We start from the raw sequence: 72,089 nt of genomic DNA on the forward strand, positions 1-72,089 counted from the left end.
CGTTTTTGTACGTGTTGTCCAAGGTAGCCTCAAAGGCATTGATGTTATCTTTAATCTTGGTTAGTTCACGTTGGGATTCTTCGATAACCAATAGTAGTAAATCAAAACTACATTTGTTTAATACTGCCACCCACCGTCGGCAAAACTCTGGGTTGAATTTACCGATGGTGGGTGCATTTTTAATCCGGAAGCCCCTGGGAATCAATTTTTTGCGATAATAATCACTCAAAGTAGAGCCATGTAAAAAATAATCAATCTCTTTCTTTTTTAATTTGAGAAGTTTGAAAAAGATTTGTTCATTAGGCATTGAACTTTCAAAAGTGTCTGTAATCTCAGGAAATAAAATGCCTTCTGCCTCACTCTCCGAGAGAGATAGCACTTCTCCTAGTGGTAGGGGAACCTTATCTAGTGACGAAATAAGCGTCCTCAACAAAGGACTTTCCTTTATACCATCTACTACTTTTGACAAATTTACTTGGACTGTGGACCTACATAAATTCACCCGACAGATTAGATTAAAGGAGTTCTTTGACAAACAGCCGGTACAACTTCCGGCATCTCAACTGCAACTATTCAAACCAAAATAATTTTTCGATCCTTCTTCTTCTAACAATTCACTCAAAGACTTTTCCAGGACTCTCAATAAATGTGCAATGGATGAATTCAACAACTTTGTCCCCCCCAGAAACAACCTCACCATAGCTGAAAGAACAGCCCTGAAGAATTTACACAACTATAAGGACATTGTTATCCGCCCCGCAGACAAGGTCGGGGGGGTGGTGGTTCTGGATCTCGAATACTATCGCCAAGAACTGCAATCCCAATTAAACGACACAGAGGTGTACAAGGAGTTGGGGTCGGACCCTACAAATTTATTTAAAAGTGAATTGGACTCCATCCTAAAGGAGGCTACTGAAAAAGGGCTCATCACAGAAACTGTCCGCCAAGCTCTAACCACGAATCACCCAAAAACACCTGTTTTGTATTCCATCCCGAAATTACACAAAAATTCCAGTTGCCCGCCTGGACGACCTATTATTAGTGCACGGGAATCCATTTATTATATTATATCACAATACTTGGACAGTTTCCTGCAGGAACTAATCCAGGATCAACCCACGTTCCTGAAAGATTCTTCTACATTTCTTAGGAAATTATCCTCATTTTCTATACTACCAGAGGGCTGTCATCTTTGTACAGTGGACGTGGTGTCATTATACACCAACATCCCCCATGAGAGGGGAGTTCAGGCCGTCCGTAGATTTCTCACTGGAAATTTGGCATACCGCGGTCCAGATATACATCTTTTTTGCGAGTTATTGCATCTATCTTTAACTAGGAATTATTTCCTTTTTGATTGTCGATGGTACATCCAACTGAGAGGCTGTGCTATGGGATCTTGCGTGGGGCCGTCCCTAGCTAACATCTTTATGTTTGACATTGACCACAACCTTTTTTTGTTAAACCCCATGATGCGGCCTCATATCCTATACCTCACCAGGTATATAGATGACTTATTCATCATTTGGACCAGTACCTGCCAAGCTTTTCAGACCGCAATGGACCATGTCAACACCTTGGATGACAATATACATTTCACCTATTCCATCAGTGACAAACAGGTACAATTCCTTGATGTGGAAGTCACTATACAGGATGGGAAACTCACTACCGATCTATATAAGAAACCTACTGATCGAAACACCATATTGAGGGCTGACAGCCAACATCCTGGCTTTGTATCCCAGAGTCTCCCTAAATCCCAATTCCTTCGTGCAATCCGCACTTGTGACACGCCTGTTAAAGCAGAACAACGAATAGATCTGATGATCCAACAGTTTGTCTCCAGAGGGTATGATATCACCCGTTTGATGGATACCAAACACCATGTGTTAACCACTCAACGAGAGGATTCTCTTGTTCCTAAAACTTCTGCTGAGACACGGGACAAAAGAATACCATTTGTCCAGGAATTTCATCCTCTCAACCACAAGATTATGGAAAATGGCAAGAAATTGTGGCCCATAATCACGGCAGATCCGGATTTAAAATCTCTTCAAGATTGTAAGCTGATGCCAAGCTACAGGCGGAACCGTAATCTTCGTGACATACTCGTCAAGAATGACATTTCACATATGGATACATCTGTTCCTAGAACTTTTCTAACATGACGGCCTGGCTGCTACAAGTGCCTAGGTTGCACTACATGTCGTTCAATGGAATGTGGTTCTTTCTTTACTCATCCACATTCTGGATCTAAAATGAATATCAAGCATGTCTTAACCTGTCAAAGCTCTTTTGTCATCTACTACATTAAATGTCCATGTGGCTTAATGTATGTGGGTAAGACCATCCGACAATTTAAGGAAAGGATGGCACTGCACCGTCAAACCATACGTTCGGCCCTCTCTGGCACCCCACAAGAACAACCGGTCGCCCGCCACTTTCGTGAAGCACAACATACATTGGCAAGTTTACGACACAAGGTCATTGACCATATTCCTGCCAATCTACGTGGTGGTGACCTGGGTACCTTGTTATTACGTAGAGAAGCCCGTTGGATCTTTGAGCTCCGCACACTTTCACCGTACGGTCTCAATGAGTCCAATAATTTGGGGTGCTTTCTTTAGTTATGTATATGCCTCCCTAACAGGCCAAATGCTTTTTTCATAGTGTCTGAGTATTTATCATAAAACCAGGCTATTAATTATTATAGAGCTAATTAGTTCTTTTTTTTTATGCCACTAGAAATTAGTATATACCAATGGATGTATGTCTTTTTATGCTAATATATCATTGCAATCGCAGTTTATACATTTAATGCATGCCCTGCCTCTATATCACTTCTAGCAGTAGCTTTTCTCGCACTTGTTGTTTTTCACGTTGTTTAGACACTGTTCAAGGTGATTACTCTTTATTATTGCAGCGCTGTGAATGCCTCCGGCGGGTTACTATGGAAACGGCGCTGGAGAGCGCGCGTCGCCCAGGGGTGACGTCATCGAACCCCATCCAGGAAGCACACACAGCGTGCAGGATGGTTTGTGTGGTGGGCTATATAAGGTAAGATTGTTTGTATTGTAAGTTATTCCTGTCCTGACGAAATTTATGAAAATAAATGAAACGTTGACTCATTGAAGCTGCGCTGTCAGCTCGTTATTCAAACCAGCTTTTTGCTTCATAGCAAGTCCTTTGAGTGCCGGATCTTCTTCACTCTGCTATATATATATATATATATATATATATATATATATATATATATATACAAGTCCAGCAATAAATGGCACTCTGAGACGGCACAAGTTCAAAATCAGTGTATTCCCCGTCAACGTTTCGGAGCCCAAAGCTCCGTCGTCAGGACAAGATAGCAGTGTAAACAGACAATCACAGACTTACCCACCTAAATACAGACAGAAGACTGATGCCATTGCTCGCCGTGCCCCCGCCAGCATCCCGCTCCCCGGCTTGGCTTCCGTACTCCCACTTCCGGTCCCAGCGCTGTCCATTGCCTAGGGAACCACTATGGGGGTTATTCCGACCCGAATGCTTGCTGCAGTTTATCCCAGCAAAGCGATCGGGTCAGATCAGCGCATGCGCCGGCACATGCTGGACGGCCGAAGGCCGCCATTTCCTAGCGATCGCCTCTGCCTAATTGACAGGTAGAGGCGGTCTCTGGGCGGGAGGGGGCGGCATGGCGGCATTTGGCCACCATTAAGGGGGCACGGTCTGGCCAAAGCAGGCGTAGATGGACTGCGTGGGGGATGGGCTGCGTGATGTCACATGCAGCCGCTGCGACCAGGGGCAGTGTCGATCAACTCCCGGCCAGCCGCAGGAGCTGCACTGGCCTGGAGTTACTCCACAAGTACAAAAGCATTGCCACTGTGTAATGCTTTTGTATTTGTGTGGGGGGGGGCGGCCTGACATGCGGGGCGGACTATCCCTGTGCTGGGTGTCCCCCGCATGTCAGGGAAGATGATCATAGCTGTGCTAAATTTAGCACAGCTACGTTCAACTCGGAATGACCCCCTATATGCTCTCCACCTGCTGGCGATTTGCGTTCCAGGCACAGGAAGAGTCCGGGCTTCACCACAAGGGATGGGAAAGAAAGCTGTAACAGGACCAGCAAGACTTGAACATCATAATATAAAATACATACATGACATAAAAAAAATTAAAACATTGTTAAAAACAAATCACAGAGGGATCAAATTACCTGAAAAGAAGTTTCATATATTACAAAGTACAGAATACTTAATAAAAATGTAAAACAGGAGAAAAGAGCTAGCAGCAACGCCACCCATCATGGTGCATGTAGCCAAAGATTAGGAATGGGGATCTCAGAGGAGCATGCTGCACAACTACACCAGCTTGTTCCAATTGATCTTGACGTTGAGACCACCAGGAACAGTAGTTCCAAGTCTGGTGATCCACCTCGCTTCTTTGATCAATAAAGATTTGGCTCTATCTCCTCCCCTAAGGTTAGGTGGCACATGATCATGAAGTAACGAAGCGAACCAAGTGAATGACCTGCATGTTTGAAATGTTTGGCAACTGGTTGGTCCACCAATTTGCCTTCCAGAGTCAACTTAATGGCCGATCTATGTGCCACCATCCTTTAAGAGAACCTGCAAATAGTTTGTCTTATGTAATATAGGCCACACGGGCAAACTATAGCAAAGACCGCAAATGCGGTAGAGCAAGACAACACAAATCTGATATCATCATCTTTGCTGCAATGAGGATGTTTATGATTTACAGTTGAGCATGTATCTGCAAGTAGAACAGTCACTACACCAATAGCAGTCAGGGGGTTTATAATATACATTGGGAATTTTAGGAATTCCCATGCCGGTAACATCTGTCTTCACAATACGGTCTCTGATATTCCTACCACGTCGAAATGACATCAGAGAGGTGGTTTTATGATGCGATTTGAGGTCAGGATCAGATGACACAATCGGCCAGAGGGCCTTAGTAGCTCTCCTAATAATTGGACTGGAAGAGGTAAAGTCACTGGGGAAAGGAATACTTTTCCCCAGATGTTTATTGGTGGAATCTAACAGGGATTGTCATGACATCACCAACACTTCCTCTGTTTGAGCCTTCAGGATCTTGGGGTTATAACCACGAGCTATAAAATTCATAATCAATAAGTCTAGTTCTTCTGACAATTTAGACGGATTACTAGCAATCTGTGCCACCCTCATCATTTGGGAACGAGGGAGACCTTTCTTAAGGGACTCCAGATGATGGCTGGAAGCCATCAAAAGTGTGCTGCAGTCAGTTGGTTTGTGAAAAACCTCCGTAGTCATATTACCATCAATAAGTTTAATGTTAACATTGATGAAGTGTATTTCTGAACTATTCAATAAAAAAGTGAATTTAATAGGGGACTCAGACCCATTGATGTTATTAATGAGATTCACAAGGGCTTCCTGACCACCGCACCACAGGAAAATATGTTGTCAATAAAGCGACAATACATCAAAACATTACAGCTAATCTCGGGGTTATTGAAAAACATTTTATGCTCCTGGTCAAACATAAACATGAAGATATTAGCATATGATGGGGCCACAGGGGACCCCATCGCACACACCCTTCGCTGCAAATAAAAAAAAACACATCAAACAAAAAGTAATTTCTGTAAAGTGTCAACTCAAGTAGGGAAAGGAACAACTCATGGTCCTAACTGTGCAGAGTTTGTAAGTTTGTATATTCTCCCCATACTTGTGTGGGTTTCCTCCGGGTTCCTCCCACAATCCAAAAATATACTGGTAAGTCAATTGGCCCCCCCCAAAAAAAAAAACAACCCTAGCTTGAATGTGTGTGTCTGTGTGTACATGTGATAAGGAATATAGATTGTAAGCTCCACTGAGGCAGGGACTGATGTGAATGAGCAAATATTCTCTGTACAGCGCTGCAGAATATGTGTGCGCTATATAAATAACTGGTAATAAATAATAAATAAATAACTCATGATCAGACACAGAAGAAGAAAGCTCAGCTTCTAAGAAATTCTTCATGGCTCGCAGACCCCCATGGTGAGGTATTATCGTGTATAGGTTGCAAACATCTAGGCAGCAAAGGAGTGTTCCCTTTGGGAGATTTGAGAAAGATTGAATCTTCTTAAGGAAGGTAGTGGAGTCCTTCAGAAATGTCTCCTGGTGCACTAACAAGGGTTGAAAAATAGATTCCAACAGCTGAGCCACAGATCTGTAGAGTGATTCATGGGCCGAAATGCTCGGACAGACGGGCGGTTTTGCAGGGTTTTTGTGTAGTTTGGGAAGCTCATATAATATTGGAACCTTAGGATGTTTTAATACATAAGGCTTTAAAGATCTTATCAGGAAGCTTGCCCTATATTTTTGCTGTATTCAAAATCCCTTCTAATTCTTTCTGGAATGTTATGGTAGGGTTGGACGACAATTTCTGATAGACCTCCTTATCAGCTAGTTGAAGATATATTTCCTCCCTGTAGTAGTGGATGTCCAGAATTACAATGGCCTAGCCTTTATTGGCGGGCCTGATTTTGATGTCATCATATGATGCAAGTGCTCCAAGGGCCTGAATCTCAGCTTTGGAAAGTTTAAATCTGATTTTAGCAGGAGCAGCTGTAAATTTGCCGATTGAGTCATCCAACAACCTATGAAAGGATTTCAAAGATGCACTTGTAGATACCGGATCGAAGGAGGATCTAGATGATCTTTTGAGAAAGTTAGAAAAAATTGAGGAATCAGAGATACTAGGTGCATTTTGGAAATGTTCTTTAAGGTGTCATTTCCTAGAGAAGGAATGTAAATCTCTCGTCCAATTAAACGGATCATGGAGGTTCGTTGGGACAAAGTTAAGTCCTCTACTAAGGACTGAAATTTCTGCTTCATCCAACCTCCGTTGTGATAAATTGAAGATCAACGATGTTTCCTTTGGGTTACGGCTCTTACCCCTTTGGTTTTGGCCACCCCGGTGGGTGGCAGAGATTTTGTGTGTTTGTGGTATCCCGTGTAGTATTCTCTAATGGGACATTCCGCAATCCTGATCTTTCATCTACCTTAGACATTGCAAACTTGCTGTCAGAGCTTGATCTAGGGGTATCTTTATCCCGTGCTGTAGAATTTTTGTGCCAGGGTCTCCTCAATCGTGGATGCTTCCTATTCGCATTAGAGGACTCTCCTCCTGACAACCACTGATATACCTGGTTATCCTCATAATTGGTGTCAACAGCAAGTTTCTTATTTCTCTTAAATTTCTGCAAGTCGGCTTATACTGTAGGCATTGCAATTCAAGTTTCTGGATCCAATCCTGTGAAAGATCCTCCTCCAGATTTTTAATATGATCCTTTTCAAATGCAGCAATTTTCAATCTAGTAGATGACAATTCCTTGTTGGCTTTATCAATTACCAATATTGTCAGGTCAAATGCGCATTTATTAAGGATTGCGATCCATTTGCGGACGAAGTCTGAATTATTACATCCGATCAAAGGGGGACATTCTGAACTCTAAACCCACGAGGGATTTTATGTTCTCGGAAATATTCCAATAGTGAGATCCCATGTAGCAAGTAATAAATTTCCCTGCGCTAAAGTCTCCAAATTTGATGAAATAAAGTCTCAGCATTAGATGTTATATCAGAATCAGCAACAGACACCTGAAAAAAAAATTGATCAATCACTCCTTTAGAAAAACTAAATATTTCTGAGAACATGTCACCCTAGGGGTGCTAGCGGTGTCTAAATTGCTCCAGGTATTCCACAGTTATGTCCCAAAACTATGGATTTTTACATGTCACCCTCTTCCCACACCACCCCTAGGGTTGCTAGGGGTATCTTACCCCCACAGTATGTTTTACCAGATTGTAAGTCATATGTGTACCAAGTTTGGTGTAAATTTTTCCAGGCATTCCAGAGTTATGCTGGAACATATATACATACAATTTTATATATATAGATATATTGTGCTCTTTCTCCAAACAGGACTCACTCAAACCTCTCACCAGTGTGATGCCTTGGGGCAGTTGGCTTGTGCTGGCCTGGGGGGGGGGGGTTCCGTGCTCTGGATTTGAACCTTAGGAATGTTAGGGACCCACCAAATAAGGTTACCTGTTCGCTGTTGGTGGTACCAAAATTATGTTAAGCACCTCAATTTTACTCTGTTATATTGCAGAGTTTATTATTATTTTCTGATTATCAATGTTTAGTACTTAGAGTATGCACCTGCATTTTCTCTTTTTTCTATAGGAATACTCTGGTGTCGGGTATGGCTGAAGCTGCACAGGGGGAAGCACAAATAGGAGAGCGGCTTTCAGCAGCATGTATATGTATTTACATTTATGGCCCAGATGTACTAGTTTGAGAATTGTGGGCAGCAGAGATAGATATATATATATATATCTATCAGTGATTTAGCTACTATATTTACAGGTAAAGCAGCAATTTTTTTAAAGTGAAAACAAGCATGTGCCCCTTCCCCCATATCTCTCTCACCTCTGCCCCCCTCCCCATCTCTTTTTTTTCACGTGCCCACCTCCCAAAACTCTTTCTCTCTCATCTCTGTCCCCATCTGTCTCTCTTCTCCCAATCACTCATCCACCATGTCACTCTATCTCTTTCACATTTATTCCCTTCCTGACTGTTTTTCTCATCTCTACCTCACCAACTGTCTCATCTCTGCTTCCATCTGTCTTGCTCACTTCTGTCCCCGCAGTACAGTCGGTCTCTCTCTCTCATCTCTGTTTCCCCTCCCCATCTCTCTCCATCGCTCTTATCTCTGCTCCCGTTTGATCTCTCTTTCACAGCTCTGTCCTCCTTCCCAGTGTCTCCCTTTTTCTCTCAACTCTGTCCCCCAATCTGTCTCTGTCTTTCATCTCTTTTCTCCTCTCCCTCCAATCTCATAGTCTCTGTCCCCACCCCATTTGTTTCACTGCTGTCCCCATCTGTCCCTCTCTCCCTCTCATAGCTATCAACCATCCTCCATGTTTCCTTATCTATCTCATGTTTGTCTCTCTTCCAACTCTCTCATCTCTGTCCCCTCATCTGTCTTATCTTTGCCACCCCATCTGTCTCTCTCTTAACTCTGTCCCAACTCCCTTTTCCTGTCTATCTCTCATCTCTAACACCCTCCCATCTTTCTCACGCTCATCTGTCGTCACCCCCCCCTTCCCCCCTTCTTATGTATGAATTCCTCTAGTAGAGACCACAATATGTCTGCTATATTTCATATATTTTTATACATTAGGTAGTGTTTTCTAATATTTCTCTACTTTATTCATCACTCATCCATCTACTACCCCTTTAATGCGTAAACCCCGGCTTTAACTCATTTCAGACCTGGGATGCTGAATATGGGTGGAAACCAGGGTTTCAGTTTTTACCTCCTTTCACTCCTGGATGATGGACCATGGTTATTTTCACACAGGACCCAGGTCTTCCAGTGACCTGGGTCTTCTGTCTAAAAGTGGATGCTTGGAGATGATGTAATCTCCAAGTACTACTGTGTTCGCCAATAAACTCCTGTGAGGCATGACCTGGGTCCTGCCTTTAGGATTGCAGGCATCCTGGTTCATCCTGAGAATAACCTTGGTACTGAGCAGGGTCATGGACCCGGGACAGCAAATCCAGGTCGGGTCTGTTCAGATATAGCTGAGACTCAGGTCAAGATGCAAGCCTTGGCAATATACTAGGTTGAAAGGCTATTTGTGAAAGGAATATTAGTTACGTAAGCCTGGGATTGCTCCCAGTCTTCACAGAAAGTCACAAAACTGTTATACGGCATAACTTTGCTTTCCTTTACCTACAAATAGTGATATACACTACCAAATAGATAATTTCTAAAATGGTACTAAAATTATATCTAAACTGTATATTATTAATATAGAACTTATACTCATGCATTAGAAGCACTAACTTCTATTTTAATTTGCAGATAATAGCTGTCTTCTCAAAACCACTCAATCTGTGGCCTCATGAATTTATAGGGCTCCACAATGACTTGTTACTGTATATGTCACAGTAGATGGTGCCTTAACCCAAATAGGATACCAAATAGACTGATTATCTAATTACCCAGACATTGTTTTTCTGATATGTACTTGTTTAAAAAGACATCTTCAGAATTACACAATACTCATATTATGGGGATAAACAAAGCCAAAATAAAAGAATAAAATAAATATATAAATAGAAATGAGAAAAAAAAATGCAAACCTCAAATACACATAGTACAATAGCAGTAGTTCTGAATCAGAGATTTGACTGAAGTCTTATCTATGCATAGCATTTAGTCATATGGTGGGTGTAATGGGCCTAATGTCATATGGTCATATGGTGGGTGTAGTTGGTGTAATATTGTTTTACCAGAATTTGTATAATTATTGTAGAATTATAATTGTAATGCAGAATTTCTTATATATCCTTGTTTATCTCTATTAAATAAACTATGCATATTATTTGTTTCATGAGCCCTATTTTATATGTTTGAAAATACTGTTTACCTATGTGCTGCTTACACACTTCGTAAGTTCCACATTTACTATATATTAGAATTTGGGAAGGTATGATCAGGATTCATATGTGTTTTGGTATTCCCAGGACAGTGCTGCTTTATTCCCATGGACATATTTACATAGGTGTCCAATTTTAGTGACTGCCAGTTGGACGGTCTTTATCCACGATGTGTTATTACTGGTATCCTGTTTGAATCTTTTATCAAGTGTCCTCTGATCTCTATAAGTTCTCAGCAAGGATCCCATAATGTCTGTAAATATTTACAAAATAATTTCTCTAATGTATGTCCACTTAAACAAAGTAAGCTCTTATATCAGTAAATATTTAAAGAACATGATTTTTTAAAATCAATTTTTCTACCAGTACAGGAAACAGTTATTTTAAGTTACTTTTAACAAGCTGTCAAGTATCCCAAGAAAAGCTGAGCACGTCTGCCTAAGGGGCCATTTATTAATTATCAAGTTTTTGACCTGATAAATATAATTTCTGGGGTTTAGCTAGGAGTCCTTCTGTGGGATATATAAATGTATAGTGATTGCATTGGAGCACCTATGGGCTACTTCTGCAGTTGAAAACAGGGGATGGCAGCATATATCTCCCCCATAGATACATTCAAGAGAAACTTCATATTTGGGGGTACTGCCTGAAAACAGTTGTTTTTGGGGGATATTTCTAAATGTTGATAAATAAGCACTTAAGTCTGCCTCTAGATCTATACTCCTGTAGACCAGGAGTCCATTTTTTTATCCAGTGTTCATTTTTTCCACTAAAATTTATTAAAGTCCCTCCACCTGCCATTTCATGAAATCTGATTTTGCCACTTATACAAATAAAACACACCTATATTTAACCACAATAAAACAGACCCAGCATAGTATAGGTGACCTCAAACATCACCTGGCTCTAGATCCTGAATGGTCAGTCCCACGCACTCTCTGTTGTTCCTCCCCCCAACTCTATCGTGGCTCCAACCCACCCTTTCCCAGTTGCTTTATCCCTCTCCCTTCTCCTCTTCCATACTTTTCTAGGCCCCCCCGCTCGTAGTGGGAGCATTGGGGCACTTGCCCAAGGTTCCGCTGCTTCTTCATTGTGGAGATGGCATAGCCTTACACAATCCTTTAACAGGATTGTTGACCTTGCACAGAAAATCCTCATCAGCTGTATGAGAAACCACTACACAAACAAAAAGTCTGGGTATGCTGTGCTGTTTCTGTAAATCGTATAGTAGGTCCAGTATTTTTTTGACACGACTGTAGACACACAGGTGTATCTCAGAATTGTACACACAGCTAACTGCAAATGAACAGAACTGCTTAATCCAGCAGGATGGAGCAACTTGTCACACATCTATTAATTCACTGGTTCGTGTTCATAATGCGATCACTGAAGAACAGACAGTCCACTAAAGTTTCTGCTACCCACGTTCTCCTGGTTTATCTACAGTACGTATGTTTTTTCCTCTGTGGGGCTAGTTTACAGCACAAACTTTAGATGAACAGAAGGAGAATATTAAAAGTGCTATTGAAACAATTGTTAGTCGGTTTTGCGTACTATGTACTTCACAACATACTTTGTGAGACCAAGCATTACGTACTATGAAAAAAATGCACTGCAGTGGTACCCTACACTCTGCAGCAAAGTGATGCTTGTGAAACCAAAATATATATATATATATATATATATATATATTTATACAATACATGGCGGGATGTAGCAAAGATGTATGTGGACACATCTATATAAAGTGTCTTTAACCTTTCCGGTATGACCCTTGACCAATCAGAATTGAGCCTCCTGGCAAAAGTCCTCTCATTTGTGCCTACCTTTTACCATCAATCTTTTCAGGGCACGGTTGACCAATATAAATTTGGGAGGAATCTCCGTCTGAAGGAATTCTTTGCTGATAAAGGCAATATGGAGAGTAAGAAACCTTTCCAAAGAGCATCCAAATTCGATCCTACTTCTAACAATCCCAGTCAAAAGACCTTTCTTAGGCTTGTAAATAAAGATATACGTACAATTTCTCCTCCCCGTTTGTTTGATATTTTAACGGTTGAAGAGAGAGCAGCCTTGAACCGACTACGATCTAACACCTCTCTAGTGATGCGACCCGTTGACAATTGCCGAGCCGTTGTTGTCCAGGATTGGACTGACTACGATGTGGAAATTAATCGGCAGTTAGCCGATTCTAACACCCACTGGAAGGTTGATAGGAATCCTATTCCAGGAATTAAGAACAATATTGACAAATGCCTTAAGAGAGGCCTTGAAAGCAGTTGGATCGATGAGGACATTTTAGAGTTTCTGAAAGTTGAGCAGCCCAGATGTCCAATTATTTATACGCCCCCCAAGATTCATAAATCCTTAATCCAACCACCTGGGCGACCAATAATAACCGCTGAAGGATCACTTTTACAAACTGTGGCCCAGTACATTGATCATATACTGCAACCATATGTCTCCATGAGCAATAGTTATATTCATGATACAGTGGACTTTTTACAACAATTAAGACAGATTGAGGGACCTCTTGATGATGTTCTCCTAGCCACCATGAATGTGCAATCACTTTATACAGGGATTCCACACCAAGATGGTTTGGAGGCATTAAGAGACACTAGTTGCTGACCCTAATCCTGTCATACCTACTGAATACATCTTGGAACTAACTGGTCTTGTATTGAGTTTAAACCACTTTAAATACAATGGGTGGAATTCAAATGTTTGAAAAGTTGGTTGGGTGTCTGTTTTTTCCTGTCTAATAGAGACTCCCAACTGACTTTTGAAACATTTGAATCTCCCCCAATGAGTCTTTCTTTATACAGCAGTCCACAACAGCAATAGGCTCCAATCTAGCGCCCTCTTACGCTAACATCTACATGACGCGATTTGAGAATAGATACATTTTTCCTGAATTTGGCCACATGATCCACTTATATAAGTGCTTCATTGATGATTTATTCATCCTTCGGGATGATTCTAAAGAATCCTTTGGTGAGATGGTGGAAAAAAATCAATCAGCTCAATTGCCCTATTAAATTAACCTATGAGACATCTGATCATCAGATCAATTTGTTTGGATGTTACAATCAATCGCTTGGGGGACAAATTGGTTACGTCCTTACTTAGAAACCCCATGGACAGAAATACAATGTTGCTTGCCAACAGTTTTCACCCACCGACTTTGAAGGACAACCTGCCAGTCTCTTAATTATTGAGGGTTATGCGCATCAACAGTGATGCGCATACCAGGGAACTCCAATTGAATGAGATGAGGTTAAGATTTGGTGAGCGTGGATATACACCAAAGGTGATTCGTAAATGTCTTCAGAAGGCTAGGAAGATATTTTTGGGAAACAGTCCTAAAAGTTTAGGGACTAAAAATCAAATGATTTACTCCACTAAGTTTGACAACTACTCACAGCATACTCAGAAAGTATTGCGGAGACACTGGACAGTTTTATCCTTTGCAGACCAACACTGACACCAGAAGTTAAATCGAGTACCATCCAAATTATGCGCAATAGACCAGGCTGCTTTTCCTGTGGCAATTGTACAACATGTAGATCTCTCCTCACAGGTCACTCGTTCCCACACCCCCACTCTGGCAAGAGTATAAAAATTAAATACCATCTACACCAGTGATTTTCAACCTTTTTAAAATTGTGGCACACTAAACAAGATTTAAAAATTGCCAAGGCACACCATCAGTTTTTTTAATCAAATATATTACATATAATAACAAATATCAACATATATTTAATATATGTTGATAAATATTTGTTATTATTTCTCTTAAAATGAGTAGAAATAAATAGGTTGTACTTACATAAGAATATCAGTGGAAAACCTGTGCTTGGTGATGTCTCATGATGTCTCTTGTCCGAGAATTGATGGTTGTAATTCCACACACCTGCCCCCCCAGAGTAATTATACATGCATGTCCCTCATTGTAATTCCATACACCTCCCCCCAGTGTAATTATACACACATGCCCCCTACTTTAATTCCACACACATTCCCTCCCATAGTAATGCCACACACATGCCCCTCATTATATTTCCACACACCAGCTCCCACCATACACCATATTATTGCCACCAGGGCCAGTTCTAGACCTTGTGGCACCCAGGGCAAAAGTTTCCTGTGGTGCCCCACCTACAGTTGGTGCACGTTGAGGATGCGAGCCCCAAAACAGGGGTGTGGCTTCTTCATAGTGAAGGGGCATGGCTTCTTCATGGGGATGGGGCATGCCCACAGTTATTCCCCTGTACTTGTGCCCCCCTGTAGCTGTGCCCCCAGTAGTTGTGCCCCAGTAGCTGTACCCCCAGCAGCTGTGCCCCAGTTAATTTTCCCCCATTAGATGTTCCCCCTGTTGCAGTGCCCCTTTAGTAGTGCCCCCTGTAGTTGTGCCCCTTGTAGCTGTGCTCCCAGTAGCAGTGCTCCCTGTATGTGACCCCTGTAGTATTGCCCCCAGTAGCTGTGCCCCTTGCAGCTGTGCCCCCAGTTGATTTGCACCCTGTAGCAGTTCCCCCAGTATGTGCCCCCTGTAGATTTGCCTCCAGTAGCTGTGCCGCCAGTAGCTGTGTCCCCAGTAGTTGTGCCCCCTGTAGCTGTGCCCCCAGTTAATTTTCCCCCTGTAGCAGTGCCTCCTGCAGTTGTGCCCCCTGTAGCTGTGCCCCCTGTAGTTGTGCCCCCAGTAGCTGTGCCCCCAGTTGATTTGCCCACAGTAGCTGTTCCCCCTGTAGCAGTGCCCCCAGAATGTACCCTCTGTAGTTATGCCCCCTGTAGATTTGAACCCAGTAACTGTGCCCCTTGTAGCTGTGCCCCCTGTATGTGCCCCTGTAGTTGTACCCCCTGTAGCTTTGCCCCCTGTAGCTGTGCCCCCAGTGGCAGTGCCCCCTGTAGTAGTGCCCCCAATATGTGACCCTTGTAGTAGCGCCGCTTTGAAACCCTAAAAAAACAACAAACAAAAACCAATACTTACCAGCCTCACTCCTGTTTCCAGACTGCTTCTGCCGCTGCTGCTCTCTCCGGGCGCCCGCTCCTCTCTATGGGAGAGATGTCATGACGTCTCTCCCATAGCAGCGCTGCACTGACACTAGGGGTCAATTTTGACCTCTAGCATCAGTCAGAGATGCTGGCTGCGTGCGCCTGCAGCAGCCGGGAGGGGGGAGCCGGGAGCCAGAGGGTGTATTAGTAGCGGCTCTTGCCACGGCGGTGGCAGCGCCCTCTGGGTAGCGGCGCCACGGGAAAAAAGCCTGCTTGCCCGTGGCAAAGTGCCGCTACTGATTGCCACACACCTGACCCCCCCAGTAATGCCACACACCCACCCCTCCCCCTAATAATTCCACTCACCTGCCCCCCACCTAGTTATGCCACACACATGCCCCTCATATTTCCACACACCAGCTCCCCCCATGTTAATGTCACACAACTGCCTCCCAATAGTAATGCCACACACCTGCCCCCAGCCCCCATAATAACTTCTCATGCTTTAATAAATGTGAAAACTCTCAGGGAGGAGCTGGGACTGCACCAGGCAGCACGGACCAGCAGTGTGTGAGTGAGTGGGTGGGCGGTAGAGCGGGAATGCGACATGTGGTGCCAGACAGTCCCCCAGCAGCCAGATATGTAAGCCTGCTCAGCCAGCGCGGCACTTCCGTTCCGCGACATCCGGCCCGTGACCTATGGTGACTCATAGGTCATGGGCTGAATGATGCAGAATGGAAGTGCATCGCTGGGCGAGCAGGCTTACATATCTGGCTGCAGGACTGTCTGGTGGGCGGCGGGTCTCTGGTGGCCAGTGGCAGGTCTGTCTGGCTGGCGGCACGCGGCAGCAGATCTGTGCGGCTGATGTTGGTCTGTGTGGTGTGCACACTGGCGGCAAACTTAGCAAATGGTCGCGGCACACTAGTGTGCCACGACACACCAGTTGAAAAAGGATGATCTACACTGTAAATTGGATTTTACCATTTATCTGCTCACATGCCCTTGTGGGCTGTACTATGTAGGTTTAACTTCCAGGTGTTTTAGGGAGCGCATGGCAAATCATCGTACAACCATTATGGCGACCCTACAAATAGGCATCATGGATAAACTGGTGGCCCGCCATTATCTTACCAATGGTCATCAGGTCTCCAATCTGAAATGTATGCTCATTGACTGGGTCCCCCCATTACCAACTGGAGGGGATCGATTGTTAGCTCTTAAGAAATGAGAAAGCTTCTGGATCTCCCATTTAAATACAGTGTCGCCCAAAGGGCTTAATGAATATAATTCAATGACTATTTTTCTTTGAGTAATTGTTTGAATATATTCAGCTTCTTGTGTATGCTTTGTCATGCATTTTCTGTAACCCGTTGTACAGTCACCAATTTTGTTCAATCGCACTTTAATGTATGTATATGTACATCTTATGACACATGCTATATACAGTATTTCTTTTGTATTGACTATATATTACTATTTTGACTATGATAACAGAGGTCATGCTGTTTACTTAGATAAGATATATATTTATTACTAATTTACTAGGTGATTCATCGCGCCCTACGTGCGACTTCACACCGTCGTGAGGGGCTATGCCCCCTTAACCCTTGCACGCTCTTGTGGCATGCAATAGTTGTATTATATGGAGTATTACCTCCAATCATAATTGTGTGAGTGGTTAAATATTGCACGGACAAAGGACGTGCGATGGTTAAGGGGTCGTAGCCCCTTGCAACGGCGTGAACAATGCACGCAGTGTCTGATGAACCACCTAGTAGGTGCTGTGGTTGGGGGAGTGGCGGATGCGGGGGAGACGCAGATGGGGTCGGGGGGGCTGCGGGTGGGGGAGGGGTGGTTGTGGGGGTGGTGTGGGTGTGGGAGAGGCTGGGGCGGTGGTGGGGGAGGGGGGGTTCTGCGGGTGGGGTTCCGGAGCCTCCACGGGTGCGGGGGTGCCACGGGTGGGGCGGGTGCAGGAGTGCTGCGGGTGGGGGGAGGGGGTCCGGAGCCACTGTGGGTGGTGGAGGGGTGTGTGCGGGTGCAGCGGATGGGGCCCAGAGGTACTGCGAGTGGGGGAGGTGCGGGTAATGCTTCTCCTCCTGGAAGCAGCTAGGCAGCTGTCCTCCCTTTGGCAGTGGCTCTCCCGGAGACTCACACAGCAGCCAATCAGTATTGTTAGCTGAATCAATGTAAAAGGTGAGTGTGCTGTGCAGTGTCAGTGTCAGCATCCAGACATTACCCTCCGCAATATCACCCACTGTATCCGTTACATTAGCCATCTCAGGGCTTCCAGGCCGGCCGGCCAGGTGCTGTATTGCAGAGTCAGGGCCTCTGGGGATCTGTGTGTGGCTGTGGCGGGGGGAGGCACTTCTGTGACATCACGCGCAAAGAAGGCTCCGGGGCTCTGAGAGTATGCGGCGCTGGGAGGACTATGAAAGCCTTCCGCTGTGCCGCTTTCGTACACATCTATGCCGGTGGCCGCAGCAGCTTTTGTTCCACGTGCGCCGTGGCTAGGGAATTGGGATTGTTGATGCCGGAGGGGGCAGGTGGACTGGCAGGAGGACATAGGACAGCTACTATCACTTACACTGACATGCGGGGGGACGCCCAGCACAGGGCAAGTCCGCCCTGCATGTCAGGGCCTCTGGGGATCTGTGCGTGGCTGTGGCGGGGGGAGGCACTTCTGTGACATCACGCGCAAAGGAGGCTCCGGGGCTCTGAGAGTATGCAGTGCTGGGAGGGCTATGAAAGCCTTCTGCTGCGCCACTTTCGTACACATCTATGCCGGAGGCCGCACAGCTTTTGTTCCAGCCGCAGCTAGGGAGTGGGGATTGTTGATGCCGGAGGGGGCAGGCGGACTGGCAGCAGGACATAGGACAGCTACTATCACAGGGCAAGTCTGCCCCGTATGTCAAGCGGCGCCCCCCCCCACAAGTACAAAAGCATAGCACAGCGGCGATGCTTTTGTACTTGAAGAGTAACTCCCAGCCAGCGCAGCTCCTGCGGCTGGCCGGGAGTTACTCGTCGCTGCCTGGGACGCAGCGGCTGCGTGTGACGTCACACAGCCGCCTCGGCCCGCCCACCTCCAGCCATGCCTGCATTGGCTGGACCGCAACCACAAAACGGCGAGCAAACGCCGCCATGCCACCCCCTCCCACCCAGCAACCGCCACTGCCTGTTAATCAGCCAAAGGTGATCACTAGGCAATGACAGCCGTCGGCTGTCAGCCATGTGCCGACACACTGCGGCACCTGCGCATGTGCAGCTCTGACCTGATCGCTGTACTGCGATGAACTGCAGCGAGCGATCAGATTAGAATGACCCCCATAGGACACTGCAGTAAAGGGATTTTTTTCCCCTATCTACAGCGCAGAGACTTGCTGCAGATGCAGTGGCAAACCCTCCAGCTGTACCTTTTTGGCAGGTACAGTACCTTTTTTTATGGTCTGTACCAATGTTTGGCTCTCCAAACTTTCATTGAAAGTATATGGAAAGGGGCGTGGCCACGCCACTGTACCCGTGGCCATGCCCCTTTTCTGAATTTGTAGCTATTTTTATTAGAGATGAGCGCCTGAAATTTTTCGGGTTTTGTGTTTTGGTTTTGGGTTCGGTTCCGCGGCCGTGTTTTGGGTTCGAACGCGTTTTGGCAAAACCTCACCGAATTATTTTTGTCGGATTCGGGTGTGTTTTGGATTCGGGTGTTTTTTTCCAAAAACACTAAAAAACAGCTTAAATCATAGAATTTGGGGGTCATTTTGATCCCAAAGTATTATTAACCTCAAAAACCATAATTTACACTCATTTTCAGTCTATTCTGAATACCTCACACCTCACAATATTATTTTTAGTCCTAAAATTTGCACCGAGGTCGCTGTGTGAGTAAGATAAGCGACCCTAGTGGCCGACACAAACACCGGGCCCATCTAGGAGTGGCACTGCAGTGTCACGCAGGATGTCCCTTCCAAAAAACCCTCCCCAAACAGCACATGACGCAAAGAAAAAAAGAGGCGCAATGAGGTAGCTGTGTGAGTAAGATTAGCGACCCTAGTGGCCGACACAAACACCGGGCCCATCTAGGAGTGGCACTGCAGTGTCACGCAGGATGGCCCTTCCAAAAAACCCTCCCCAAACAGCACATGACGCAAAGAAAAAAAGAGGCGCAATGAGGTAGCTGACTGTGTGAGTAAGATTAGCGACCCTAGTGGCCGACACAAACACCGGGCCCATCTAGGAGTGGCACTGCAGTGTCACGCAGGATGTCCCTTCCAAAAAACCTGAACCACTAGCCATGAACATAGGCCAGGGCCTCAGCCGTTCCTTGCCACTCCGTGTGGTAAATGGCATATTGGCAAGTTTACGCTTCTCCTCCGACAATTTTATTTTAGGTTTTGGAGTCCTTTTTTTTCTGATATTTGGTGTTTTGGATTTGACATGCTCTGTACTATGACATTGGGCATCGGCCTTGGCAGACGACGTTGCTGGCATTTCATCGTCTCGGCCATGACTAGTGGCAGCAGCTTCAGCACGAGGTGGAAGTGGATCTTGATCTTTCCCTAATTTTGGAACCTCAACTTTTTTGTTCTCCATATTTTATAGGCAGAACTAAAAGGCACCTCAGGTAAACAATGGAGATGGATGGATTGGATACTAGTATACAATTATGGACGGACTGCCACGGTTAGGTGGTATAAAAAAACCACGGTTAGGTGGTATATATTGTAATACAATTATGGATGGACGGACTGCCTGCCGAGTGCCGACACAGAGGTAGCCACAGCCGTGAACTACCGCACTGTACACTGGTTGATAAAGAGATAGTAGTATACTCGTAACAACTAGTATGACTGACTATGACGGTATAAAGAATGAAAAAAAAAACACGGTTAGGTGGTATATATTGTAATACAATTATGGATGGACGGACTGCCTGCCGAGTTCCGACACAGAGGTAGCCACAGCCGTGAACTACCGCACTGTACACTGGTTGATAAAGAGATAGTAGTATACTCGTAACAACTAGTATGACTGACTATGACGGTATAAAGAATGAAAAAAAAACCACGGTTAGGTGGTATATATTATAATACAATTATGGATGGACGGACTGCCTGCCGAGTGCCGACACAGAGGTAGCCACAGCCGTGAACTACCGCACTGTACACTGGTTGATAAAGAGATAGTAGTATACTCGTAACAACTAGTATGACTGACTATGACGGTATAAAGAATGAAAAAAAAACCACGGTTAGGTGGTATATATTATAATACAATTATGGATGGACGGACTGCCTGCCGACTGCCGACACAGAGGTAGCCACAGCCGTGAACTACCGCACTGTACACTGGTTGATAAAGAGATAGTAGTATACTCGTAACAACTAGTATGACACTATGACGGTATAAAGAATGAAAAAAAAACCACGGTTAGGTGGTATATATTATAATACAATTATGGATGGACGGACTGCCTGCCGACTGCCGACACAGAGGTAGCCACAGCCGTGAACTACCGCACTGTACACTGGTTGATAAAGAGATAGTAGTATACTCGTAACAACTAGTATGACTATGACGACGGTATAAAGAAAGAAAAAAAAATACCACGGTTAGGTGGTATATAATTATACAATTATGGATGGACGGACTGCCTGCCGAGTGCCGACTGCCGACACAGAGGTAGCCACAGCCGTGAACTACCGCACTGTACTGTGTCTGCTGCTAATATAGACTGGTTGATAAAGAGATAGTATACAACAATATACTACTATACTGGTGGTCAGGCACTGGTCACCACTAGTCACACTGGCAGTGGCACTCCTGCAGCAAAAGTGTGCACTGTTTAATTTTAAATTAATATAATATTATGTACTCCTGGCTCCTGCTATAACAACCTGCAGTGCTCCCCAGTCTCCCCCACAATTATTATAAGCTTTTATACATTGATGTGCAGCACACTGGGCTGAGCTGAGTGCACACAGACTGAGTCACACTGTGTGACTGCTGTGTATCGTTTTTTTCAGGCAGAGAACGGATATAGCAGAGAACGGATATATTAAATAAAAGTTAACTTAACAACAACTGCACTGGTCACTGTGGTAAACTCTGTCTGCACAATCTCTCTCTCTCTCTCTCTCTTCTAATCTATTCTAATGGAGAGGACGCCAGCCACGTCCTCTCCCTATCAATCTCAATGCACGTGTGAAAATGGCGGCGACGCGCGGCTCCTTATATAGAATCCGAGTCTCGCGAGAATCCGACAGCGTCATGATGACGTTCGGGCGCGCTCGGGTTAACCGAGCAAGGCGGGAAGATCCGAGTCGCTCGGACCCGTGAAAAAAAAAGTGAAGTTCGTGCGGGTTCGGATTCAAAGAAACCGAACCCGCTCATCTCTAATTTTTATGTGGAAATTGTTGGAGGGTATGTTGCTGCAGATGCAGTGGGCCTATTTTGGTGTGTGGAGCTGTAGTTGCAGCTCCATCAGCCCCACTGTTAATCCTGCTCTGAGAAGACACAGCAGCCAAAGGACATTGCCTCCCATTGGATGTAACCTGTGTGGGAGGGTGTTTCTCACCCAATCAGCTGTGGGCTGGGTGTGATAGACCTGCTTCTAACCCAATGAGAGCTCCTAGCCACGCCCAGCGTTAGCCACACAGTCACAGAGTGACAGATCTGGGCACTTATATAGGAGATTTTCAATTGCGTTATAAGTTCTAAAAGTATGTGTATGTATTAGTGACGTGCACCGGAAATTTTTTGGGTTTTGTGTTTTGGTTTTGGATTCGGTTCCGCGGCCGTGTTTTGGATTCGGCCGCATTCTGGCAAAACCTCCCTGAAAATTTTTTGTCGGATTCAGGTGTGTTTTGGATTCGGGTGTTTTTTTACAAAAACCCCTCAAAAACAGAATTTGGGGGTCATTTTGATCCCATAGTATTATTAACCTCAATAACCATAATTTCCACTCATTTCCAGTCTATTCTGAACACCTCACAATATTATTTTTGGCCCATCTAGGAGTGGCACTGCAGTGTCAGACAGGATGGCAGATTAAAAAAATTGTCCCCAAACAGCACATGATGCAAAGAAAAAAAAGAGGCGCAATGAGGTAGCTGGATGGCTAAGCTAAGCGACCCAAGTGGCCGACACAAACACCTGGCCCATCTAGGAGTGGCACTGCAGTGTCAGACTGGATGGCACTTCAAAAAATAGTCCCCAAACAGCACATGATGCAAAGAAAAAAAGAGGTGCACCAAGGTCGCTGGATGGCTAAGCTAAGTGACCCAAGTGGCCAACACAAACACCTGGCCCATCTAGGAGTGGCACTGCAGTTTTCTAGCGAGAGGATGAGTGCTTCCATCCTCATGTGAATCTGAACCACTAGCCATGAACATAGGCCAGGGCCTCAGCCGTTCCTTGCCACTCCGTGTCGTAAATGGCATATTGGCAAGTTTACGCTTCTTATCAGACGCTTTTAATTTTGATTTTTGGGTAATTTTACTGAACTTTTGTAGTATACTTAACGACACAGAGGTAGAGCAATGGACTACTGTACTGTTCTGCTATATATATACTGGTGGTCAGCAGAATTCTGCACTGTCCTCCTACTATATACTGCACACAACTAAAATGCAGCACAGGTATGGATGCATAGTATACTTGACGACACAGAGGTAGAGCAGTGGACTACTGTACCGTACTGCTATATATATATACTGGTGGTCAGCAAAATTCTGCACTGTCCTCCTACTATATACTGCACACAACTAAAATGCAGCACAGGTATGGATGCATAGTATACTTGACGACACAGAGGTAGAGCAGTGGACTACTATACCGTACTGCTATATATATACTGGTGGTCAGCAAAATTCTGCACTGTCCTCCTACTATATACTACAATGCAGCACAGATATGGAGCGTTTTTCAGGCAGAGAACGTAGATATTTTCAGCACACTGATCACAGATATTTGCAAGCACACTGAGCACAGATATTTGCAGCACACTGAACACAAACTGAGAGAACACAGCCACGTCCTCTCGCTATCATCTCCAAAGCACGAGTGAAAATGGCGGCGACGCGCGGCTCCTTATATAGAATACGAATCTCGCGAGAATCCGACAGCGGGATGATGACGTTTCAGCGTGCTCAGGTTAACTGAGCAAGGCGGGAAGATCCGAGGCTGCCTCGGAACCGTGTAAAATGGGTGAAGTTCGGGGGGGTTCGGATCCCGAGGAACCGAACCCGCTCATCACTAATATATATATATATTTTTTCATTCTGCTCTGTCTTCATTTATTAAACAGATGTCATGTTCAGTTCTCCTGGGTCTCTGGCACAGCTTTGCCTGTTTCCACATTTATTCCTGTTTTCATTTTGTGCGCTGAATACATGCCCTTCTTGGTTTTGTTTGTATAGAGCCTCTAGGTAGCGTCAGATGGATTTATTATCCCTATTGGAGTTGTGTCTAACCAGTTGTTACATTGATTAAGAATGTATTTCATTTAATCGTGTTATTGTCTATGTTTAGCATCGGCGCTAAGTTGCCTGGTTACCCCTGTGAAAAGGGTGTGTTTACATCACTTGGCTTGTCTTGTGTCCGTATGCATTGTCCAGGCGTGCTTTGAGTGGTGCCTGGAATGCAAGCCGCGTCTTATTTCCGGTTGTTGGAAAGCATGCCGCTTCCGGTCGTGGGAGCGAGCGGCTTTAATTTGCACTACTTCAATGTTTTTTTCCCCTTTCTACTGATTGTGGATACTCCTAAGGGGTGAATAGCTCTTATCAGGCCCCTTTTCCACTTACGAGCACGGGTCGCAGCCGGGAGCCTGACACGGGAGCTGCCCCCTGCTGCGACCCGTGCTCGGCCCCTTTCCCATCAGCAGTCACAACCCGGCATATGCCGGGTTGGTGACGCTTCTAGTGACGCGGCAGGGGCGGCGCAGGGAGATCACATGATCTCCCAGCGCCGCCCTTCCATACAGTGTAAATGGGAGCCGTGTCGCATCGACACGGCTCCCGTTTACACTACAACCCTACCCGGATCAGTCCCGTGTCCTACCCAGGTAAATAGCCGGGTAGGATTCACGGGTCACTTGATCCGGGTTTACCCTTTTCCACTTGCAAAAAACACGGGTAAATGCGCGCCCCCGTGCATTTACCCGTGTTTTTTGAGCTAGTGGAAAAGGGGTCTTATTTAGCGCTGTTAAACGGGTAGGTTGTAGTGTGAATGGTGGTCACGTTTTCGTGTAGCACCCTGCACTTCCTGTATCAGGGTATATAAGGTTGAGATGGACTGCTGTTCTTAGCGTGGCTCTACTATGATCCAGAGGTTGATATGCCCTAGCGCTGTGAGTATGCAATTGTGTTGTGACTAATGCCCTTTTGGTTACTGTTGTCATTATGTTTGACTCTATTCATGCTATTTCATATTGTGATTGCAGCTTGAGTTTTCAACCCGTTGATCTGCTATGTTACACTTGCTGATACACCTTTTCTGTGAGTACCTTCTATCTTTGGACAATTTTATTATGAATGTGAGGTCTGTATAGTGCCTTACACCCTACCTTTCTATTACAGTGATTGATTTATTGAAATAGGATGAGGGAGTGATATCTAAAATTCTCCTTGTTATCTTGTGAGCCTGCCATTGATTTTTGTAAGTAGTGATATTGTCACATGGTGTTGTGCACTAGTGTCCATTTAGGTGTTGTTTGCTCTATTACCTTTTTTCACATGTGTTTAAGGGTGACTTGATTTTAGTGCTTAGGGGACTGGGAGACTGATTGTGTTCTTTTCATGTTTATCCCTCTATAGTTATTCTATGGATGTATCTTTAAAGTTGTTGCCATATAGGCTGGTCTTGATAAAGATTCAGAGAATTCGATCAAAACATTGACTACTACAAGCCTGAATTTTGACTGAAATAAACTTTTATCTTATTGACTTACGTTGAAGAAGTTGTTTTTGTAGAGTGCACCCCCATTCGATTGGACACTGCTTATATTTATGTGGCACCACCACGGACAGGATACTCGCAGAAATAAATATATATATAGATATATACACATGATCCTCCTCTCTCCCATAAAAATCCAACCCCTGAGTGAAACTCTGAGACTGATTGACTGACATGTCAAGGTTTACTGACTGACATGTCAGGTTTACGTCAGAATGCCCTTGTTGCCGCTGTAAGACAGGCTGACCACTGGCCTCACTGCTCTAGACTGTATATTGCCTTTCATATAACTATTTCCAGGTTGAAGGAGTGAATAATTAAACTTTTCAATCTGACAAAAGTACATTTTAATTTAAGAATATACATACTGGGATAACATAATAAGACAGTTTTTTGCAATTGTTTTTTTTTTTTTTTGGTTAGGAAAAGTATTTAAGATTGTCAAAGTCTGATTACAAGACTTTTTCCTGTAGAAAAAACACATGCATGTAAGAGAGATTAAACCTAATTACAACCAGCTGTATATAACTACTGTTCTCATAGACTTCATGTGATCAATAAGGTTAAGGTTCAAACATCCAGTCTAGACATATTAGGGAAGCCCCTGTGATCACCAGAATACAAGTCTCACCTTCTAATATACTGTACATGAACACAGTACAGTGAGCACACTGCATTAATGGACAATATCTAGCTTAATGGAATGCACATATTCTCAAGTAGTACACTGAAAATAAAGGTTTTAAATCAGCACTGATTTTTTACACAAGTCCCTGCCTGAGATATTAGGCATGATGAAAACAATGCTGACCATGAATGGCATTACATTTTGGGCCTGATTCTGAGCTGAATGGAATTATCTGCAATTATTTGCAAGTGGGCATGTGTGAAAATATAATAAAACTCCACAGTATACATACACAATTATTCTTATGTTTATTAATGCTACTTTGCAAATTCTTTGCCTAAACAGTTCTCCATGTAATTAATGATTTGATTAGTAATCCATTAGCAATCACTAGGTGTGAAGTTAATGACTAGCACATGCAGTGATTTGCTCAGGACAAACTACAATGGTTTGTGCTGACATCACTCAATGTTGCGTTTGTAGTTATGCGTGCAATGGGTGTGGGCTATATTTGCAATGGGGTTGTTGTTTATGCAGACATGATAGTGGGTTTGGTCAAATGAGCAGAAGATCCCTCACCAGTCTGTTGCTGATAGTATGAGATTAAATATAGAGACCAGGATTGACAGTCAAAGGGAATCCCCCTGATATAGTCAAGTTGGTGGTGCACCCTGAGTCAGTGGTTATAATAACTATGTTACATGAGGAGAAAAAGGAGACTCTTGTTTGGGTGCACACTTCATTTTAGTCGGAAAAAATTGATAGAGAAGTAGGTTAAAGAGTAAACTTTATTGGGTATGTTTTAAATGCACAGGTATATCAAACAAAGACAGACAACACTAAAGACAAACAATATTTAGGTTTAAAATTCTAAATTCAAAGTCTGTGGTCCATAGCACGTGACTATTGTGTCAATTTATTCATGATAATTTGGACCAAAACATAAAAAAATTATAATTGGAGCCAAAATAGTAGGCCAGTTGTGGGTAAACCCACAAGTGTAACTGTAAATAGCTGTTGAGATAATGACTCCCTTGTATAAATTATAGCTTGTTACAATTACTGTAAATTATCTGCAGAGTGTTCCAATAAGTAAAACAGCATATAGCAAAGCCATAAAGATTGTTGCCATAAGCATATTGGATCAGAGCACTGGTTGGTTAGTTAGTCTGAGATCTGTCAGGAGGAATAGTAAGTGGTGAATCTGCTGTCCGTGTTAGGCACAGAGTATATTCGTCCTTCTGGGTTCTACTAAACTTGGTATTTCCAGGAGGTCTCCCATCCAAGTACTGACCAAGCCCAACACTGCTCAGCTTCCAAGATCAGACAGCGTCTGGCATCTACAGTATGGTTAGATAGTAGATCACAGGTATCGATATCCAGCCTGGGCACACTATAATACATAAATATGAGATTACCCACTGTGGTAACATTTTTTTGAACAGATTACTTCCTACTATGTTTTGCTGTATCTGCTCCTTTGACAGCTGATGAGATTGGAGTGCTTTAGCTCTATATACTCACCACTTACCTGTCCTTATATGGACTATCACCAGCTGACTTCTGGGATACAAGGTCTTGCTGCTCATGCTATTGCCTAATGATGGAAGCAGATCCATCCTAGCATTTCCCCTCTGATTTAACCTACACTATTCTTTTACTCTGTGATTCCTCATCAGTGATCTCGGAGTGGGAACGAATTGAGTGATCTACTATCATGCCACACTGTAGATGCATGACCCCGTCCGATCTTGGAAGCTAAGCTTGGTCAGTACTTGGATAGGAGACCTCCTGGAAATATCAAGTTTAGTAGAACACTGAAGGATGAATATACTCTGTGGCTAACATTGACAGCAGATTCATCACTTGCTTTTCCTCCCATAGATCTCAGACTAACTAACCAGTGCTCCAATCCAATACGCCTATGGCAACAATCTTTATAGCATTGCTATATGCTGTTTACTTATTGGGACACTCTGCAGATAATTTACAGTAATTGTAACAAGATATAATTTATACAATTTATATCTCAACAGCTATTTAGGATTACACACGTTGGTTTATCCACAACTGGCCTACTATTTTGGCCCCAATCGACAATTTTTTATGTTTTGGTCTAAAATATCATGAATAAATTGAAACAATAGTCACGTGCTATGGACCACAGCCTTTGAATTTAGAATTTTAACCCTAAATATTGTTTGTCTTTAGTGTTGTCTGTCTTTGTTGGATATACCTGTCCATTTTAAAACATATCCAATAAAGTTTACTCTGTTATCTACTTCTCTATCAATTTTTTCTGACTAACATTAAGTGTGCACCCAAACAAGAGTCTTCTTTTTTGTTTTCATGAGATAGTGGGTTTGTTTAGAAGTCTTTGCAAGTGTGCGTTCAATCCCAATTGCAATCCGCACTGAATGAGGTATACCCTATGTGTTAATGTGCATTTTTGTGATATGTTGGTGCAATAACCTGTGTGCTTCCATGTGACCATAGGCATTCAGTGAGTGGTAGGACTCACGTCTGCCACCTCCAGCTTACCTTGAAATGTAACCAATATACAGTAAAGCTGTGCTGATGATACTAATGTCTCCCAGCACTACTAAATGTTTATATATTCATGTGTGTGCTATCTATGGGATGCTCTGCCACAGTGACAGATACACATCCCATGCATCCTTTCAGTCATTGCTGCTGAATTAGGGCCTAATTAAGACCTGATTGCAGCAGTAATTTTGTTCTCTAATGGGCAAAACCATGGGGGTCATTCTGACCTGATTGTCCACTAGCTATTTTTTGCAGCGCTGCGATCAGGTCAAAACTCTGCAAAACTGCGCGTGTGTATGCACCGAAATGCACAGGCGCATCGTACGGGTACGAAGCGGATCAGTGCTGGGTGATGGATTTAACAAAGAATCCATTCCCACAGCCAATTGCAAGAAGATTGACAGGAAGAAGGCATTATTGGGAGTCAACTGACCGTTTTCAGGGACTGGTTGGGAAAACGCAGGTGTGTCCAAGTGTTTGCAGGGTGGGTGTCTGACGTCAATTCCGGGGCCGGACAGGCTGAAGCGGCTGAGTAAGTTCAGACCTACTCAGAAACTGCACAAAACTGCACAAAACTTTTTTGTACCGTTCGGCTGCACAAGCGTTCGCACACTTGCAAAGCGGAAATACACTCCCCCATAGGATGGGACTATCTGATCGCATCGCTGCAAAAAATAGCTAGCGAGGGATCAACTCGGAATGACCCCCCATGTGCACTGCAGGGGTGGCAGATATACTGTAACGTGCAGAGAGAGTTAGATTTGGGTGGGTTATTTTGTTTCTGTGCAGGGTAAATACTTTATTTTTTACACTGCAATTTAAATTTCAGTTTGAACACACCACACCCATATCTAACTCTCTCTGCACATGTTATATCTGTCCGTCCACCCCCCCCTGCAGTGCACATGGGGGGTCATTCTGAGTTGATTGTAGCTGTGCTAAATTTAGCACAGCTACAATCAGGCGCTCAGACATGCGCCCAGCACAGGGCTAATCCTCCCCGCATGTCAGTGCCGCCCCCCCCCCCCCCGTCCCCCACAGAAGTGCAAAATCATCGCACAGGGGCAATGCTTTTGCATTTCAGGAGTACCTCCCGGCCAGCGCAGCTTCAGCGGATGGCTGGGAGAACCTCTTCACTGCCCGGGTCGCAGCGGCTGCGCGTGACGTCACGCAGCCGCCGTGGCCCGTCCCAACGGTCCGGCCATGCCTGCATTGGCCGGACTGCGGCCCCCTTCCAAAAAGCAACCGCCTCTGCCTGTCAATCAGGCAGAGGCGATCGCTAGGCAACGATGGCCTTCAGCCATCTGGCATGCATCTGCGCACTGCGGCGCTGGCGCATGCGCAGTACTGACCTGATCGCACTGCTGCGATAAACTGCAGCGTGCGATCGGGTCAGAAAGGCCCCCATGGTTTTGCCCATTAGAGAACAAATTTGCTGCTGCGATCATGTCTGAATTAGGCCCTTATTTACCAATGGAGATGATACAAATGATGACTCAGACATACTGGCATTAGTACTTGTTATGACTCATACAATGACATTAATCACATACTTTAAGACAGTTTCCACATTGGTTTATATACAATGGAATAGAGATGTGCAGATTTACCCGGTTTTACCCGGATCTCAAAGCGGCATATTATTGGCTCTCGGATGTCACATATTTTTTATAGCTAATATGGCTATTAAGAACGGCTGTTAAGAATGGCTATTGGCGTTAAGAACTGAGTAAATCGGAACCCACACATCTCTTATTACACATATTGTTGTGTCTACTAGTGTGACCCTCGACTCATCCTTGTTTTTTAATACTGTATCCAACCTGCACTGTATCTGACCTACACTGTGTGTCCTACACTGTAACACGCTCAATATTTAACTGTCTGTCCCAAAGTATTCTGCACTGTATCCCGCATGTACGGAACTCTGTTTTTATGGTTGGGGAAATTTTGGGGAGCTACCCTTTACATGGCACAGCTACCCTTTACAGTGCCAGTCATCAGTGGCTCAAGGCCTCCAGGATTGAGGTACAGATTGGGCACTGAGATTAGGCATCTGCTAGGAGCATGTGCACTTGTGTAAGTGGCATCCACATATGCTGTTGCTATTTTACACATGGTTTAGGGTTTTTTTTCTTCGCTGTTTATTAACTACTACTCCTTTTGAGCAATGATATGAAATTCCACACACGATTTTTAGTAAATTTCTGTGTTGGATTGTTTTAAATTTGTGTGTTTGTGCCACTGCTCTGTTGCTTAGTTTAGTCAGCCAGTCTTTAAACTATGTTGGTGAACAATATTGTGAGCTGAGAGTTGTTCAAAAATAAGAATTTACTTACCGATAATTCTATTTCTCGGAGTCCGTAGTGGATGCTGGGGTTCCTGAAAGGACCATGGGGAATAGCGGCTCCGCAGGAGACAGGGCACAAAAAAGTAAAGCTTTACCAGGTCAGGTGGTGTGCACTGGCTCCTCCCCCTATGACCCTCCTCCAGACTCCAGTTAGGTACTGTGCCCGGACGAGCATACACAATAAGGGAGGCATTTTGAATCCCGGGTAAGACTCATACCAGCCACACCAATCACACCGTACAACTTGTGATCTAAACCCAGTTAACAGTATGACAACAGAAAGGGTCTCTTAAAGATGGCTCCTTAACAATAACCCGAATTAGTTAACAATAACTATGTACAAGTATTGCAGATAATCCGCACTTGGGATGGGCGCCCAGCATCCACTACGGACTCCGAGAAATAGAATTATCGGTAAGTAAATTCTTATTTTCTCTATCGTCCTAAGTGGATGCTGGGGTTCCTGAAAGGACCATGGGGATTATACCAAAGCTCCCAAACGGGCGGGAGAGTGCGGATGACTCTGCAGCACCGAATGAGAGAACTCCAGGTCCTCCTTTGCCAGGGTATCAAATTTGTAAAATTTTACAAACGTGTTCTCCCCCGACCACGTAGCTGCTCGGCAGAGTTGTAATGCCGAGACCCCTCGGGCAGCCGCCCAAGATGAGCCCACCTTCCTTGTGGAGTGGGCTTTTACAGTTTTAGGCTGTGGCAGGCCTGCCACAGAATGTGCAAGTTGAATTGTGTTACAAATCCAACGAGCAATCGACTGCTTAGAAGCAGGTGCGCCCAACTTGTTGGGTGCATACAATATAAACAGCGAGTCAGATTTTCTGACTCCAGCCGTCCTTGCAATGTATATTTTTAAGGCTCTGACAACGTCCAACAACTTGGAGTCCTCCAAGTCGCTAGTGGCCGCAGGCACCACAATAGGTTGGTTCAGATGAAATGCTGATACCACTTTAGGGAGAAAATGCGGACGAGTCCGCAGTTCTGCCCTATCCGAATGGAAGATTAGATAAGGACTTTTATAAGATAAAGCCGCCAATTCAGATACTCTCCTGGCAGAGGCCAGGGCTAGTAACATAGTCACTTTCAATGTGAGATATTTCAAATCCACCTTTTTCAATGGTTCAAACCAATGGGATTTGAGGAAATCTAAAACTACATTTAGATCCCACGGTGCCACCGGAGGCACCACAGGAGGCTGTATATGCAGTACTCCCTTGACAAAAGTCTGGACCTCAGGGACAGAGGCCAATTCTTTTTGGAAGAATATTGACAGGGCCGAAATTTGAACCTTAATGGATCCCAATTTGAGACCCATAGATAATCCTGATTGCAGGAAATGTAGGAAACGACCCAGTTGGAATTCCTCCGTCGGAACCCTCCGATCCTCGCACCACGCTACATATTTTCGCCAAATGCGGTGATAATGTTTCACGGTGACTTCCTTCCGTGCCTTAATCAAGGTAGGAATGACTTCTTCTGGAATGCCTTTCCCTTTTAGGATCTGGCGTTCAACCGCCATGCCGTCAACCGCAGCCGCGGTAAGTCTTGAAAAAGACAGGGACCCTGCTGTAGCAGGTCCCTTCTCAGAGGTAGAGGCCACGGTTCGTCCGTGAGCATCTCTTGAAGTTCCGGATACCAAGTCCTTCTCGGCCAATCCGGAACCACTAGTATTGTTCTTACTCTTCTTTGCCGTATGATCTTCAATACCTTTGGTATGAGCGGCAGAGGAGGAAACACATACACTGACTGGTACACCCAAGGAGTTACCAGTGCGTCCACAGCTATTGCCTGTGGATCTCTTGACCTGGCGCAATATTTGTCCAGTTTCTTGTTGAGGCGAGACGCCATCATGTCTACAATTGGTCTTTCCCAACGGTCTATTAACATGTTGAAGACTTCTGGATGTAGACCCCACTCTCCCGGATGAAGATCGTGTCTGCTGAGGAAGTCTGCTTCCCAGTTGTCCACGCCCGGGATGAACACTGCTGACAGTGCTATCACGTGATTCTCCGCCCAGCGAAGAATCTTGGCAGCTTCTGCCATTGCACTCCTGCTTCTTGTGCCGCCCTGCCTGTTTACATGGGCGACCGCCGTGATGTTGTCCGACTGAATCAACACCGGCTTTCCTTGCAGGAGAAGTTCCGCCTGGCTTAGAGCATTGTAGATTGCTCTTAGTTCCAGAATGTTTATGTGAAGAGACTTTTCCAGACTCGTCCATACTCCCTGGAAGTTTCTTCCTTGTGTGACTGCTCCCCAGCCTCTCAGGCTGGCGTCCGTGGTCACCAGGATCCAATCCTGAATGCCGAATCTGCGGCCTTCTAATAGGTGAGCCTTCTGCAACCACCACAGAAGTGACACCCTTGTCTTTGGTGACAGGGTTATTCGCAGGTGCATCTGCAGATGCGACCCTGACCATTTGTCCAACAGATCCCTTTGGAATATTCTTGCATGGAATCTGCCGAATGGAATTGCTTCGTAAGAAGCCACCATTTTTCCCAGGACTCTTGTGCATTGATGTACTGACACTTTTCCTGGTTTTAGGAGGTTCCTGACCAGATCGGATAACTCCTTGGCTTTTTCCTCTGGAAGGAAAACCTTTTTCTGAACCGTGTCCAGAATCATTCCTAGGAACAGCAGACGAGTTGTCGGGATTAAATGGGATTTTGGAATATTCAGAATCCACCCGTGTTGTCTTAGCACCTCTTGAGATAGTGCTAAAGCTGTCTCCAGCTGTTCTCTGGACCTTGCCCTTATTAGGAGATCGTCCAAGTATGGGATAACTAATACGCCTTTTCTTCGAAGAAGAATCATCATCTCGGCCATTACCTTGGTAAAGACCCGAGGCGCCGTGGACAATCCGAACGGCAGCGTCTGAAACTGATAGTGACAGTTTTGAACAATGAACCTGAGGTACCCCTGGTGTGCGGGGTAAATCGGAACGTGTAGATACGCATCCTTGATGTCCAAGGATACCATAAAGTCCCCTTCTTCCAGGTTCGCTATCACTGCTCTGAGTGACTCCATCTTGAACTTGAACTTTTTTATGTAGAGGTTCAAGGACTTCAGATTTAGAATAGGCCTTACCGAGCCATCCGGCTTCGGTACCACAAATAGAGTGGAATAATACCCCTTTCCTTGTTGTAATAGGGGTACTTTGACTATCACCTGCTGAGCGTACAGCTTGTGAATGGCTTCCAACACCCTCTCCCTTTCTGAAGAGACGGTTGGTAAGGCAGACTTCAGGAAACGATGAGGAGGATCCGTCTCTAATTCCAACCTGTACCCCTGAGATATTATCTGCAGGATCCAGGGGTCTACCTGCGAGTGAGCCCACTGCGCGCTGTAATTTTTGAGACGGCCCCCCACTGTCCCCGAGTCCGCTTGAGAGGCCCCAGCGTCATGCTGAGGTTTTTGCAGGAGCCGGGGAGGGCTTCTGTTCCTGGGAAGGAGCTGCCTGTTGGTGTCTCTTCCCTCTTCCTCTGCCTCGTGGCAGGTACGACAAGCCCTTTGCTCTCTTATTTTTGTAGGAGCGAAAAGGCTGCGGTTGAAAGGTCGGTGCCTTTCTCTGTTGGGGAGTGACTTGAGGTAAAAAAGTGGATTTCCCGGCAGTAGCCGTGGCCACCAAGTCTGATAGACCAACTCCAAATAACTCCTCCCCTTTATACGGCAAAACCTCCATGTGACGTTTTGAATCCGCATCGCCTGTCCACTGTCGTGTCCATAAGGCTCTTCTGGCTGAAATGGACATAGCACTCACCCGAGATGCCAGTGTGCAAATATCCCTCTGTGCATCACGCATATAGATAAATGCATCCTTTATTTGTTCTAACGACAGTAAAACATTGTCCCTATCTAGGGTATCAATATTTTCAATCAGGGATTCTGACCAAACTACTCCAGCACTGCACATCCAGGCAGTTGCTGTGTATATATTCTTTTGAATAACTTCCATCTTTCTATCTGATGGATCCTTAAGTGCGGCCGTCTCAGGAGAGGGTAACGCCACTTGTTTGGATAAGCGTGTGAGCGCCTTGTCCACCTTAGGGGGTGTTTCCCAGCGCGCCCTAACCTCTGGCGGGAAAGGGTATAATGCCAATAACTTTTTTGAAATTATCAACTTTTTATCAGGAGCAACCCACGCTTCATCACACACGTCATTTAATTCTTCTGATTCAGGAAAAACTGTTTGTAGTTTTTTTACACCATACATAATACCCTGTTTTACGGTATCTGTAGTATCAGCTAAATGTAACGTCTCCTTCATTGCCAAAATCATATAACGTGTGGCCCTACTGGAAAATACGTTTGAATTTCTACCGTCGTCACTGGAATCAGTGCCCGTGTCTGGGTCTGTGTCGACCGACTGAGGCAAAGGGCGTTTTACAGCCCCTGACGGTGTTTGAGGCGCCTGGACAGGCATTAATTGATTGTCCGGCCGCCTCATGTCCTCAACTGACTGTTTAAGGGAAGATAAACCATCACGTAATTCCACAAATAAAGGCATCCATTCTGGTGTCGACCCCCTGGGGGGTGACATCTGCATATTTGGCAATTGCTCCGCCTCCACACCAATATCGTCCTCATACATGTCGACACCACGTACCGACACACACCGCAAACTCACAGGGAATGCTCTAATGAAGACAGGACCCACTAGCCCTTTTGGGGAGACAGAGGGAGAGTCTGCCAGCACACACCACAAAGCGCTATATATACAAGGGATATCCTTATATTAAGTGCTCCCTTATAGCTGCTTTAATATATATATATATAGCCATTAATGTGCCCCCCCTCTCTGTTTTACCCTGTTTCTGTAGTGCAGTGCAGGGGAGAGACCTGGGAGCCGTTCTGACCAGCGGAGCTGTGACAGAAAATGGCGCCGTGTGCTGAGGAGATAGGCCCCGCCCCTTTTTCGGCGGGTTCTTCTCCCGCTATTTTTCCAGTCAGGCAGGGGTTAAATATCTCCATATAGCCCCTATGGGCTATATGTGAGGTATTTTTAGCCTTGTATAAGGTTTATATTTGCCTCTCAGAGCGCCCCCCCCCAGCGCTCTGCACCCTCAGTGACTGCCCAGTGAAGTGTGCTGAGAGGAAAATGGCGCACAGCTGCAGTGCTGTGCGCTACCTTATGAAGACTGAGGAGTCTTCAGCCGCCGGTTTCCGGACCTCTTCACGCTTCAGCATCTGCAAGGGGGTCGGCGGCGCGGCTCCGGGACCGGACTCCACGGCTGGGCCTGTGTTCGATCCCTCTGGAGCTAATGGTGTCCAGTAGCCAAGCAGCAAATCCACTCTGCATGCAGGTGAGTTTACTACTTTCCCCCTAAGTCCCACGTTGCAGTGATCCTGTTGCCAGCAGGACTCACTGTAAAGAAAAAAACCTAAACTAAACTTTCTCTAAGCAGCTCTTTAGGAGAGCCACCTAGATTGCACCCTTCTCGTTCGGGCACAAAATCTAACTGGAGTCTGGAGGAGGGTCATAGGGGGAGGAGCCAGTGCACACCACCTGACCTGGTAAAGCTTTACTTTTTTGTGCCCTGTCTCCTGCGGAGCCGCTATTCCCCATGGTCCTTTCAGGAACCCCAGCATCCACTTAGGACGATAGAGAAATTGAGTAGAAATTACTGGAAATTAATGTTATTGAGGTTAATAATACCATGGGAACAAAAAAGGCACAGATTATGTGATTTTAGCTATTTTTATAATAAAAAAAATCCAAAACAAAAAACAAAACCAGTGAGGGTGGTTTTGGCAAAACCAAAATACATAGTTAATACAGATCCAAAACCAAAACATGGTGGTCGATGCACATTTCTTCTTAAAAACCAACAACCCTGGTGAAGATCCAGACACAGTTGGAAAACTGAAGCTTCTGATGCTATCAAATCTTTCCAGTTGTGTTTCCACTGCCGAGTAGTCACAGCACTTTGTAAATGATCTCTTCTGTCCGTAGATGGAATTCCCTAAACATTAGAGAGTACATGGTCTCGGCCCCTTAATAAATACATGTAGTAACTACTGCTAGTCCATGAATTGTAATGTACCAGATTAATAAAAGCAATGCACTGTATAGAATAAACCATAGTCCTGTGCAGTACAAGGTAACATGTATAACGAATAATTCAAGTACACAGTCTGGAACCTGATCTCTAGAGTAGGAGTGGGCCCCCCAAGCAGCGGAGCCCACTGGGGGATTTCCCATGGATCCCTGTAGGACTGTCAAACCACACTGTCACAGCTCTAGTAAATGCTAGCACCAGTGCTAGGGGGTCTGACATATGTACAGTACTTGCTACTCTCTGGGAGATACTGGATTTATTTCAGGGAGTATGCAGTGAGTCATTTGATAACAGCCCTGCCCCCCACAGCTCAATGGCCCAATCATTGCACTGATCAGAGGTAAGGCATATCTCAAGTAACGCAATTTGTGACACATGCCCCCAGGCTGGATTAAGGTGTGAGGGGGCCCCTGGGCAACAAACATGTGGGGGCCCCTATCAATACAATTAAAGTGTATACTGCGATAGATAGATAGATAAGGCGGGTACACAGTAGTCGACGGACGACTATATCATTGAATGATATAGCATTCAATGATATAGTGCGTACACACTGAAAGTTATCGTTCAACGATAACGTTCAGTGACGTCACCGCCAGCATTCCCGAACATGCAGCTCAGCCCAACATTGGGGGTCATTTCGAGTTGTTCGCTTGCTAGCAGATTTTAGCAGCATTGCACACGCTAAGCCGCCGCCCTCTAGGAGTGTATCTTAGCTTAGCAAAATTACGAACGAAAGATTAGCAGAATTGCGAATAGAAAATTCTTAGCAGTTTCTGAGTAGCTCCAGACTTACTCCTACATTGCGATCAGCTCAGGCCGTTATGTTCCTGGTTTGACGTCACAAACACACCCAGCGTTCGGCCAGCCACTCCCCCGTTTCTCCAGACACTCCCGCGTTTTTCCCTGACACGCCTGCGTTTTTTAGCCAACGCCGGGAAAAAGCTGAGTTACCACCCAGAAACGCCCCTTTCCTTTCAATCATTTACCGAACACCAGTGCGACTGAAAAGCGCCGCAGAAGCCACAGCAAAACAGCTAAGTTTTTAGTAAAATAACTAAGCGCATGCGCTCTGCGTACCTTGCTCATGCGCAGTAAGCGACTAATCGCAGTATAGCGAAAATCGACAACGAGCGAACAACTCGGAATGACCCCCATTGACGGGTTGAGCTGCATGTCAGCTCAATATTGGTGACCGCTGAACGACGTGCAGGAGCGCGCATCATTCAGGCTACACCAATGGTCCCCCATACACACTGGATGATATAAGCCTAAAAATAAATGATAACGACATTTATGTCGTTATCATTTATTTTTTAGGATAAAATCGCGTAGTGTATACTCCCCTTTAGATAGATAAATAGATAGATATAGTTGTTACAGATTTCTGCCTTTTATTTCCTCTGCGTAGTGCATTACATAAATGGGTATATATATATATATATATATATATATATATGTATTTTTTTTTCTACATAATACACTGATAAACGGAGGATTTAAAAGGGGAAAGAAATCTGTTATATATATATATATATATATATATATACACACACACACATACATGCAAGGTCACATAGACACATACTGTACATACAGGCAGGATCTCATACACACACACGGCCACATGGATACATACATATAGGCAGGGTCACACACACACACATATATATACACTGCTCAAAAAAATAAAGGGAACACTTAAACAACACATACTAGATCTGAATGAATGAAATATTCTTAGTAAATGTTCTTTACATAGTTGAATGTGCTGACAACAAAATCACACAAAAATTATCAATGGAAATCAAATTTATTAACCCATGGAGGTCTGGATTTGGAGTCACACTCAAAATTAAAGTGGAAAAACACACTACAGGCTGATCCAAATTTGATGTAATGTCCTTAAAACAAGTCAAAATGAGGCTCAGTAGTGTGCAGTGGCGCACCCAGGGGGGGTTTCCGAGCACCCAGAAACCCCCCTCCACTAAAAAAAAAAAAAAAAAAAAAAAAATTTTTTTTTTTTTTTTTTTTTAAGCTGCATGAGTATTATTAATGGATGTCTAGCGTCCTCTGCAGCCTGCTTTCTTCCTGGTGGCACTTGTAAGTGCTTAATAAAAGTTTACTTTATTTTAATTATAGCACATATATATCCATGTGCATACATATATATACATGTATATACATACATACATATAAACACACACACACATATGATATATATTATATACATGTGTATATATATGTGTACTGTATGTGTGTGTACACATATATATATATATATATATATATGCATGTTTAATATGCTATGTGTATGTGTGTGTGTGTGTATGTATATATTTATATATATATATATATATGTGTAGATATATATATATATATACAGGTTGAGTATCCCATATCCAAATATTCCGAAATACGGAATATTCCGAAATACGGAATTTTTTGAGTGAGAGTGAGATAGGGAAACCTTTGTTTTCTGATGGCTTCATATACACAAACTTTGTTTAATACACAAAGTTATTAAAAATATTGAATTAAATGACCTTCAGGCTGTGTGTATAAGGTGTATATGAAACATAAATGAATTGTGTGAATGTACACACACTTAGTTTAATGCACAAAGTTATTAAACACAATTGCTAAAATTACCTTCAGGCTGTGTGTATAAGGTGTATATGAATCATAAAAGCATTCTGTGTTAAGACTTTAGTCCCATCGCCATGATATCTCATTATGGTATGCAATTATTCCAAAATACGGAAAAATCCGATATCCAAAATACTTCTGGTCCCAAGCGTTTTGGATAAGGGATACTCAACCTGTATATATATATATATATATGTACACACACACATACATACACACTAGTTTTACGGACCCAGCATATACTGGGTCACCTCAGTCCGCACCCCCGTGATTGGCTCCGCCCAGTTCTGGAAACCCCCCCATGCAAATCCTGCGTTTGACACTGGTGTGTGTGGCCTCCACGTGCCTGTATGACCTATCTACAATGCCTGGGCATGCTCCTGATGAGGTGGCGGATGGTCTCCTGAGGGATCTCCTCCCAGACCTGGACTAAAGCATCCGCCAACTCCTGGACAGTCTGTGGTGCAACGTGGCGTTGGTGGATGGAGCAAGACATGATGTCCCAGATGTGCTCAATTGGATTCAGGTCTGGGGAACGGGCGGGCCAGTCCATAGCATCAATGCCTTCATCTTGCAGGAACTGCTGACACACTCCAGCCACATGAGGTCTAGCATTGTCTTGCATTAGGAGGAACCCAGGGCCAACCGCACCAGCATATGGTCTCACAAGGGGTCTGAGGATCTCATCTCGGTACCTAATGGCAGTCAGGCTACCTCTGGCGAGCACATGGAGGGCCCCCAAAGAAATGCCACCCCACACCATTACTGACCCACTGCCAAACCGGTCATGCTGGAGGATGTTGCAGGCAGCAGAACGTTCTCCTCGGCGTCTCCAGACTCTGTCACGTCTGTCACATGTGCTCAGTGAGTACCTGCTTTCATCTGTGAAGAGCACAGGGCGCCAGTGGCAAATTTGCCAATCTTGATGTTCTCTGGCAAATCCCAAACGTCCTGCACAGTGTTGGGCTGTAAGCACAACCCCCACCTGTGGACGTCGGGCCCTCATACCACCCTCATGGAGTCTGTTTCTGATCGTTTCTGATCATTTGAGTAGACACATGCACATTTGTGGCTTGCTGGAGGTCATTTTGCAGGGCTCTGGCAGTGCTCCTCCTGTTCCTCCTTGCACAAAGGCGGAGGTAGCAGTCCTGCTGCTGGGTTGTTGCCCTCCTACGGCCTCCTCCGTGTCTCCTGATGTACTGGCCTGTCTCCTGGTAGCGCCTCCATGCTCTTGACACTACGCTGACAGACACAGCAAACCTTCTTGCCACAGCTCGCATTGATGTGCCATCCTGGATGAGCTGCACTACCTGAGCCACTTGTGTGGGTTGTAGAGTCCGTCTCATGCTACCACTAGAGTGAAAGCACCGCCAGCTTTCAAAAATGACCAAAACATCAGCCAGAAAGCATAGGAGCTGAGAAGTAGTCTGTGGTCACCACCTGCAGAACAACTCCTTTATTGGGGGTGTCTTGCTAATTGCCTATAATTTCCATCTGTTGTCTATTCCATTTGCACAACAGCATGTGAAATTGATTGTCAATCAATGTTGCTTCCTAAGTGGACAGTTTGATTTCACAGAAGTGTGATTGACTTGGAGTTACATTATGTTGTTTAAGTGTTCCCTTTATTTTTTTGAGCAGTGTATATTTATGTATATATATATATATATATATATATATATATATATAAAAAAGTCCATGTAGTGGCCGGCACTCAGAAGGCCTCCAAGGGCTATCTGGCTCAGGTGCCATCCTATGAGGAATCACCTCCATCCATATCCCAAAAGAAAGGCGGCACTCAGAGACTTAGTAAATCACACCAGGTTCTTTAGTGAAAACACTGCAAAGTTACAACATCAACGTTTCGGGGCGTGTAGCCCCTTCATCAGGATAACCCCACACTGCAAATAAACGAACATTTATAGGTGCACTCACCCCTCATTGCTGTCCCCCACTGGCTGCCGCCGTCACCGTGTCCCAGGCCCAGCGTCCGTCCCCACGAGCAGAGCACTTCCGCCGGAAGTGACGTAGCGGGTCCCGGTCACGTTGCCGCGGCAACCTAAGAAACCATAACATACCATACATATGAGAGCTCCGATCTGTCACAGCCCGTATCTGCTTCACTATAACTACGCCCGATAGCATGACTGTTCTCTCTTATATACATAAAGTGCTGAATGCAAATGGTGATTATTGGTAAACAATTAACCGTGCTGGCCGGGGAACCCCGTCGCCCGCAGTGTCAAATCCTTATAAGTGACATCCTCCTTTGTATATAGATACTGTATTAACAGTACCCGTGTGCAAAATGGTATGCAAAATCGTGTAAAAAATGTACATGCTTATCTCTCGTGTCCACATATACACTGCAATAAAAAACTACCTAAAGTGCATACAGTTAGTTAAAAAAGTTAATGAAACATTCATTATAAAAAACATCATGTCATGCAACCACATCTAGCGCAGACTCCAATGGAGCCCTAAACAGGTCTTGATCGAGATCGTGCTCTCTGTTAATAATCCAACATCACACCTTTTAAAGTGCATAATTAAGTGTACATATAGAAAAACATCTACAATAATTTATACAACAGAACACATGTAAACTCCACACCATTGTAAGCAGCAACTCTTTCATGACCAACATATCACCCTATACATTGCTTTTTCAACTTCTTGGCTTAACCCACATCTCACTCGCCGGGTTAAAGGCCTACCTCACTTAAAACAATACTCTGACCTCATGTACACAGATTCCTATCTTCTTGAGTCAGTTGATCAAAGGAAATTACTCAACCCTAATGACTCATTTAACCCTTTTGGTCTAATGGTGTCCAATCTGAAAATCCACCGGGATTCCAACTGGAGCAGTTTTAATGCTCTGTTGCCCCCCCTGATGGATTCTGGTACCTGGTCAATAATCCGGTACTTCAAGGTCGCCATACCATGTTTTAATTTTGCGAAGTGACGTGCCACCGGCTGGTCACTATTCCCAGAGACCAAAGCTGCCCTGATCGCTTGTCTGTGTTGGGCCATTCTTATTTTAAACAAACATTCTGTTTTGCCCACATAGTACAGGCCACAGGGGCACATAATTACATATACCACAAATTTGGAATTGCAAGACAGCGGCCAATTAATGGTATATTTTTTTGCAGAATGTGGATGTGTTATACTCACCCCTGCAGACATGTAACTGCAAGTGGTGCACCCAATACATCTATAGCAGCCATTTGGTCTACTTAAAAAATGTGAAGGAGCTGGTTTCTTAAATTTACTCAGATCCGTTTTCATGACCTGCTGACTAAAACTGTGACGGGCAAGAAACAGGATAAATTACCGTGGGTGAATACATATAATACTAACAGCCGCTACACCAACAAAAGAGCCAAAGCCCTGTGGCCTATTATCACTACGGACCCTGAACTTAAAACATTAAAGAACACACAAATCATGTCCAGCTACAGGAGGGGCCGTAATATTAAAGATCTCGTAATGAAAACGGATCTGAGTAAATTTAAGAAACCAGCTCCTTCACATTTTTTAAGTAGACCAAATGGCTGCTATAGATGTATTGGGTGCACCACTTGCAGTTACATGTCTGCAGGGGTGAGTATAACACATCTACATTCTGCAAAAAAATATACCATTAATCGGCCGCTGTCTTGCAATTCCAAATTTGTGGTATATGTAATTATGTGCCCCTGTGGCCTGTACTATGTGGGCAAAACAGAATGTTTGTTTAAAATAAGAATGGCCCAACACAGACAAGCGATCAGGGCAGCTTTGGTCTCTGGGAATAGTGACCAGCCGGTGGCACGTCACTTCGCAAAATTAAAACATGGTATGGCGACCTTGAAGTACCGGATTATTGACCAGGTACCAGAATCCATCAGGGGGGGCAACAGAGCATTAAAACTGCTCCAGTTGGAATCCCGGTGGATTTTCAGATTGGACACCATTAGACCAAAAGGGTTAAATGAGTCATTAGGGTTGAGTAATTTCCTTTGATCAACTGACTCAAGAAGATAGGAATCTGTGTACATGAGGTCAGAGTATTGTTTTAAGTGAGGTAGGCCTTTAACCCGGCGAGTGAGATGTGGGTTAAGCCAAGAAGTTGAAAAAGCAATGTATAGGGTGATATGTTGGTCATGAAAGAGTTGCTGCTTACAATGGTGTGGAGTTTACATGTGTTCTGTTGTATAAATTATTGTAGATGTTTTTCTATATGTACACTTAATTATGCACTTTAAAAGGTGTGATGTTGGATTATTAACAGAGAGCACGATCTCGATCAAGACCTGTTTAGGGCTCCATTGGAGTCTGCGCTAGATGTGGTTGCATGACATGATGTTTTTTATAATGAATGTTTCATTAACTTTTTTAACTAACTGTATGCACTTTAGGTAGTTTTTTATTGCAGTGTATATGTGGACACGAGAGATAAGCATGTACATTTTTTACACGATTTTGCATACCATTTTGCACACGGGTACTGTTAATACAGTATCTATATACAAAGGAGGATGTCACTTATAAGGATTTGACACTGCGGGCGACGGGGTTCCCCGGCCAGCACGGTTAATTGTTTACCAATAATCACCATTTGCATTCAGCACTTTATGTATATAAGAGAGAACAGTCATGCTATCGGGCGTAGTTATAGTGAAGCAGATACGGGCTGTGACAGATCGGAGCTCTCATATGTATGGTATGTTATGGTTTCTTAGGTTGCCGCGGCAACGTGACCGGGACCCGCTACGTCACTTCCGGCGGAAGTGCTCTGCTCGTGGGGACGGACGCTGGGCCTGGGACACGGTGACGGCGGCAGCCAGTGGGGGACAGCAATGAGGGGTGAGTGCACCTATAAATGTTCGTTTATTTGCAGTGTGGGGTTATCCTGATGAAGGGGCTACACGCCCCGAAACGTTGATGTTGTAACTTTGCAGTGTTTTCACTAAAGAACCTGGTGTGATTTACTAAGTCTCTGAGTGCCGCCTTTCTTTTGGGATATATATATATATATATATATATATATATATATATATATATATATTAGTGATGTGCACCGGAAATTTTTCGGGTTTTGGGTTCGGTTCCGCGGCCGTGTTTTGGGTTCGAACGCGTTTTGGCAAAACCTCACCGGAAATTTTTTTTGTCGGATTCGGGTGTGTTTTGGATTCGGGTGTTTTTTTCAAAAAACCCTAAAAAACAGCTTAAATCATTGAATTTGGGGGTCATTTTGATCCCATAGTATTTTTAACCTCAATAACCATAATTTACACTCATTTACAGTCTATTCTGAACACCTCACACCTCACAATATTATTTTTAGTCCTAAAATTTGCACCGAGGTCGCTGGATGGCTAAGCTAAGCGACCCAAGTGGCCGACACAAACACCTGGCCCATCTAGGAGTGGCACTGCAGTGTCAGGCAGGATGGCCCTTCCAAAAAATACTCCCCAAACAGCACATGACGCAAAGAAGAAAAAAAAGAGGCGCAATGAGGTAGCTGTGTGAGTAAGCTAAGCGACCCTAGTGGCCGACACAAACACCTGGCCCATCTAGGAGTGGCACTGCAGTGTCACGCAGGATGGCCCTTCTAAAAAATACTCCCCAAACAGCACATGACGCAAAGAAGAAAAAAAAGAGGCGCAATTAGGTAGCTGTGTGAGTAAGCTAAGCGACCCTAGTGGCCGACACAAACACCTGGCCCATCTAGGAGTGGCACTGCAGTGTCAGGCAGGATGGCCCTTCCAAAAAATACTCCCCAAACAGCACATGACGCAAAGAAGAAAAAAAAGAGGCGCAATGAGGTAGCTGTGTGAGTAAGCTAAGCGACCCTAGTGGCCGACACAAACATCTGGCCCATCTAGGAGTGGCACTGCAGTGTCAGGCAGGATGGCCCTTCCAAAAACTACTCCCCAAACAGCACATGACGCAAAGAAGAAAAAAGAGGCGCAATGAGGTAGATGTGTGAGTAAGCTAAGCGACCCTAGTGGCCGACACAAACACCTGGCCCATCTAGGAGTGGCACTGCAGTGTCACGCAGGATGGCCCTTCCAAAAAATACTCCCCAAACAGCACATGACGCAAAGAGAAAAAAAAAGAGGCGCAATGAGGAAGCTGTGTGAGTAAGCTAAGCGACCCTAGTGGCCGACACAAACACCTGGCCCATCTAGGAGTGGCACTGCAGTGTCAGGCAGGATGGCCCTTCCAAAAAATACTCCCCAAACAGCACATGACGCAAAGAAGAAAAAAAAGAGGCGCAATGAGGTAGCTGTGTGAGTAAGCTAAGCGACCCTAGTGGCCGACACAAACACCTGGCCCATCTAGGAGTGGCACTGCAGTGTCAGGCAGGATGGCCCTTCCAAAAAATACTCCCCAAACAGCACATGACGCAAAGAAAAATGAAAGAAAAAAGAGGCGCAAGATGGAATTGTCCTTGGGCCCTCCCACCCACCCTTATGTTGTATAAACAGGACATGCACACTTTAACCAACCCATCATTTCAGCGACAGGGTCTGCCACACGACTGTGACTGAAATGACTGGTTGGTTTGGGCCCCCACCAAAAAAGAAGCAATCAATCTCTCCTTGCACAAACTGGCTCTACAGAGGCAAGATGTCCACCTCATCATCATCGTCCGATTCATCACCCCTTTCACTGTGTACATCCCCCTCCTCACAGATTATTAATTCGTCCCCACTGGAATCCACCATCTCAGATCCCTGTGTACTTTCTGGAGGCAATTGCTGCTGGTGAATGTCTCCATGGAGTAATTGATTATAATTCATTTTAATGAACATCATCTTCTCCACATTTTCTGGAAGTAACCTCGTACGCCGATTGCTGACAAGGTGAGCGGCGGCACTAAACACTCTTTCGGAGTACACACTGGAGGGAGGGCAACTTAGGTAGAATAAAGCCAGTTTGTGCAAGGGCCTCCAAATTGCCTCTTTTCCCTGCCAGTATACGTACGGACTGTCTGACGTGCCTACTTGGATGCGGTCACTCATATAATCCTCCACCATTCTTTCAATGGTGAGAGAATCATATGCAGTGACAGTAGACGACATGTCAGTAATCGTTGGCAGGTCCTTCAGTCCGGACCAGATGTCAGCATCAGCAGTCGCTCCAGACTGCCCTGCATCACCGCCAGCGGGTGGGCTCGGAATTCGTAGCCTTTTCCTCGCACCCCCAGTTGTGGGAGAATGTGAAGGATGAGATGTTGACAGGTCGCGTTCCGCTTGACTTGACAATTTTCTCACCAGCAGTTCTTTGAACCCCTGCAGACTTGTGTCTGCCGGAAAGAGAGATCCAACGTAGGTTTTAAATCTAGGATCGAGCACGGTGGCCAAAATGTAGTGCTCTGATTTCAACAGATTGACCACACGTGAATCCTGGTTAAGCGAATGAAGGGCTCCATCCACAAGTCCCACATGCCTAGCGGAATCGCTCTGTTTTAGCTCCTCCTTCAATGCCTCCAGCTTCTTCTGCAAAAGCCTGATGAGGGGAATGACCTGACTCAGGCTGGCAGTGTCTGAACTGACTTCACGTGTGGCAAGTTCAAAGGACAGCAGAACCTTGCACAACGTTGAAATCATTCTCCACTGCGCTTGAGACAGGTGCATTCCACCTCCTTTGCCTATATCGTGGGCAGATGTATAGGCTTGAATGGCCTTTTGCTGCTCCTCCATCCTCTGAAGCATATAGAGGGTTGAATTCCACCTCGTTACCACCTCTTGCTTCAGATGATGGCAGGGCAGGTTCAGGTTTTTTTGGTGGTGCTCCAGTCTTCTGTACGCGGTGCCTGCACGCCGAAAGTGGCCCGCAATTCTTCTGGCCACCGACAGCATCTCTTGCACGCCCCTGTCATTTTTTAAATAATTCTGCACCACCAAATTCAAGGTATGTGCAAAACATGGGACGTGCTGGAATTTGCCCAGATGTAATGCACGCACAATATTGCTGGCGTTGTCCGATGCCACAAATCCCCAGGAGAGTCCAATTGGGGTAAGCCATTCTGCGATGATCTTCCTCAGTTGCTGTAAGAGGTTTTCAGCTGTGTGCGTATTCTGGAAAGCGGTGATACAAAGCGTAGCCTGCCTAGGAACGAGTTGGCGTTTGCGAGATGCTGCTACTGGTGCCGCCGCTGCTGTTCTTGCAGCGGGAGGCAATACATCTACCCAGTGGGCTGTCACAGTCATGTAGTCCTGAGTCTGCCCTGCTCCACTTGTCCACATGTCCGTGGTTAAGTGGACATTGGGTACAACTGCATTTTTTAGGACACTGTGGAGTCTTTTTCTGACGTCCGTTTACATTCTCGGTATCGCCTGCCTAGAGAAGTGGAACCTAGATGGTATTTGGTAACGGGGGCACACTACCTCAAGAAATTGTCTAGTTCCCTGTGAACTAACGGCGGATACCGGATGCACGTCTAACACCAACATAGTTGTCAAGGCCTCTGTTATCCGCTTTGCAACAGGATGACTGCTGTGATATTTCATCTTCCTCGCAAAGGACTGTTGGACAGTCAATTGCTTACTGGAAGTAGTACAAGTGGTCTTCCGACTTCCCCTCTGGGATGACGATCGGCTCCCAGCAGCAACAACAGCAGCGCCAGCAGCAGTAGGTGTTACACTCAAGGATGCATCGGAGGAATCCCAGGCAGGAGAGGACTCGTCAGACTTGCCAGTGACATGGCCTGCAGGACTATTGGCTTTCCTGGGTAAGGAGGAAATTGACACTGAGGGAGCTGGTGGTGTGGTTTGCGCGAGCTTGGTTACAAGAGGAAGGGATTTACTGGTCAGTGGACTGCTTCCGCTGTCGCCCAAAGTTTTTGAACTTGTCACTGACTTATTATGAATGCGCTGCAGGTGACGTATAAGGGAGGATGTTCCGAGGTGGTTAACGTCCTTACCCCTACTTATTACAGCTTGACAAAGGCAACACACGGCTTGACACCTGTTGTCCGCATTTCTGTTGAAATACTTCCACACTGAAGAGCTGATTTTTTTGGTATTTTCACCAGGCATGTCAATGGCCATATTCCTCCCATGGACAACAGGTGTCTCCCCGGGTGCCTGACTTAAACAAACCACCTCACCATCAGAATCCTCCTTGTCAATTTCCTCCCCAGCGCCAGCAACACCCATATCCTCATCCTGGTGTACTTCAGCACTGACATCTTCAATTTGACTATCAGGAACTGGACTGCGGGTGCTCCTTTCAACACTTGCAGGGGGCGTGCAAATGGTGGAAGGCGCAAGCTCTTCCCGTCCAGTGTTGGGAAGGTCAGGCATCGCAACCGACACAATTGGACTCTCCTTTGGGATTTGGGATTTCGAAGAACGCACAGTTCTTTGCTGTGCTTTTGCCGCAAGTCTTTTCTTTTTTCTAGCGAGAGGATGAGTGCTTCCATCCTCATGTGAAGCTGAACCACTAGCCATGAACATAGGCCAGGGCCTCAGCCGTTCCTTGCCACTCCGTGTCGTAAATGGCATATTGGCAAGTTTACGCTTCTCCTCAGACGCTTTTAATTTTGATTTTTGGGTCATTTTTTTACTGATCTTTTGTGTTTTGGATTTTACATGCTCTGTACTATGACTTTGGGCATCGGCCTTGGCAGACGACGTTGATGGCATTTCATCGTCTCGGCCATGACTAGTGGCAGCAGCTTCAGCACGAGGTGCAAGTGGATCTTGATCTTTCCCTATTTTTTTAACCTCCACATTTTTGTTCTCCATATTTTGCGCACAACTAAAAGCCACCACAGGTATACAATGTAGATTGATGGATAGTATAGTATTACTTATACTTATGGACGACGAGTGCACTGACGACACAGAGGTAGGTACAGCCGTGGCCTACCGTACTGCTGCTTAGTGCTTATATATAAATATAATATACTGTATAACGGACCTGGTGGACAGTGTCAGCAGACTGCTAAACAAACTAGTATGAAGAAAGAAAAAAAACCCACCACAGGTATACAATGTAGATGGATGGATAGTATAGTATTACTTATACTTATGGACGACGAGTGCACTGACGACACAGAGGTAGGTACAGCCATGGCCAACCGTACTGCTGCTTAGTGCTTATATATAAATATAATATACTGTATAACGGACCTGGTGGACAGTGTCAGCAGACTGCTAAACTAGTATGAAGAAAGAAAAAAAAACCACCACAGGTATACAATGTAGATGGATGGATAGTATAGTATTACTTATACTTATGGACGACGAGTGCACTGACGACACAGAGGTAGGTACAGCCGTGGCCTACCGTACTGCTGCTTAGTGCTTATATATAAATATAATATACTGTATAACGGACCTGGTGGACAGTGTCAGCAGACTGCTAAACAAACTAGTATGAAGAAAGAAAAAAAAAAACACCACAGGTATACAATGTAGATGGATGGATAGTATAGTATTACTTATACTTATGGACGACGAGTGCACTGACGACACAGAGGTAGGTACAGCCGTGGCCTACCGTACTGCTGCTTAGTGCTTATATATAAATATAATATACTGTATAACGGACCTGGTGGACAGTGTCAGCAGACTGCTAAACTAGTATGAAGAAAGAAAAAAAAAACACCACAGGTATACAATGTAGATGGATGGATAGTATAGTATTACTTATACTTATGGACGACGAGTGCACTGACGACACAGAGGTAGGTACAGCCGTGGCCTACCGTACTGCTGCTTAGTGCTTATATATAAATATAATATACTGTATAACGGACCTGGTGGACAGTGTCAGCAGACTGCTAAACTAGTATGAAGAAAGAAAAAAAAAACACCACAGGTATACAATGTAGATGGATGGATAGTATAGTATTACTAATACTTATGGACGACGAGTGCACTGACGACACAGAGGTAGGTACAGCCGTGGCCTACCATACTGCTGCTTAGTGCTTATATATATGATATACTGTATAACGGACCTGGTGGACACTGTCAGCAGACTGCTAAACAAACTAGTATGAAGAAAGAAAAAAAAACCACCACAGGTATACAATGTAGATGGATGGATAGTATAGTATTGCTTATACTTATGGACGACGAGTGCACTGACGACACAGAGGTAGGTACAGCCGTGGCCTACCGTACTGCTGCTTAGTGCTTAATTATATATATAATATACTGTATAACGGTCGGACCTGGTGGACACTGTCAGCAGACTGCTATTAACAAACTAGCATGAAGAAAGAAAAAAAAAAACACCAGTGTTTTTCAGGCAGACAAACGTATACTGGACTGGTGGTCACTGTCAGCAAAACTGTGCACTGTACTCCTGCTATAACTGCTCCCCAGTCCCCACAATTAGGCAGTGTGAGCAGTGCACTCAGCACAGATATATCATGCAGCAGTGCAGCACACTGAGTGAGCACAGATATGGTGGAGCGTTTTTTTTCAGGCAGAGAAACAACGGATTAAACTCAAAACCCTGCACTGTACTCCCTAACAGCTGCTCCCCATCCCCAATCCTCCCCACAATTAAAACTAAGTCACTCAGTTTTTTTTTTTTCTAATACAACGGAGAGGACGCCAGCCACGTCCTCTCCCTATCAATCTCAATGCACGTGTGAAAATGGCGGCGACGCGCGGCTCCTTATATAGAATCCGAGTCTCGCGAGAATCCGACAGCGGGATGATGACGTTCGGGCGCGCTCGGGTTAACCGAGCAAGGCGGGAGGATCCGAGTCGCTCGGACCCGTGTAAAAAAAAGGTGAAGTTCGGGCGGGTTCGGATTCCGAGGAACCGAACCCGCTCATCACTAATATATATATATATATATATATATATATATATATACATACATACATACATACATACATACATACATACATACATACATACATACATGCAGGCAGGGTCACACAAACAGGCAAGACGACACATATACACCTGTATAAAGACAGACAGGTACTGTACCTCTCACTCCTGCAGCAGCTCCCTCATCTTAGATGGACATTGGACAAGCAGCCAGACAGGACAGAACTAGAGCAGCCGGTTGTAGCCCTGCCCTCTGTTCAGGTCAGAGGAGCATGTGCTGTGCTTCACCAATCCGGGCTCAGCACATGCTCCTCTGATCCCCACTGTCTCTCATCACCATAGCAGCAGAGAGGATGTGCTGCTGCTGCTACTTGGAATCTTCACCATGCCAGTAAGCTCCGCGGCGGCTGCTGTAAATAGAACAGCTGAGCTGCCGGGGAGAAACGGAGCGCAAGCAGCAATATGCTGCTTTGATCCGTTAGTTCTGCTGACTGTGTGGGGGCCCTGTGTGGGGGCCCCATGTGTTTGGGGCCCCCGGGACAGTTGCCCCTGTCGCCCCTACTATAATCCGGCCCTGCATGCCCCCCACATCTCTGGCATTTTGGGATCCAGCTTGTTATCAAGTATGATGTTTGCTTACCTCAGAAACAATGTTTTTAAATGTCCCATTTTTATATGTATGATTATCTCGTATTACATTTTTAGTCATGATAAGAAGACACGTTAACACTGCATCGGTCACCTCCATTAATTGTGAAAAGTTGGCTCCTATGCTTCTATTAATTATATGCAGCATGGCCTGTGTTCAACAGCATCAAATTACAGGAAGCCAATTCTAGGCATTTGAGATATAGAGTAATTTAGACCTGGTTGTACATAGCTCTCAAGTTTATATATTACGTACATGTCTATTTCAAGTTGTATCAGTATGAGGTCTGTTAATTTATTGGTTCTTAAAAAATGGGTTCCACTTACATGAAGTATTTTCATACTTTCCCTTTACGCTGAGCCCAGCATGCACTGTGTGTCTGCATAAATTCCATCCCGTTACTGAAGCATAACCTTCGTGAAATGCTGCCCTTTTCTATGTGATTTTCAATCCTTCTTCTGTGAAGATGTTAATCCCTGTTAGTGCTGCAGGGTTGTTCATGTTTGTGCACTCTGGTCCTCCAAGTCTTGGAAAGTGTTAAGGGGTTGCAGTGCTTCTTCCCTCTTGTCACCTCAAGTCACGTTGAGCAGTAGCTTATTTTCTTACTGGGCAATGTTCAAAACCATTGCCAAAGAGGCCAAGCAGGTAATTCTTAAGATACATGATTTACTTGAAAACAAGACATACAACTGTTAAGGGCATATGCATCATGAAAAAAATGTGAAATGTGAAACTTTCATTTTAAATTCTCATACTTAAATTTCACAATTTTTTTTGGTATTCATCATGACTCCATCATAAAAATTTCACTTCCGAAAAGCTGCTCCTTCTGCAGTGAGACAGCTTTTCAGAAAGTGATACTTTTTACCTCTGCATCAGCATCTCAACACTTAAATCCTGTGTAGTCTGCAAGCTGTGCAGTGCCTGACAGCAAAAATCAGCGTCCAGCCGGAGCACATGCTGAAAGGACTGCCTGGATTGCTGTTTGGGGCCCCCTGCCTAAAGATATGCAAGCTAAAGCACTACAAGACACAGCCTTGAGGGATCTGAGTAGATCCCGCTGCTATATATGCTGCTAAATTAGCTGCCGGCAGCTTGTGCAGACATTTGGGAAACTGAACGCCATCTCAGGATGGCGAACAGCTTCACTATCAAATTTAGAAAACAATGCATTTTTTTGAGTTTGATCATAATTTAGCATCATGGGGATTGTGGAACTTATTGTGGCAAGGATGTAACAAGGTGATATGCGTGATATCTCATTTTATCCTTCTGTCTATCTTTCTGCAGTACCCAGCTCTGCTCAGGTTGAAGTCAGTGATAACGGAAGTCTGCTGCCTAGGGTTTTCGGATTTTGGTAATATATAGGGGGGCACGGAGGGCAGAACCGTCCCTAACCAATAAGATGCACTAGGCAATATTTTGGCTGGTGCCCCCTAACACCGCCGCTAGTTCTGCTAATGACCCTGCACCCTTTCCCACCACCATCACCCCTCACCCATAGCAGTCCTCATTTTTGATGCTCCTACCCCCTATATTTTAAATAGGAACAGTGCACACATTCGTGTTTTGGTTTTGGATTCGGTTCCGCGGCGTGTTTTGGATTCGGACGCATTTTGGTAAAACCTCCCTGAAAATTTTTTGTCGGATTCGGGTGTGTTTTGGATTCAGGTGTTTTTTTTACAAAAACCCCTCAAAAACAGCTTAAATCATAGAATTTGGGGGTCATTTTGATCCCATAGTATTATTAACCTCAATAACCATAATTTCCACTCATTTTCAGTCTATTCTGAACACCTCACACCTCACAATATTATTTTTAGTCCTAAAATTTGCACCGAGGTCGCTGGATGACTAAGCTAAGCGACCCAAGTGGCCGACACAAACACCTGGCCCATCTAGGAGTGACACTGCAGTGTCAGACAGGATGGCACTTAAAAAAAATAGTCCCCAAACAGCACATGATGCAAAGAAAAAAAGAAGTGCACCAAGGTCGCTGGATGGATAAGCTAAGCGACACAAGTGGCCGACACAAACACCTGGCCCATCTAGGAGTGGCACTGCAGTGTCAGGCAGGATGGCACTTCAAAAAAATAGTCCCCAAACAGCACATGATGCAAAGAAAAATGAAAGAAAAAAGAGGTGCAAGATGGAATTGTCCTTGGGCCCTCCCACCCACCCTTATGTTGTATAAACAGGACATGCACACTTTAACAAACCCATCATTTCAGCGACAGGGTCTGCCACACAACTGTGACTGAAATGACTGGTTGGTTTGGGCCTCCACCAAAAAAGAAGCAATCAATCTCTCCTTGCACAAACTGGCTCTACAGAGGCAAGATGTCCACCTCCTCCTCATCGTCCGATTCCTCACCCCTTTCACTGTGTACATCCCCCTCCTCACAGATTATTAATTCGTCCCCACTGGAATCCACCATCTCAGGTCCCTGTGTACTTTCTGGAGGCAATTGCTGGTGAATGTCTCCACAGAGGAATTGATTATAATTCATTTTGATGAACATCATCTTCTCCACATTTTCTGGAAGTAACCTCGTACGCCGATTGCTGACAAGGTGAGCGGCTGCATTAAACACTCTTTCGGAGTACACACTGGAGGGGGGGCAAGTTAGGTAATATAAAGCCAGTTTCTGCAAGGGCCTCCAAATTGCCTCTTTTTCCTGCCAGTATACGTACGGACTGTCTGACGTGCCTACTTGGATGCGGTCACTCATATAATCCTCCACCATTCTTTCAATGGTGAGAGAATCATATGCAGTGACAGTAGACGACATGTCAGTAATCGTTGGCAGGTCCTTCAGTCCGGACCAGATGTCAGCACTCGCTCCAGACTGCCCTGCATCACCGCCAGCGGGTGGGCTCGGAATTCTTAGCCTTTTCCTCGCACCCCCAGTTGCGGGAGAATGTGAAGGAGGAGCTGTTGACGGGTCACGTTCCACTTGACTTGACAATTTTCTCACCAGCAGGTCTTTGAACCTCTGCAGACTTGTGTCTGCCGTAAAGAGAGATCCAACGTAGGTTTTAAATCTAGGTTCGAGCACGGTGGCCAAAATGTAGTGCTCTGATTTCAACAGATTGACCACACGTGAATCCTGGTTAAGCGAATTAAGGGCTCCATCCACAAGTCCCACATGCCTAGCGGAATCGCTCTGTTTTAGCTCCTCCTTCAATCTCTCCAGCTTCTTCTGCAAAAGCCTGATGAGCGGAATGACCTGACTCAGGCTGGCAGTGTCTGAACTGACTTCACGTGTGGCAAGTTCAAAGGGTTGCAGAACCTTGCACAACGTTGAAATCAATCTCCACTGCGCTTGAGTCAGGTGCATTCCCCCTCCTTTGCCTATATCGTAGGCAGATGTATAGGCTTGAATGGCCTTTTGCTGCTCCTCCATCCTCTGAAGCATATAGAGGGTTGAATTCCACCTCGTTACCACCTCTTGCTTCAGATGATGGCAGGGCAGGTTCAGGACTGTTTGCTGGTGCTCCAGTCTTCGGCACGTGGTGGCTGAATGCCGAAAGTGGCCCGCAATTCTTCGGGCCACCGACAGCATCTCTTGCACGCCCCTGTCATTTTTTAAATAATTCTGCACCACCAAATTCAATTTATGTGAAAAACATGGGACGTGCTGGAATTTGCCCAGATGTAATGCACGCACAATATTGGTGGCGTTGTCCGATGTCACAAATTCCCAGGAGAGTCCATTTGGGGTAAGCCATTCTGCGATGATGTTCCTCAGTTTCCGTAAGAGGTTGTCAGCTGTGTGCCTATTCTGGAAAGCGGTGATACAAAGGGTAGCCTGCCTAGGAACGAGTTGGCGTTTGCGAGATGCTGCTACTGGTGCCGCCGCTGCTGTTCTTGCTGCTGGAGGCAATACATCTACCCAGTGGGCTGCCACAGTCATATAGTCCTGAATCTGCCCTGCTCCACTTGTCCACATGTTCGTGGTTAAGTGGACATTGGGTACAACTGCATTTTTTAGGACACTGGTGACTCTTTTTCTGAGGTCTGTGTACATTTTCGGTATCGACTGCCTAGAGAAATGGAACCTAGATGGTATTTGGTACCGGGGACACAGTACCTTAATCAAGTCTGTAGTTGCCTGTGAATTAACGGTGGATAACGTAAACACGTTTCTCACCGCCCAGGCTGCCAAGGCCTGAGTTATCCGCTTTGCAGCAGGATGACTGCTGTGATATTTCATCTTCCTCGCAAAGGACTGTTGGACAGTCAATTGCTTACTGGAAGTAGTACAAGTGGTCTTCCGACTTCCCCTCTGGGATGATGATCGACTCCCAGCAGCAACAACAGCAGAGCCAGGAGCAGTAGGTGTTACACTCAAGGATCCATCGGAGGAATCACAGTCAGGAGAGGACTCGTCAGACTTGCCAGTGACATGGCCTGCAGGACTATTGGCGTTCCTGTCTAAGGAGGAAATTGACACTGAGGGAGTTGGTGGTGTGGTTTGCAGAAGCTTGGTTACAAGAGGAAGGGATTTACTGGTCAGTGGACTGCTTCCGCTGTCATCCAAAGTTTTTGAACTTGTCACTGACTTATGATGAATGCTCTGCAGGTGACGTATAAGGGAGGATGTTCCGAGGTGGTTAACGTCCTTACCCCTACTTATTACAGCTTGACAAAGGCAACACATGGCTTGACACCTGTTGTCGGCATTTGTGTTAAAATAATTCCACACTGAAGAGGTGATTTTTTTTGGTAATTTGACAAGGCATGTCAATGGCCATATTCGTCCCACGGACAACAGGTGCCTCCCCGGGTGCTTGACTTAAACAAACCACCTCACCATCAGAATCCTCCTTGTCAATTCCCTCCCCAGCGCCAGCAACACCCATATCCTCATCCTGGTGTACTTCAACAGTGACATCTTCAATTTGACTATCAGGAACTGGACTGCGGGTGCTCCTTCCAGCACTTGCAGGGGGCGTGCAAATGGTGGAAGGCGCCACCTCTTCCCGTCCAGTGTTGGGAAGGTCAGGCATCGCATCCGACACAATTGGACTCTCCTTGGGGATTTGTGATTTAGAAGAACGCACAGTTCTTTGCTGTGCTTTTGCCAGCTTAAGTCTTTTCATTTTTCTAGCGAGAGGATGAGTGCTTCCATCCTCATGTGAATCTGAACCACTAGCCATGAACATAGGCCAGGGCCTCAGCCGTTCCTTGCCACTCCGTGTCGTAATTGGCATATTGGCAAGTTTACGCTTCTCAGATGCTTTTAATTTTGATTTTTGGGTCATTTTACTGAACTTTTGTGTTTTGGATTTTACATGCTCTCTACTATGACATTGGGCATCGGCCTTGGCAGACGACGTTGATGGCATTTCATCGTCTCGGCCATGACTAGTGGCAGCAGCTTCAGCACGAGGTGGAAGTGGATCTTGATCTTTCCCTATTTTACCCTCCACATTTTTGTTCTCCATTTTTTAATGTGTGGAATTATATGCCAGTATCAATAGCAATGGCCTACTACTTTATATACTGCGCACAACTGAAATGCACCACAGGTATGGATGGATAGTATACTTGACGACACAGAGGTAGGTAGAGCAGTGGCCTACTGTACCGTACTGCTATATATTATATACTGGTGGTCAGCAAACTGTGCAAAACTGAAATGCATCACAGGCATGGATGGATAGTATACTTGACGACACAGAGGTAGGTAGAGCAGTGGCCTACTGTACTGTACTTCTATATATTATATACTGGTGGTCAGCAAACTGTGCAAAACTGAAATGCACCACAGGTATGGATGGATAGTATACTTGACGACACAGAGGTAGGTAGAGCAGTGGCCTACTGTACCGTATTGCTATATATTATATACTGGTGGTCAGCAAACTGTGCAAAACTGAAATGCACCACAGGTATGGATGGATAGTATACTTGACGACACAGAGGTAGGTAGAGCAGTGGCCTACTGTACCGTACTGCTATATATTATATACTGGTGGTCAGCAAACTGTGCAAAACTGAAATGCACCACAGGTATGGATGGATAGTATACTTGACGACACAGAGGTAGGTAGAGCAGTGGCCTACTGTACCCTACTGCTATATATTATATACTGGTGGTCAGCAAACTGTGCAAAACTTAAATGCACCACAGGTATGGATGGATAGTATACTTGACGACACAGATGTAGGTACAGCAGTGGCCTACTGTACCGTACTGCTATATATTATATACTGGTGGTCAGTAAACTGTGCAAAACTGAAATGCACCACAGGTATGGATGGATAGTATACTTGACGACACAGAGGTAGGTAGAGCAGTGGCCTACTGTACCGTACTGCTATATATTATATACTGGTGGTCAGCAAACTGTGCAAAACTGAAATGCACCACAGGTATGGATGGATAGTATACTTGACGACACAGAGGTAGGTAGAGCAGTGGCCTACTGTACCGTACTGCTATATATTATATACTGGTGGTCAGCAAACTGTGGAAAACTGAAATGCACCACAGGTATGGATGGATAGTATACTTGACGACACAGAGGTAGTTAGAGCAGTGGTCTACTGTACAGTACTCCTATATATTATATACTGGTGGTCAGCAAAATTATGGACTGTACTCCTACTATATACTACAATGCAGCACAGATATAGAGCATTTTTCAGGCAGAGAACGTATAATACTGGTGGTCACTGGTCAGCAAAACTCTGCACTGTACTCCTCCTATAATACTGCTGGTCCCCAGAATAAAGATATTTGCAGCCCCCTGAAAGTTCTGAAACAAAGTGAGAGGACGCCAACCACGTCCTCTCACTATCATTTCCAATGCACGAGTGAAAAATGGCGGCGACGCTCGGCTCCTTATATAGAATCCGAATCTCGCGAGAATCCGATAGCGGGATAATGACGTTCGGGTGCGCTCGGGTTAACCGAGCAATACTGGAGTATCCGAGTATGCCTCGGACCCGTGTAAAATGGGTGAAGTTCGGGGGGGTTCGGATTCCGAGGAACCGAACCCGCTCATCACTACTTTATTCACATTATGTCATGTGATAGTGTCCCTTATTCACGTTACATCAAACAGTAGTACCACTTTACTTTATATACATTACTCCTCACAGTAGTGCCCCTTATTCACATTACGTCAAACTGCTTTGCTCCTAATTCACATTACACCTCAGCATATTCCTATTTATTCGCATTAAACCACACAGTAGTGCCTTTTCTATACATTATGCCACACAGTAGAGCACCTTATACACATAGGGGGTCATTCCGAGTTGATCGTAGCTGTGTATAGCGGCGATGCTTGTGCACTTGTTGAGTAACTCCCGGCCAGCGCAGCTCCTGCGGCTGGCCGGGAGTTGCATGTCGCTGCCCCTGGTCGCAGTGGCTGCGTGTGACGTCACTCAGCCGCTGCAGCCCACCCCACACGCGGTCTGGCCACGCATGCGTTGGCCAGACCACGCCCCCAAAACGGCAGGCAAACGCCGCCATGCCGCTCCCTCCTACCCAGCGACCGCCTCTGCCTGTCAGTCATTTGCCTAGTTTGCCTATGCCTAGGGCCGGTTCTGGTTGAGGGTTTTGGCAAATGTGTTATACCTAATAAGGTATTGATTGCGTGTATTTAAAAAATGTTCTTTTGATCTCCCTGTTTATACAGGTAGGCTTTCTTTGTGAAGAGAGGCAAACCGCATTTTCTTCAGAGACGATGTTCTCTCTCTGGGCTATCCTCATTTCTTCTTGCAATGTGTGGCCTTTTGGCCGCAGCACTGTCACGAGCAAATGAAGATCTTCTAGGCACTGTTGCAATTAGACAAACAGGCATTCTCCTTTATAAGATGTATAGATAGAGTGTGTGTGTGTGTGTGTGTGTGTGTGTGTGTGTGTGTGTGTGTGTATGTGTATATATATATATATATATACACACATGGGCAGTGCAATGCTAGTCACCCTGTGCTCAGGTGATGCTCTACTACCATTAGGCAGCTTTAGGCAGCTGCCTAGGGTGCCAGGATCTGGGGGGGGGGCAGCAGGTGTGCATCTAAAGAGGAGGAGGACCACATACAGAATCCGGCTGTGCCTCCTCCTCTCTTGCTAGCAGCGCTGTGCACCCTGGGCACTAGTGCCAGTAGGGCACCCTAGCGCTGGCCCAGAGTCTAGTGTGCATGAATTAGATATCCTGGAAAATGGCATCCCACTATTTCCGTAGTGCCTATACATGAAACACCAGGAAAATAATGCAATTTTCCTGGTGATTTCTGAAGCCCTGCTGCTGCTGATGTGGGACCCCGGAGGGTAAGTATTGAAAAAAATGGGTGTAGTGTGTATGATGTGAGTCCCCCTGGACCCTTGGGACCCGTGTGTACAACACACACACTACACCCATTATAAATACGCCAGTGGGGGGTACCCCTAAGTCTGCTTATAACAAAATGAAGGATAACTTTGAGTAAACTTAATGTAGATGGCTGCTGTTTAACTTCTAAGATGCTAGCTCCCCACTTTTACCTGAGACTGGAAAGTGGGTATTGGTGTGTGGGTTGGGGGAGGGGGGATGATAGGCTGATGTTTTGCCTAGGGTGCCGAGAAACCTTGCACCGGCCCTAAATGGGTGACTCATACCCTCCAACATTTTACACACAAAAATCGGTACAAATTAGAAAAAGGGGCGTGGCCACGGGTAAAGGGGGCGTGGTCACACCCCTTTTTCTATACTTTCAATGGAAGTTTCTAGAGCCAAAAATAGGTACAGACCATAAAAAAAAGGTACTGTACCTATTAAAAAGGTACAGTTGGAGGGTATGGTGACTTGTGTTATGAGCTCACATACAGAAACAGGGCATGAGGCTGATATTCCTCTCTTTTTTCCTTCCCTTTTATAAGATATGAGTCAGAGTGGGACATGATACAATTCCCGATTCTTTGGAGAGAGATACACTATATATTTTATATAAAGAATCACATAAGCCTTAATGATTATCTATATTACACTGTATGGGCAATAATCCTATATGTATAATTATTGATTAGCGGGTTCGGTTCCTCGGAAACTGAACCCCCCCGAACTTCACCTATTTTACACGTTTCCGAGGCGGACTCTAATCTTCCCGCCTTGCTCGGTTAACCCGAGCGCGCCCGAACGTCATCATCCCGCTGTCGGATTCTCGTGAGATTCGTATTCTATATAAGGAGCCGTGCGTCGCCGCCATTTTTCACTCGTGCATTGGAGATGATAGTGAGAGGACGTGGCTGGAATTATCTCAGTTTCTGTGTTCAGTGTGCTGCAAATATCTGTGCTCAGTGTGCTGCAAATATCTGTGCTCAGTGTGCTGCAAATATCTACGTTCTCTGTCTGAAAAACGCTCCATATCTGTGCTCAGTGTGCTTCAAATATCTGTGCTCAGTGTGCTTTATTGTGGGGAATGGGGACCACCAGTATTATATAGTAGGGGGACAATGCAGAGTTTTGCTGAATAGTGACCACCAGAATTATTCAGTACGGTACAGTAGTCCACTGTAGTCCACTGCTCTACCTACATCTGTGTCGTCAAGTACTGTATACTATCCATCCATACCTGTGGTGCATTTAAGTTTTTGTGCGCAGTATATATATAGTAGTAGGACAGTGCATAATTTTGCTGACCACCAGTATATAATATATAGCAGTACGGTACAGAGGGCCACTGCTCTACCTACCTCTGTGTCATCAAGTATACTATCCATCCATACCTGTGGTGCATTTAAGTTTTTGTGCGCAGTATATATATAGTAGTAGGACAGTGCATAATTTTGCTGACCACCAGTATATAATATATAGCAGTACGGTACAGTAGGCCACTGCTCTACCTACCTCTGTGTCATCAAGTATACTATCCATCCATACCTGTGGTGCATTTAAGTTTTTGTGCACAGTATATATATATATATATATATATATATATATAGAAGGACAGTGCATAATTTTGCTGACCACCAGTATATAATATATAGCAGTACGGTACAGTAGGCCACTGCTCTACCCACCTCTGTGTCGTCAAGTATACTATCCATCCATACCTGTGGTGCATTTAAGTTTTTGTGCGCAGTATATATATAGTAGTAGGACAGTGCATAAGTTTGCTGACCACCAGTATATAATATATAGCAGTACGGTACAGTAGGCCACTGCTCTACCTACCTCTGTGTCGTCAAGTATACTATCCATCCATACCTGTGGTGCATTTAAGTTTTTGTGTGCAGTATATATATAGTAGTAGGACAGTGCATCATTCTGCTGACCACCAGTATATAATATATAGCAGTACAGTACAGTAGGCCACTGCTCTACCTACCTCTGTGTCGTCAAATATACTATCCATCCATACCTGTGGTGCACTTAAGTTTTTGTACGCAGTACATATATAGTAGTAGGCCATTGCTATTGATATATTACTGGCATATAATTCCACACATTAAAAAATGGAGAACAAAAATGTGGAGGGTAAAATAGGGAAAGATGAAGATCCACTTGCACCTCGTGCTGAAGCTGCTGCCACTAGTCATGGCCGAGACGATGAAATGCCATCAACGTCGTCTGCCAAGGCCGATGCCCAATGTCATAGTAGAGAGCATGTAAAATCCAAAAAACAAAAGTTCAGTAAAATGACCCAAAAATCTGAATTAAAAGCATCTGAGGAGAAGCGTAAACTTGCCAATATGCCATTTACGACACGGAGTGGCAAGGAACGGCTGAGACCCTGGCCTTTGTTCATGGCTAGTGGTTCAGCTTCACATGAGGATGGAAGCACTCATCCTCCTGCTAGAAAACTTAAAAGAGTTAAGATGGCAAAAGCACAGCAAAGAACTGTGCGTTCTTCTAAATCACAAATCCCCAAGGAGAGTCCAATTGTGTCGGTTGCGATGCCTGACCTTCCCAACACTGGACGGGAAGAGGTGGCGCCTTCCACCATTTGCACGCCCCCTGCAAGTGCTGGAAGGAGCACCCGCAGTCCAGTTCCTGATAGTCAAATTGAAGATGTCACTGTTGAAGTACACCAGGATGAGGATATGGGTGTTGCTGGTGCTGGGGAGGAAATTGACACGGAGGATTCTGATGGTGAGGTGGTTTGTTTAAGTCAGGCACCCGGGGAGACACCTGTTGTCCATGGGACGAATATGGCTATTGACATGCCTGGTCAAATTACAAAAAAAATAATCTCTTCGGTGTGGAATTATTTCAACAGAAATGCGGATAACTGGTGTCAAGCCGTGTGTTGCCTTTGTCAAGCTGTAATAAGTAGGGGTAAGGACGTTAACCACCTAGGAACATCCTCCCTTATACGTCACCTGGAGCGCATTCATCAGAAGTCATTGATAAGTTAAAATACTTTGGGTGACAGCGGAAGCAGTCCACTGCCAACTAAATCCCTTCCTCTTGTAACCAAGCTCCTGCAAACCACACCACCAACTCCCTCAGTGTCAATTTCCTCCTTACACAGGAAAGCCAATAGTACTGCAGGCCATGTCACTGTCAAGTCTGACGAATCCTCTCTTGCCTGGGATTCCTCCGATGCATCCTTGAGTGTAACGCCGACTGCTGCTGGTGCTGCTGTTGTTGCTGCTGGGAGTCGATCGTCATCCCAGAGGGGAAGTCGGAAGACCACTTGTACTACTTCCAGTAAGCAATTGACTGTCCAACAGTCCTTTGCGAGGAAGATGAAATATCACAGCAGTTATCCTGCTGCAAAGCGGATAACTCAGGTCTTAGCAGCCTGGGTGGTAAAAACGTGTTTCCGGTATCCACCGTTAATTCACAGGGAACTAGAGAATTGATTGAGGTACTGTGTCCCCGGTACCAAACACCATCTAGGTTCCATTTCTCTAGGCAGGCGATACCGAAAATGTACACAGACGTCAGAAAAAAAGTCACCAGTGTCCTAAAAAAATGCAGTTGTACCCAATGTCCACTTAACCACGGACATGTGGACAAGTGGAGCAAGGCAGACTCTGGACTATATGACTGTGACAGCCCACTGGGTAGATGTATTGCCTCCCGCAGCAAGAACAGCAGTGGCGGCACCAGTAGCAGCATCTCGCAAATGCCAACTCATTCCTAGGCAGGCTACACTTTGTATCACCGCTTTCCTTAAGAGGCACACAGCTGACAACCTCATACGGAAACTGAGGAACATCATTGCAGAATGGCTTACCCCAATTGGACTTTCCTGGGGATTTGTGACATCGGACAACGCCACCAATATTGTGCGTGCATTACATGTGGGCAAATTCCAGCACGTCCCATGTTTTGCACATATATTGAATTTGGTGGTGCAGAATTATTTAAAAAACGACAGGGGCGTGCAAGAGATGCTGTCGGTGGCCCGAAGAATTGCGGGCCACTTTCGGCATTCAGCCACCGCGTGCAGAAGACTGGAGCACTAGCAAACACTCCTGAACCTGCCCTGCCATCATCTGAAGCAAGAGGTGGTAACAAGGTGGAATTCAACCCTCTATATGCTTCAGAGGATGGAGGAGCAGCAAAAGGCCATTCAAGCCTATACAGCTACCTACGATATAGGCAAAGGAGGGGGAATGCACCTGACTCAAGCGCAGTGGAGAATGATTTCAATGTTGTGCAAGGTTCTGCAACCGGGTGGTCTTCTGTATGCCGGCGGTCGGGCTCCCGGCGCTCAGTATACCGGCGCCGGGAGCCCGATAGCCGGCATACCGACACTTATTTTCCCTCGTGGGGGTCCACGACCCCCATAGAGGGAGAATAAAATAGTGTGGCGCGCGTAGCGTGGCGAGCGCAGCGAGCCCGCAAGGGACTCATTTGCGCTCGATACACTGTCGGTAAGCCGGCGGTCGGCCTCCCGGCGCCGGTATGCTGGTCGCCGGGAGCCCGACCGCCGGCCAGCCGTAGTGAACCCCTGCAACCCTTTGAACTTGCCACACGTGAAGTCAGTTCAGACACTGCCAGCCTGAGTCAGGTCATTCCCCTCATCAGGCTTTTGCAGAAGAAGCTTGAAAGATTGAAGGAGGAGCTAAAACAGAGCGATTCCGCTAGGCATGTGGGACTTGTGGATGGAGCCCTTAATTCGCTTAACCAGGATTCACGGGCGGTCAATCTGTTGAAATCAGAGCACTACATTTTGGCCACCGTGCTCGATCCTAGATTTAAAACCTACGTTGGATCTCTCTTTCCGGCAGACGCAAGTCTGCAGAGGTTCAAAGACCTGCTGGTGAGAAAATTGTCAAGTCAAGCGGAACGTGACCCGTCAACAGCTCCTCCTTCACATTCTCCCGCAACTGGGGGTGCGAGGAAAAGGCTAAGAATTCCGAGCCCACCCGCTGGCGGTGATGCAGGGCAGTCTGGAGCGAGTGCTGACATCTGGTCCGGACTGAAGGACCTGGCAACGATTACTGACATGTCATCTACTGTCACTGCATATGATTCTGTCACCATTGAAAGAATGGTGGAGGATTATATGAATGACCGCATCCAAGTAGGCACGTCAGACAGTCTGTACGTATACTGGCAGGAAAAAGAGGCAATTTGGAGGCCCTTGCAGAAACTGGCTTTATTTTACCTAAGTTGCCCCCCCCCCCCCCCCCATCCAGTGTGTACTCCGAAAGAGTGTTTAGTGCAGCCGCTCACCTTGTCAGCAATCGGCGTACGAGGTTACTTCCAGAAAATGTGGAGAAGATGATGTTCATCAAAATTAATTATAATCAATTCCTCCGTGGAGACATTCACCAGCAATTGCCTCCAGAAAGTACACAGGGACCTGAGATGGTGGATTCCAGTGGGGATGAATTAATAATCTGTGAGGGGGATGTACACAGTGAAAGGGGTGAGGAATCGGACGATGAGGAGGAGGTGGACATCTTGCCTCTGTAGAGACAGTTTGTGCAAGGAGAGATTGATTGCTTCTTTTTTGGTGGGGGCCCAAACCAACCAGTCATTTCAGTCACAGTCATGTAGCAGACCCTGTCGCTGAAATGATGGGTTTGTTAAAGTGTGCATGTCCTGTTTATACAACATAAGGGTGGGTGGGAGGGCTCAAGAACAATTCCATCTTGCACCTCTTTTTTCATTCATTTTTCTTTGCATCATGTGCTGTTTGGGGACTATTTTTTTTAATCTGCCATCCTGTCTGATACTGCAGTGCCACTCCTAGATGGGCCAGGTGTTTGTGTCGGCCACTTGGGTCACCTAGCTTAGTTATCCAGCGACCTCGGTGCAAATTTTAGGACTAAAAATAATATTGTGAGGTGTTCAGAATAGACTGGAAATAAGTGGAAATTATGGTTATTGAGGTTAATAATACTATGGGATCAAAATGACCCCCAAATTCTATGATTTAAGCTGTTTTTGAGGGCTTTTTGTAAAAAAACACCTGAATCCAAAACACACCCGAATCCGACAAAAAAAATTCAGGGAGGTTTTGCCAAAACGCATCTGAATCCAAAACACGGCCGCGGAACCGAATCCAAAACCAAAACACAAAACCCGAAAAATTTCCGGTGCACATCACTTTGTATAATGTATGATTTTACATGGATGAGTAAATGTGATTTATATTATCAGTAAATATGGGAAGGGTGAGCGTTTATACAGGGTCAGCTCAGCATTCTCTCTTTTTGTGTAGACAAGACATTTTCTTTGGGTGGAGAAACATTACCCCCAGTTGGGAGCAGTGATCAGAAACAGCTTTTTATAATGATATTATTCCATAATCTATTTACTTGATTTTCTAGTAGGCTTTAAGTTTAAGTGAATGAGCATGAACCATAATCCATTGTCCACAATCCACAATCTTTTATGTTATGTGGACCCATACAAACCAATTACTTCAGCCATAGCAGTGACATGCCCTCTTGAGTTTCTTGTTTGTTATACTGTACATGTTCTTTGTAACATTCATTTCCAGAGTGGATGGAAGACAAAAGAAAAAGGCCACCTTCCTGAACTATTAAAATATGATGGCCATTGCCTGTATCTTTTATTAGACTGCCTTCCTATTATCTGGCACTGCCCTTCATCTTTGGCATCCAATGCCATCTCATGTCACAAATAATAGAGAATTTGCCTTTGGCAAGGCCTGTAAAAGTTCAATCCATTATCGTCATTTAGAAATCGCATGCAGAACACGGCAACATCTGTAGTAAAAATATAATCTGCCAGCTGAATCAAGAGGTTGTGAAGAGGAGGCATTTAACCCTGTATATACAGTACTTCAGTAACTTGTGGAACAGCAGAAAGCCACAATGGAGGGACAATTTGTCATACTCCAAGACATCAGCGAATCCTTTTAGATTTGTCCAGCATACAGGTACAGTATTTAAAGCTTTTGAAACATTAACAACTAAAATTAGTCAAGTCATATCATTCATTAAATGCCGCTGATGCTGACAGGGCCATTAATAACGGGCACAGGCCCGGGGTGTGGCCATATCCAAAGAGGTGTGGCCAGGTCACTGCAAAAAGTATAAAATACATTGAAAAAATATTATGCTCTTCACAGGCGGCACCGGTGGTTGCTCCAGTGACGGAGAAGCCTTGTCGATCGGCCTGGGGGCTTAACCCTATATCTGCAGATATACGCAACTAAGATCTCCGTATTATCTGACTATTATGTAGTAATATTTTTCACCCGGTGTGCATTAGGGAAAACATAGTTTTTTCCTACACAGAATTACCCCTCCCTTTTAGCACCTGGGTGACATTACAATCTGATTGAGCAGCTTTCCATTTTGTGCATTGCACAAGGGGTGTCAACAGTTTCATAGGACAGAAACCCAAGAAGTGAGCAATCAGTGCAATTACGCCCCATAACACAGTCACAGTAATACCCACGTACTGATGATGCATCGGTGCAGCTCCGTGCAGGGGCTGTGATCTGTGGCCAGCTGGCCACTTACAGTGTCACTGTCAGCTGTCAGCCCCAATGTAAAGTGGCCTAATGGCCCTGGGTCCTGTACTCATCCAAGGTGCGGAGTTACCAGCCATCCTTGTAGACTGACTGCCCACTGTGCTGCTTCTACCTACTCCCCCTGCTGGTCTTCGTGCTACAAGAATGCAAAAGAGGGGATGGGTGCTGGCAGCTGCACAGGCCCCTACAACAAGCCTGGGTAATTAGTACCCACTCCTCCTCCTTACGGAACCCATGGATGCTGATCAAGATTGGTAGATTGTCAGTATAAGTTTAAACCCTAATCCAAAATCCAAATTCATGATCTTTTTCTAATTTTGTTGAAACTCAAATAAATCAAGCACTATTAGATTATATACATTCACTGTTGTTAAAATGTATTTTTTTTTCTTTCAAACTATGAGGCCCATTTATTAATAAATGATAAAACTTGTTGCATTAATAAAAGGTGCTCCAGCCAATCAGAGCACTACTGTCATTTTTCAAACACATGACAGTTAGCAGCTGATTGGCTGGAACACCATTTATCATACACAACGAGTTTTATCATTCACAACAAGTTTTATCACTTGTTGATAAATAAGCCCCTATATGCATGTTTACTTTAATCTACAATGCAATGAAGAATAAAAGGACCAAAGAACCATGGCCACATCTTGTATTAGTGAAAAATACTAGGCTTTGCCTACCTGTATCTTTAATTAAACTTCCATCTTATCCTCCACTAATTTTCCACCCTGTTTTGTTTCAAATGTTTCTCATTTCCTAGTATAAAAATATTTTTTTATTGAATTGCCATCCCATCTGGGGTTGTTCTTTTACTTTTTCACTTTTGTCCAATGCTGTCTCCTTGTGCTAGTGTGAAATGTATCTTTTATAAAACTGTCATCCGATAACCTATCTGGGGCTGCTGTGCCAGCAGGACCATTTCTAGGGCCGTGCGAGCCGTGCAACCCTGTGGCATGGGGCGTCTGTGGCCATGGCCACACTGTTTCAGACAGTATACCAATGCAGTCTGGCCATCTGCATGGACACTGTTGAAAATATCCCACCCAAAATGCCCACGATTTTGAGAGAGACATTTAGACATTAACAGAGCCATGCAGGGAGGCATGTATGGACAGTGACGGCAGCGGGCGTCATCATCATCAATACCCCTGACAACGAGCAGGTAGTGTAAGGGGCATTACTATGTGAAGCATATAATATGGTGTCAGGCGCATAATTTTGTGGTGCATAATATAGCGTCAGGGGCATTACTGTGTGGGTTATAATTTGGTGCATGGGGCATTACTGTGTGAGCCATAATATGGACTCAGCTGCATTACTGTGTGGGGCATAATATGATGCATGGAGCACTACTGTGTCTGTGGGGCATAATATGGTGTCAGCGGCATTACTGTGTGTGGCATAATTTTGTGCAAGGGCCATTTCTGTGTGGGGCACAAATAATATGGTGCAAAGGTCAATACTGTGTGAGGCATATGTTGCAAGGGACATTACTTTGTGTGGTATAATACGGTGCAAGGGGCACTATTGTGTTGGTGTAAAGTAGTCTTTTTTTTCTGCAAGGCCATGCCCCTTTGGAAGGCGTGCACAAATATTTTGCTTTTACAATGTCTATGGGAAGGGGGGGGAGGGGGTTGGAGGGGGCATGTTTTTTAGTATTCACACTGGGAGCCAGATTGTCTAGAAACAGCCCTGTGTGCCAGTGTTTTTCATTTGTGTCCAATGCCACCTTTCAGTGACACAAACTCTCAATATGATCTGATCTATAGGCAAAAAGGAAAACAATAATATTAAGGCGATACATGTAATAAAGAGAATACCCTGATACACAAATTAATATTGGGCATAGGTTACTTTTCTTTTGAAAACCAGAAAGCTTGTTACAAGTCACAATGGTGGAGCTATATTAAGCCACCTAAAGAGTGGATAAGAGGACATGTGAAGAACACCCCCTAACAGTCAATAGGCTTTTAGCTAGTTTTTATCAAAATTCACGTAGATTCTATAAAGTGATTGATTGATTGATTGATTGATATGGCAACTGCTACATCACCCCTATGTGCTAATTGTGAGAGGGCCATTATAAATGGATTGTAAATGGGTGTAAATTCTATAAAGAAACACTAATGTAGAAACAAAGTCAGAAATACATGCTTTTGAGGGTTTCTCTTTACTATTTTTCATTAAATTTGGGTAAAATACAAAAACAAAGCAGGTTGTTCCCTCATCTCTAATAATTACACACATATTAAGGTGTAGGCTTTGGTTCTGGCTCACCCTGATGCATGGGGAGTCCCATGAAAGTAAAGTAATGCCTACCTCTCACCTACAGTATCTTGTGGTGTTCTGATACTTAGATGTTCCCTGGGTGCTTTACAAAGAACCATCTGATGCAGTAAGAGACCATGGCAAAAAAAATAGTTCCATTATTTTACTACTGCTAGGTATGTGGCTAAAGCATCTACAACCAAGCAGGGACTGTACATTTACACATACAGTATATTTCAACTTTGATTGACTCATGCTTTATTTATTAAGGGTTTATTTTCTCTAATTTCCATCTCCAAATGAGATATGGGCCAGAAGTGGACTGGATTATTATCTGAGATCTTATTAATCCTAGATTTCTGATATAAAATTAAACATTTATGTGATGGGTTTCAATGGGATGCAGATAAAATAGGTTCTTCTCAGACCAAACGTGGAGTAGTTCAATCATGCTGGATATACGCAACTGTACCATGCATCCCAGATCTTACAGAAAGAGTGAACTGTATTATGAAATAAACTGTAAAATGTATTCCATTGTAGCAACAAATAAGATTTTATTAATAACTGTGGAAAGGGCGGAAGGTGACAGTTTCTTCCAGGATAAAGCCAGCTGGATATTAGCCATGTTACATACTGTATATGGCGGATGACTTTATCTTAAGATTTATTTATGTTACGTTAAGTAAAGGTTTCTGTAACATAAACACAAGACTATCAGAACCAATTTGAATCTAGGTAACCTTTGTGATCTAATATTGTTCCAAAATATTTGAAGAGACAGACACTCCCACCAAATGTGTATAAAGGGTCCTCATTGGCCACTTTTTCTCCAGAATAATTCAGATGCCTAAAGGAAAAAGGGTTCAAATTTTAGCAGGAAACATATACAAGTTACATTCGTTGATGGCTAAAATGAGAGGCACCTATAGTATGCCCCATTCATAAAATAGTTCAAAAGGTTTGGCTGAATCTGAAGTATGTGACAGCTCAGAGTGGTATAGCAGAGATATGGATCCCTGTCTTTCTGGGCCATATGCACAGAGATGCTCAAAGGGAGTGAGATGTCTCAGTTTGGATTTCTTAATCTGAGATTGAATGAACTCTTTAATTTGAACATAAAAAAATTGAACACAGCAAGGAGTTGAGTATTTTTCTTGAAAATCAGAGAAAAGTAGGGGCAAAATTCCCCAAGATGTGCAAGAATCTTGTGAATCCAATATTGAGCCAATGAAAATATTGCGGATTGCAAATCCTAGAGGGTAGCGGCGTGAGTGGGGAAGGTAAGAAGTCAACTCTAGCTGCTTATTTCATTTGTCCCCAATATTGAGAGTGAATTTGACAGAGGGAAGAAGATAAACCAAGACTGGTAACCAAGGCAGAAATCCAATCCAGTGCTCAGGTACCAAGGTATCCTCGATGGCTACCCAATTTTCCATTCAGGATTAACATGCCAATATAAAATGTGGCTAAATTGAAAGGTTTGATAATCTATCAAATATGGCTAAACCCAAATCATTATTGCCTGATGACTTTGCTAGACATGTTCTATTAAATACATTTTATGACATGTTTATTGCCCCAAATAAATTTTGGTATGAAAGTAAGAATGCGAGCACAGGAATAGGTTGAGTTTAATACAAATTCCTACCCAGTTCCCATGACGCAAGGTCTCATAAGTGTGAAATGCGTTTCAGTCAGTATAGGTAAGGAGTAGCCAGAACTTATGGTGCATATGTATATTAGAAAATGTAAAATGCATTTTTATTA

General features: G+C 44.8%; 1 long non-coding RNA gene across 1 annotated transcript; it reads left to right on the top strand.

Annotated features, from left to right (window-relative positions):
* Positions 1-24,795: 24,795 nt before the first annotated feature.
* LOC134929008 (uncharacterized) lies at positions 24,796-25,397 on the top strand. The gene is made up of 4 exons (XR_010178203.1): positions 24,796-24,832; positions 24,926-24,980; positions 25,062-25,140; positions 25,299-25,397. It is a non-coding gene; the product is annotated as an uncharacterized LOC134929008 (long non-coding RNA).
* The last annotated feature ends 46,692 nt before the right edge of the window (positions 25,398-72,089 follow it).

This window comes from Pseudophryne corroboree, chromosome 5, assembly GCF_028390025.1.
Source record: "Pseudophryne corroboree isolate aPseCor3 chromosome 5, aPseCor3.hap2, whole genome shotgun sequence".
In the NCBI taxonomy this organism is placed as follows: Eukaryota; Metazoa; Chordata; class Amphibia; order Anura; family Myobatrachidae; genus Pseudophryne; species Pseudophryne corroboree.